The 70551-nt window shown below is 41.2% G+C and overlaps 4 protein-coding genes across 10 annotated transcripts; 2 read left to right on the top strand and 2 right to left on the bottom strand.

Moving 5' to 3' along the window:
• Positions 1–1117: 1117 nt before the first annotated feature.
• klhl40b (kelch-like family member 40b) lies at positions 1118–5055 on the top strand. The gene is made up of 6 exons (XM_008306333.1): positions 1118–2433; positions 2793–2953; positions 3053–3160; positions 3269–3454; positions 4206–4355; positions 4665–5055. Exons 1-6 carry the CDS (start codon positions 1306–1308, stop codon positions 4774–4776), a joined length of 1845 nt encoding a protein of 614 aa, XP_008304555.1. The 5' UTR covers positions 1118–1305; the 3' UTR covers positions 4777–5055.
• A 7034-nt stretch (positions 5056–12089) lies between these two features.
• zbtb47b (zinc finger and BTB domain containing 47b) lies at positions 12090–39280 on the bottom strand. Its single transcript, XM_008306332.1, has 6 exons — positions 39150–39280; positions 16983–18359; positions 15474–15621; positions 14852–14967; positions 14074–14218; positions 12090–12698 (listed from the first exon to the last, which is right to left on the bottom strand). Exons 1-6 carry the CDS (start codon positions 39150–39152, stop codon positions 12253–12255), a joined length of 2235 nt encoding a protein of 744 aa, XP_008304554.1. The 5' UTR covers positions 39153–39280; the 3' UTR covers positions 12090–12252.
• A 5148-nt stretch (positions 39281–44428) lies between these two features.
• On the bottom strand, positions 44429–63557 carry nktr (natural killer cell triggering receptor). Of its 6 annotated transcripts, none has more exons than XM_008306323.1 (17): positions 63474–63557; positions 60165–60243; positions 59372–59446; positions 58089–58196; positions 57498–57542; positions 55627–55714; positions 54753–54782; positions 54352–54497; positions 53205–53427; positions 52826–52993; positions 52619–52706; positions 52169–52317; positions 49365–52082; positions 49052–49135; positions 48862–48921; positions 47424–47525; positions 44431–45175 (listed from the first exon to the last, which is right to left on the bottom strand). In XM_008306323.1, exons 2-17 carry the CDS (start codon positions 60220–60222, stop codon positions 45106–45108), a joined length of 4212 nt encoding a protein of 1403 aa, XP_008304545.1. In that variant the 5' UTR covers positions 60223–60243; positions 63474–63557; the 3' UTR covers positions 44431–45105. The 6 variants fall into 6 exon arrangements, with proteins under 6 accessions (XP_008304548.1, XP_008304547.1, XP_008304550.1 ...); XM_008306324.1 differs by having other exon boundaries at positions 49365–52058; XM_008306326.1 differs by lacking the exons at positions 59372–59446; positions 60165–60243; positions 63474–63557 and adding an exon at positions 57177–57200 and having other exon boundaries at positions 44429–45175; positions 58089–58132.
• An 80-nt stretch (positions 63558–63637) lies between these two features.
• sec22c (SEC22 homolog C, vesicle trafficking protein) lies at positions 63638–69378 on the top strand. 2 transcript variants are annotated; one of them, XM_008306330.1, is made up of 7 exons: positions 63638–63861; positions 65013–65224; positions 65442–65638; positions 65770–65949; positions 66082–66200; positions 66525–66590; positions 66671–69378. In XM_008306330.1, exons 2-7 carry the CDS (start codon positions 65043–65045, stop codon positions 66869–66871), a joined length of 945 nt encoding a protein of 314 aa, XP_008304552.1. In that variant the 5' UTR covers positions 63638–63861; positions 65013–65042; the 3' UTR covers positions 66872–69378. The 2 variants fall into 2 exon arrangements, with proteins under 2 accessions (XP_008304552.1, XP_008304553.1); XM_008306331.1 differs by having other exon boundaries at positions 63641–63861; positions 65442–65605.
• The last annotated feature ends 1173 nt before the right edge of the window (positions 69379–70551 follow it).

The following is a 70551-nucleotide window of genomic DNA, read 5'->3' as shown; positions in this document are numbered from 1 at the left end:
GTTTTGTTTTACAAAAAATCACTTCAGTCATTACAAGGAAAAAAAAAAAAAAAAAGCTCTATTAAGATGTTTTTTTGTTGTTGTTTTATCTTTTGGATGTGAGCACTTCCAAGCCTAACGAAAAAATTTTATGTTTAATATAACATAGAAATTACAGAAGTCAGTATTTCTGAGGCTTGTTCAATTCTGTTCCAGAAGGTCTAAACGCAAAAGGCTAATATTTAGGCTGTAAATGTTAAAACAAACACAAAACTGACCAACCAAACAGAGAAAAAGCTAAGAGCCAGCCTTAGCAAAAGCTAAGTTTACCTACTTATACCATTGTTACTCATCTAACATTTAAGTTGTTCTGTTTCAGTCCTACACACATGAGTCAGGAGCTAAATCCAACACTGACAAAAAGCAACAGCTCATCCTACAAAAAGGTTAGTAGTCTAAAAAGAAGATGAGCTGTCATTGCTATTTCAGTCCGACATACTAAAAGTTTTTCCAAGCTGGTTATGTCCCTAAAAGTGCTGGAATGCTCCTTTAATTCAGATCTTTAATGTTAAAGATTAGGCACTGACTTTCAACGAATGACCTAACCTTACAGTTTATTGCTTGGTTCATAATTTACTGACATGAAAACACCACCAAAGTTGTAATTATTTAACACATTTGACACCAAAATTCAACTTGTGAATTTCTTGACCATAACCTTCCTTCTTAAAGAAATAAAAAATAATTCAATGAGGACACAAGTATTGTGTTAAAATCACAATAAATGACAATATTTCAGTTTGTCCTTTTACGGGATGAGTGTTCCAGTCTAGTGGAAATATAACATAAATGTTGTAATACAGTAAAATTAGGAATTAGCCACACAGCTAAGATGACTCGGTCACAGAGGCCTCCTAAACCAACCACTCCAGACCCCCTCGTGACTCATGATGGGCATTTTTCCCATGATGCAATGTGTCAGCTGTCTGAGCGTGGGCGGATTTTCCTGGGGAGTGGGTAGAGGTGGGGCTGGAGGTGGGAAAAGGGGGACAGAAGCATGGATATTGCATTTCATGTTCCAGAATAAAGCTCATAGCTCCCCACCGAGCGCCCGGCCTATAAATAACCTTCCAGTTGGAGCTCAGTTGAAGGGTCAGGACAGCTGAGGAAGTGGGCCATCTCGGGATTCAGCTGGTGTGCAGACTCACTGTGCTCCTAAATCCTCTTTCCAGGCTAGAAACTAGAAGTACTCTGCTATAAAGAAGATCCACTTTTGTTTGATTTGCAGCCCCTGAAAGGCTCTTCAAACTCCTCCTGCCAGGAACGATGGCTCTGCCTATAAATCCCATGGACGAGCCCAGGATGTACCAGCAGACTCTGCTCCAGGACGGCCTGTACGACCTGCTGGAGAATGACAAGCTGGTCGACTGTGTGCTGAAGATCAAAGACAAGGAGTTTCCCTGCCACCGGCTGGTGCTGTGTGCCTGCAGCTCGTACTTTCGCTCCATCTTCCTGTCTGACTTGGACGAGAGCAAGAAGAGAGAAATCGTCCTGGAGGATGTGGAGCCTGGTGTCATGGGGCTCATCCTGAAGTACCTGTACACCTCGAAAATCAACGTGACAGAGCAGAACGTCCAGGACATCTTTGCTGTGGCTAACGTGTACCAGATCCCTTCAATTTTCACTGTGTGTGTGTCCTTCTTACAAAAGCGCTTGAGCCTCAGCAACTGTCTGGCTATCTTCAGGCTGGGCTTGATGCTGGACTGTCCCAGGTTGGCTGTCTCCGCCCGGAACTACGCCTGCGAGCGCTTTCAGCTCATCTCCAGAGATGAAGACTTCCTCCAGCTGCTCCCCAGTGAGTTGGCGGCCATTTTAACAAATGACAATCTGAATGTGGAGACAGAGGAGACAGTGTTTGAGGCTTTGATGAACTGGGTGTCCCAGGACGCCGAGACCAGAGAGAAAGAGCTGCCAGGTTTGCTGGATTGCGTTCGCTTGCGTCTCGTCACCGAGGATTATCTGACGGAAAAAGTGGGAAAACACAAATTCATCTCATCGAATCCTGAGCTGCAGCAGAAACTCCAGCTGGTGAAGGATGCTCACGCAGGGAAACTGCCAGAGGTTACAAAAAGCAAAAGCAAGAAGGAGGATAGTGGAGCTAACAAAGATGGAGAGAGTGAAGAAAAGGAGGAGGAAGAAGGTCTTCTCCCAGGCATCCTGAATGACAACCTGCGATTTGGGATGTTCGGCAGGGACTTGATACTGATGGTGAACGACGCGGGCGCTGTGGCCTACGACCCATCAGGGAACGACTGTTTTGTAGCAGCGATCTCCACGCAGATTCCCAAGAACCACGTCAGCCTGGTCACCAGGGAGAACCAGATCTTTGTGGCTGGAGGATTATTCTTTGATGAGCAGAACAAGGATGAGCCACTGTGCTCCTACTTCCTGCAGGTAAAAAGAGGTGTTCGATAAAATTTTCAGAAAAGAGATGATGAGAGAAGAGAAAATTGTAATAAAAGAAACTGGTAGATCTCAGTTAAGCCTGTTCTTTGCTACTTCGGAGAAATTACGTGCAAAATGAGGCTCGAAACACCTCAAATATTTCTATTTGATGGGATGTTGTAGCCATAACATCATACAGACTACACGTTTATACAAGAATACACATGTGAAATTAAATCTACATCAGGGGAAGAAAATGGATGTTAAAGGGATGCAACCTGAGAACATGATGCAGCAGTCTTACTACAGTGTACTTGAGGTGGTGTAAACATAATCCATTCACAAATGTTTGACTCCTGTGACCTCAGTACGATCCAGTTGGCGCTGACTGGATCGGGATGCCTCCCCTCCCGTCTCCCCGCTTCTTGTTTGGACTTGCCGAGGCCGAGAACTCCATCTTTGTGGTGGGAGGGAGGGAGCTGAAGGAGCAGGAGCAGACGCTGGATTCAGTGTTAATCTATGACAGACAGTGAGTATAGAGTTAAAGTCATGTTTGAAATGATTCAATTGACCAATGAAGATGGAATCATGATTGATTTATCTTTAACCTGTGGCCTCTCATTTACAGATCATTTAAATGGGGTGAGTCTGATCCAGTTCCTTACCCAGTTTATGGACACGCAACGATATCCCACAAGGACGTTGTGTATGTGATCGGAGGAAAGGGAGACGACAAGTGAGTACATACTGCAAGAAAGATATCATTATCCATATGCAACAAGTGTTTTTTAGGAACACATCTAAAAGGTTTATTTTTACTGTCTTTTGTCACTCTCATGAAAAGGAACTGTTTAAATACGATGTGTGCGTTCGACGCCAAGCGTTTTGAATGGAAGGAGCTCCCTCCCATGAAGACTGCACGCTCATTATGTGGAGCCACCGTTCATAAGGACAAAATATACGTGGCAGCAGGAGTCACTGACGAAGGCCTGACAGACTCTATAGAGGTGTTCGACATCGCTACCAACAAGTGAGTTCCTCACAGTCAGGGTGTTAAGCACCCAAAGCATACGCAAAGACACTTATGAATGTCACCTTAGGCTTCCTGTTTGTAGTATTTTGTATTCTACATTCAAGGAAAGAAAAAACATACTAAAGACATAATATTTGATTTATGGATGAATTTTCTGGGAATATTGCACATATATAAACTCCACTTGTTACTTTCCTCTCGCCTAAAAAATATCTAAATATGTCTCTGAATATTTAGTTTTGCTTACTGTAGTGATGTCACAACAGGTTAAGCCACGCCTCTGGCTGACTCCTCCTCTTCCTGTTGATCCTCTCTGCTGCTAACTGAACAGAGTAAATGCACACAAAGCCTGCAACCTTCTTCCTGAAAGAGATGCAGGTAGCAGCAGCTCAGCAGGATTTAAAGCTGCAGACACTCAAGCAGCCTGTTTGAAACAGAACTAAAACCAGGGGTTATAAACATGGTAGAAGAACAAATATAATTCACAATCGGTGCAGTATTTTGAGCTAAAACTTGAACTACACATTCTGGGGACATGTGAGACCTACATTAGCTTAAAACAGGGATATGATATGGGACCTTTAAAAGAAAATGTTTAAGGCTGTTGGGATTAACCTTACTTGTAAGCTTAGTACATGGCTTAAGTCATTCATGATTATGTTCCAAAAATATTCCAATCAAACTACCTGAGTCCTCTTTAAGTGTTGTGCAGTTAACCAAACTGAACCTCTGTCTGTTTGTGTCACAGGTGGTCAGACTTTGTGCCGTTTCCTCAGGAGCGTAGCTCTCTGAACCTGGTGTCTGTGGCTGGTTTGCTCTACGCTGTCGGAGGTTTTGGCATGATGCCTTTAGAGGACAGTGACGAGATGATTCCCAAAGAGATGAACGACATCTGGAGGTAGATCGTAATTACAGACGCACTTCTTTGAGCTCAGTACTTTGTGTTGAACATCACAAAAGCAATTTATCAAGGGACTGCAGAAATATATGTGCCTAAAAAGTTCAATTGTCTTTGCGAGGTTCATCACATTTTACTGCATTGTTATGAGAAGACAAAATAGAGTCTGGAATCACATTTTAAATTTGCTCTGACGTGTAAGTTTAGTGTTGCAAGTGAACAAAACCTCATGTCATGTTTAAAGATAGTACTCAATCAGTGAATGTGTCACTTTTACCTTTCATGACAAATGTCTGTTAACCTCTTCAGGTATAATGACACAGAGAAGAAGTGGACCGGTATCCTCAGAGAGATCCAGTACGCATCAGGGGCCACGATTTTGGGGGTCCGACTCAACACCCTGCGCCTCACCAAGATGTGAAACCACCTCCAGACATCTGTTTGGGCTACCTGCAGTCCAAATGATTTATCAGGGAGTCCACAGACAGATACCAAATTCAGCTGAGTGTGTTTAGGGTTTGTTTATTTTTGGTTTACACAACACTGTAGCTGTTCTAATTCTGATTATGCTTTTAAATCATGGACAGATTTGTTTTTTCTCCAATTGATACCATTTTTATATATGTGTTTCTGAAATTTCACTCTGAGATTGTTGCACTTTTTGCACTGTTTGGCATAAATAAAAGTATTTAACACTGCCGTTGAAAATGTATGCGTTTCCCAACAGGTGGCAGCAAAGCCATAACATACCATAGGCACCTTTAGGAACCACTATTAGAGCATAAAGCGTGATAAAAACATACTTCCTCTGAGTAAAAATGAAACAAAAACACAGCACACGTCACCATTTGCAATAATATATCTATACTGTTTAATATTGAAATGATTTCATTACGCTCTGCTGTGTTACAGACAGTAAACACTAGTCAATAATACAATAAAAGACAGAAAATACAGTCTAATGTTATTAGCACCTCTAGACACTACTGTCCTTGTACTGTTTTTAGTATTTTCATATAGCTGAACGTGACAACTACTGCCTACACATGGGCTTTGTACACCAGAGTTAACTAAGACATAGTGTTTACATTATAAAGTAGAGAATCAGCAAATAACAGTACACATTATGATTTCTTTAACACAGCTGCAGTATGAGTAAGTATGGGAAATGCACTGGAGAGGGTATGTGGAGAATACATCTTTGAACTGACTATGGCGTTGGCGCCTATGGTTATCGTCACATATATCTTTGCCCAGAAAAGGGGAACAGTCACCGTTAAACAAATGTGTTAAAACAACTAACCGAAAACGTTCACATGCAAAATAAGGAACAACACTTGAATTTTGTTTAGTTTCTATGGAGCCCATAAACTGACAAAATGTAGTAAAGGATTCAGTTCAATTGTTAATTAATTAAAAAACAAATCAAAACTGTGCACCATTATTATTGGAAGATGAAGCTTTTCATTTATTTCAAATTGCTAATGTGTGATTTACTTATTTGCTCCTTGGGTGTTGTTTTTTTTCATTTACCTCGCCACATTTCTAATTTCCTTCATGCATAAATGAGATGGTGAATCCATGTAGGTCTAAAGCAGTGACTGATCTTGGGTTTGTGTAACATTTGTGGAATAATTTAGAGAACCGTGTGGCTATCCAGAGATGCTCAAGGTAACAAATCGAGCACCAACCTTGTCGGATAGCTACGTAGCTGAATCTATAACCTTCTATCATGAAACTACAGCAGCTAGTGCACATGTTCATCATTCATTCCTCCACTGCACACTGCTGTATCACCACCGTAGCATTTCTTCTTACCTTTTCAATAACTGATATGAAGCTTAAAAAAAAAGAAAGTTTAATGCTTTACATTTCTTTATTCTGGATCTGCAACTATTTAAATTATTGATCAGTCTGTTCAATATTTCTTCAATCAATGGGTTGTTTCTTTGTCAGTACAATTTAGAAAATCGTACATTTCCAGTGCACAAGGCGGTGCTTTCAAAATCCAACAGTACAAAACCCAAACGCATTCAGCTTACTTTCATAGAAGACAGGGGAACTCAAAAAAATATCAGATGGAAGGAGCCTAGAGATATTGAATTACGAGCTTTAAAAAATAACAAAATTAACTGATAGCAGCTCTACATTTGACACTCTGTTTTAACCATTTAACTAACAACATCACTTGATATTGTTATCATCAGTTTTGTCAGTTTTGGGGCTCCATATATTTGCCCCAAAATGGGCAGATTAACAAAAAAACCCCAAAAAACTCCTTATTAAAAAAAAAAACAAAACAAAACAAACACCAACACATTTCTTTAAATTCTTACATACAATACTTTCTCTCCGATATCCTTGAGGAATTTTCATTGTTTCTAAAATTAGAAAGCAACATTCCCAACACTTTTTCTTGAAGGTGAAGGCCACAGAATCAAATTCTTTTGGATACACACTTCAACTTTAGCAGCTAAACCCAAAACTACACGTCCCAGCAGACACCCGACTCGGTGATCCCATGAGCACTCTCTGCTCTGAGCCAAGTGCCGTTCTCAAAGCTTCATTATGTGGCAAACACTTGCCTTGGGTGCAATGCAGAATGCACAGTCACTGTGGCGTCTAGGCAACCACTTCATCACTGACAAAACCCTCGTTTAAGGACAAGGGCAGGTCCACCTTTGCCTAATCTAATACAAGCCTTTGGCTGCTAGCCTTAGTAAAGGAGAGTTTGGCTAATTAAAGACATACAGTCTAACTGCCTAGAATATAGGACTCCTGTGCACTGTGCAAAATGTCCCTTCTCAGTTACTAGAATCTCAGCTTTACTGCCATTTAACTGTAAAATATGATTTTATTTTATTTTCTTAAATCAGTAAATAAGAACTGTTTGTTTTATTCCTTTTCAGGATTTGGGGGATGCCGTGGATAAATATGTCTGTCTGGGATATATTTTCTCTATATATCTCAAATAAGTGCTGTTTTGATGCCACAGATGGGTTTTGTCTGTGCAGATGGATTGAGGGAAGACTAGTTCACTAAATAATCCAAGACGAAGAGTCAAAATTCTGAGTTCTAAGGCGGATTTAGACCTTCATAGCCTGATTCTTTAGTTCCTTTAGTTCCTGTGTCCTGCACTATTTGTGTCATATAGTGTGTAAAGTTGGGTGTAACTAATCATTTGTTCCTTAAATTACATTTCAGCATTTACCAACAGTTTGCAAATGTGTTTAGTACATTTTGGCCTTTTAAAAAAACTCTACTGTTCTGCTCAGCATCATTTGCTTCCCATCTGAAGGATACGATGTGGTTTGTTTGATTTATATTAATACTACACTGGTTTGGAAGCCCTGATTCTGAGCAGATTTCTTGATCTGATTCCAATGCAGGTACACGATTATTTCTGCAGGATCTGAACTTTTGTCTAAACGCTGTTTCAAAAGACTGAACACCTGCCAGGGGCATGTTTTTGATCATTTCCTGTAATCTTCTGCCAAACATCTATTAAAAAACACACGTGTCACCAGCAGATTTGATTTGAATAACTTCTACTACATCAGCCTTTAAACCATACCAGCTGAATTGAAGTATAAAGTGCTTTTAGAACTAATATCTTTTTCATTTCTCAATTTGGCAACTGACACCTCCCTTTACATTTTCCTCGTGGTGTGAAATATAACAGTCACATATTGAGCCCCTGCAACTGGAGCAAACTGATAACACAGACAACTCATTTCTCTTGATAATGGTAATGATCGGAGAGCGAAGCCAGTCACAAACTGGCTGAACGGCGACTGGATTCGCCCTCTGAGAGGAGTCACAGGTACTTGTTAGACAGCGGGACAGTGTAAAACAGGCCGACTGAAACACAGAGTTTAGCGTCTGACACAACAGACTCTTTACAGCCGAGTTACCGTCAGTGTGCGGGATGCTACACCACAGCAAGTAAGTTATTCTGGGAAACCAAACACAGGTCAGGTCAGTTTAGAACACACAACACAGCAGTTTACTGTAATTTGTACATTTTGTTAATCATTTATGAGTGTCAATCTCTGTGTGGTACATTCAAAAGCAAAATCGTTGCCTTTGGATTCAAAATTTTCTGCAAATGCTGCAAATTATGGACTTTATTTTTCGGTCAGTATAGATCTCTGCTGCCTATTTTTTCACCTTATATCTGCATACGTGGCCCCATTGTGGGCGAGTGTGGCAAAACAAATTCAAAGTGCATAAATCAGTAGTATTAACTACTATCCCTCCTCCTTTGCCATCAGCTACTATCACTATCCATAACACAAAAACATTCAAATCCCTCCATGGATAAGGCAAATACACAAACTATAACCACAGTATCTCAGTATTGTCTCTTGGGTTAGTGCTTCTCAAAACAGCAAAGTGAGATTAAAAAATGAAAAAAAAACAACCTTGCTGTGTACATTTTTTAGCTTTTTCTTGTTCCCAAAGTACAATGGGCTTCTCCAATGATAAATAGAGACACGCTATGAATGATAATATACTTTAAAGGGAGACTTTTCTCTTTCTTTAGCGTAGGATTTCTATCTGAGTGCAGTTTACTGAGTTGCCACAAGAGAGCAACAGTTCTTAACAATCAGTCGCTACATTTTACATTGTGCAATTCTTGTTGTCACTGTTTACATAGAGCTTAATATAATATAATATGCATGTCTGTAGACGTGTATCTATTGTCTTTATTTTGCACATTTAGCTAGGAGAAACGTAATGAGTCCCCTGTCTTAAACGATAATAAAGTTCATTTTAACTTTGAAAATGTTGGAAATTACCTCCTCAAACTGCTCCAAATGTCTAAACTCTAGCTTATTTCCAACCCTGGAGCTCACTGTCCAGTAAGGCTAAATTGGATTTAATCACAGCCAGAATATATTTCAATTACAACACAATTCAACAGCTCCAGACTTTTCATTTAAAGGGCAGTCTCAAACTGGACCCTGTACAAAAGCAGCAACTCAAAAATACAAAACATGTGTTTGACACATGAAGAAAGAAAAAAAGAAGAAGAAGAAGAAGAAGAAAGAAAATGTACCATTATTAAATAACTTCTGATGTGGCCCTAACTGGTTAACCATGGCAGTATAAGAAATACATGTATCTGGGGTGAGCTTAGACGTAAGACTACACAAAGGTGCTTAATTTTGTCTTTAAATAAAACAGCTTATTACATTTACAAAAGCATATCCACAAATTCCAACTTTCGATAGTACCAGCCAAGACACATGTGGGGGCACATTCAACTGACTCTCCAAATGTAAACATGAGGAATTAATCACGAGGAAGAAACACATCTTAACAGTATTTACAGGTTAATGCTACACTAAGTAGGCTATCTATAGATAAAGTGAGCGGGAGTGCATCCATAGTGCACAGAGACTCTTTTTGGGTACAAAACTGATTCAAAAGTCCGAGAGGAATCCTTATTTGCTTTTGTGCAAGTTGCGCGACAAGATCGATGCCACTCTCATATCTGTTAAAGGGCCCATATTCTGCTTTGTGTTCATTTTTTGTTTGTTACAGCGTTTTTGTGTGTAAAAGGTCTGCAAACTTATAAAGTTAAAAGATTTTTATGCTCTCCCACAGAAGGCGCTGCTCCTCAACTGCCTGAAACATCTCAGTTGAAGTCCAGGCTTTTCTGCTGTTACATATTGATGTCATCATGTAACACATTTGCATAATGCTTCCCTAACAGCCAGTTTGACTCTCAAACAAAGAATAAGCGGCCATTGTTTTCTAGAGTTGTCTCTGATAGGGCTATGTCTCTCTATCTCAACTCAGGAAGATACGTAATAACCAAAATTGCCTTCTTTTTGGTGGCTGACCAATCAGAGCAGACCGGGCTTTTTGGGAAAGGAGCCTTAAAGAGACAGGAGCTAAAACACAGCAGTGTTGCATAACACGAGAAAATAATATGTTTTTGTAACGCTAAAGCATTTAAACATACTTTAGTAGAGCCAAAAAATAAAAACATGAACCTGTAAATGTGCAGAATATGGGCTCTTTAAGCTACAGTTAGTAGCAGGTTAGCTTATATTAGCGCAGACAGGCTAAAGTAATATTTTTACTTGTTTAATTCATACAACAAAAAAAAAAGAGAGAGAGAGAGACTTGTGAGAACTCTGGCAAGTCACTGTGCCAAGAAACAGTAAAGCACACAACCTGCTGTGATACCAGAGGTTGTCATTTTCACACTTTTTTTGCGTGTGAATCTGACAAATACGCTGTAACGTGTTAACTAGGCGGCTTCAGAGACACTCGAAGGTGAACTTTTGTCTTTCTGTGAACACATCGCTTGGTGTTTGATTAACAGACATCTGAGTGGTATTGATTTTCTCGTATGACTCGACAGGAAAGCAAATAAGCGTATTTTTCCCTTTAATTACTTTTTTTTTTTTTAGATCTACTCACACAATTGTCAAAAGTGTACACAGAGCCACAGAATTTCCAGGGGTGTTATACTGCATTATACAGCATATACCCAATTGTAATGAACTGCTACAGATTATTGATTTAACAAAACAACAACAAAAAAATTGCCATCTTTTAATTTAACAGTAAGGAGGCCTTTTCGTGACAAGCTCTGTTGTGCCAAAATGAATCACTGTCAGTGCTCTTTAGGAAATTTAGGCGTTGGAATATAATGTAGCATTTGTTCTTTCACGATATGGATTACTTAATTCAGCTACATAAGCATGTTTTTTGGTGATGATTTCTATCCCTACACTCTTGATAACTAATTACACAGATCGGGTTTAGTTGGGAAATGAGCTGTAAGTTACATTGACAATAACATTAGAGTTAAACCTACAAATATACTGTAGGTCCGAGTACATTAGGTTTTTTTTTTTTTACTAACAAGTCACAGAAAAGTGCCATATCGTCTCAAAGCCAAATCTGCAGGAGAGGAGCGCGCTTGCTTAATGTAAGCAAAAAGATGAGAGTCAACAGATTCCTCCATCTCCTGACTCGGGGAAGCTCAAGCGTTGATTAGCTGAACGTAGATCTGAGGATTCTCACCTCCAGCCTCTGCCATCGCATCTCACACGCACACCATCACAAACACCACACACTGCATTGCACGGCCGACTCTCCACACATCACAACTTCTCTTATGTCCTTAGAAATTGACGTAACGTGCCACGAGTTACACACTATCACAATTATAAAAATGAAGACAGTTAGGAGTACATTTTAAATATCACTGGAGTTAAATGTAAGGTGCAGGATCGATTATAAATGCTGTATAACATTACCTAACTATAGCAGGTGAGCTAACAGGATTTGGTTATTGGCAACGCCATATACATGTATATGCTCAAAGACAAATCAGCATTTGGTTATTGCTGGGTCGGACCAGAACCACTCGCTACATCTTGGCAGAGAACGAAAAATAAATCTTTTTGTTTTTCTCATCTTGGTGTGGTTCTCGTTCAGCTGATGACCCCCCCCTTCCCTCCCCATGAGTGAAGATTTAGGAAACTCTTCCTCCCATTTTGTAAAAGACGCTACAATCAATGCATTGTGCAAGGCTCTCGAGAGATGTGTGTGGTGTCGGAAAAATCTCAAAAGAAACCAGGACAGAGCTGTGAAAATCATGAGCAGAAGAGTGATGATGAGACGTCCTACTGGACTCTGAGGTTAGCTATTGTATTCGACAGAGTAAAAAATAACTATTTCTTCTTGTGGTAGGTGTGTGTTTTTATACGAGGCCTCCGTGTAGCCTTTTTTTTTTTTTTTTCTTCAGTTTTTCCTCCTCAGTAAATGCCACCGAGGTGCATCACTCTCCCGCTGCAGGAGTCCTCTTAAAAGCTCAAAGAAAAACAATGAAACAAAAGTAACAAAGTGCTTTCAATGCTACAGAGATTTGTTAGTTGTTGGAGTTCATCCTACCAGCAGAGAACAGGGGAGGCGGTGGCGGTAAATGCGGGGTGGGAGGCAGCCCCCCCATGGAGTGCAGCAGGGGGAGAGACAGCTGGGTGCCGTGGAGGGGGTGGGGGCTGGAGGAAGCAGCGGGCGTGGTCACAGATGTGGCGGGGAGCGCCGTCCCCAGCTGGACCTGACCGGAAGAGTCCACGGCCGGCGAGGCCAGGGGCCGGTCGAGGCCGAGGGGGTCGCTGCCGTCGGCGACCATGGGGTTGCTGACGCGGAAGCACTTCTCCCTGTGGGCCTTGAGCATGTTGGAGAAGCGGAAGCGTTGCCCGCAAACTTCACAGGGGTACGGCTTCTCTCCAGTGTGGGTGCGGCGGTGGCGCTTCATGTTGGGTCGGCTCGTGAAGCTCTTCCCACAGATCTCACAGATGTACGGCTTCTCTCCTGCAGAAAGAGACACAAAGAGGTAAAAAAATAGAAAAACATACTTCCTGGATACACTTTGAGCACTCATCAGAACATTTAATGGCGCTATAATCAATATTTAATATGGACAATGCATCAAATGAACGCGTCAAACGTGAAAGTGGCTGCTCACGGTGACAACCCCTCAGCGAATTATCACCCAACTGTGCAGTTCTTCTCAGTTCTGCTGAACTGCCTCACAGCTTTCGGCACATTGTTTTAATTTATGGCCCTTAACTTTACTGTTGATTCACTCTGAATGTTCCCCATCAGAATTTCTTACAGCTGCAACAGGCAGCTGTTTTCGGTAAAATATGCTCTAAAATCCCACTTCATGCTACCTGCTCAGCGACAAACAGCAGACAGGTAAAATTAACGAGGAACACAGACGAGAATTCAGCAGCGAAAGAGCCACATACAGTCGTCCTCAAATGTATTCATACCATTCCATTAAAGAAAAGGCAAATTTCACAAAAGTCCCTCAGATAACTAGAAATTTTATAAAGTAATAATAAATAAAAAATTGCTAAATTATAATTTAGTGAACTAAGACATTGCTTTTAAATTGTGGTTGAAAATAATAATTAAAAAAACAAAAAACAAAACTGTCCCAGACAAATTAGAGCACTTTGCTGATGAGCAGTGAGCCAAAATCCAAATGTCTGTCAACAGGTGCAGAACTCTGATGGAGAGTTACAGAAACACTTGATTGCAGTGATTGGCTCAAAGAGTTGTTCAATGAAATATTCGCTTGCTGGTCCCATGATGCTTTTTTTTTTTTGGCTAATATTTCTGTTGAACCACAATTCAAAAGCAATGTCATGATTTTCATTACATTTTTATTTATTATTACTTTTGCTGCCAGCACACCCTTCTTTAATGGGAGGGTGTGAATGCATTTGAGGATGACTCTATCTCACTCAGGAATAGGTGGAAAGCAAAACAGACGTAAATCAAAAGGTGATTACTTTTGGACACACAGATCCAAAATGAAAATGATTTCATGTCGGCTAGATGTAGTGAACAGTTTCCTAACAAGCTCACCATGAGAACTTCATAAGGTGTCTGTGTTTACAGCTTGTTTCTGTTGCCTTCAAAAAACTTCACTCTCTGAGGTCTACAGGCCTTTCAGGGATTTTTGCATATTTTGCTTAATTCCCAGATGCGATCCCACGAGAAAAACTCCTCTGAACTGGACAATGCACCATATTATCGCACATAGAAACACGAGCAGAGAGGTTGGCGTGTCAGTCGACCTCAGAGGGTTAACGTCGGTTTAAACCCCCCCCATGCTGTGATTCAGCATCAACACAGCCACGGAAATTCGCAAATATCCTGCGAATAAGTGACTCACCAGTGTGTGTCTTCATGTGCTCGTCGAAGTACTGTTTCATGTTGAAGTCCTTTCCGCACCACTGGCACATGAACTGCTTGTGTCCGATGTGGATGCTCATATGGGAGCGCAGTTGGTATTTGTACTGGAAGCGCTCGCTGCAGTTCTGAAATGGCAAAGAGAGAAAGTTTTACACAGAAACATTTTATAACTGGTGAACAAGAGGGCAATTGGTTAGCTTCAATCAATTTGAAGAAAAACCAGACAAATGAGGCACTGAATTTAAATCTTTCTTGCTGAATGTTAGATGATATCACTCATCATCAGAAAGTGGTTGTTGTTTCTACTCTTACTCTAAGCTAAACTAATACACAACTTCAAACTATTTCTTTAAGCGGTTTATTCTATCAAATATTCCCAAATGCAGCAAAACCACCTTCAAAAGTGCAGGGAGACCGTGCATCTAGGAGTGCGGCGTGGAAACGAGAATGCTGCCAGAAAGAAACACTAATAGACCAATCAATATTCACAGTTTAAGTGCCTAATGGGGAGTATAAAGATAGCCAAATGATTTGTTAATGATCATTTCCCCCCCGGTCTGCTCAGATAGGTGCATCCTGACGCCTTCCTCATCTGGATTTCTTGACCCCCAGCATGAGTATTTGAAAAGCCATAAAAAGTTGATATATATGTGAAATAGAAACAATATTGCAAAGTATTTGAAATGTATCTGAGGTTTGGAATGAAACCCTCCATGCGGGTGAAGTGTGGAGCAGCAGAGTATAAAAGGAGCTCAAACCTCACACTTGAAGGGTTTCTCTCCTGAGTGCTGGAGAGAGTGAACCTTCAGGGACATGCTGCGCTTGAACGACTTCCCACACGTCTCACAGGTGAACGGCATGTCCTTCGTATGGGCTAGACACACACACACACACACACATAAACACACACACACACACACAGTACGAGATAAGTTCGTGCGATTCACTATTGAGTCACTCTTGATCCAATGGCAGCAGGAGGGTAAACAAACAAACTGCATCCCCCCAAAAATAGCATTTAAAGAACAACACTGAGATGCTTTTTGACTGGCTCATTACGCTGCTAAGGACAATGGATGTGTCTCATCTATTAGATAAGTCATTTCCTCTGAGGTTTCCACATCGACCTCTCGAGTAGGAAAGACTGTAAGTGCTTAATATAAACCCTTCCTTAACTGTAGAAACATGGATGCACACAATAAATGAAGTACGTCCGTCCCGTCTGGGAAATAAGATGCTTATCTCCCCCCCAAAAAGTGGAAAAAGGAAAGCAACACCCAAATCAACAACAATCAGTTGGACGTGGAAGAGGAAGCCGAAAGTAACACACAGGAATGAAACAACCAACCGGGGGGGGGAGCTGATTTTACCGCCACTCACCGACCATGTGCTTCCTGACGTGAGCCATGGTGTAAAACTTCTTCTCGCAGATCTCGCAGGAGAACTTCTTCTCGGCGTAACCGTGGACGATCTTGTTGTGCTCGTGTAGCGACCACAGCTTCTTGAAGGCCTTGCCGCATGTCACACACTTTGGAGAGGAAAAAAAAACAAACACAAAAGAGGGCGAAACAGAACGATTTTCTGGAATTATTTGAGGAGATCATTATCTGGAACAGTCTTTACAAATACAACCCAGGTGTGTGTGTTTATACAGATACTTGAGCATTCACTCTAGCAAAAAAAAGCAATTAGAGTCACTAGATTAAAGCAGCAAATGATCTTCAGAACCACAGCAGGAGTCCAGCTGCTCGGTGCAAAGGGGGTAATAGTGGAGGTAGTGAGACATAGCAAAGTTGATTACTGACTGCCAGTTGACTGAGTTACTGACTCTGACCGGTTTTAATGACTGCAACTGTGCTTATACCAATTAGCAACTAAAGAATGATTATATATTGATTAGGCTTGATGTATGTTGTTTATATTTGCATGGATCATCTTTTGTGGGCAAATTAATGGAAATACTTAAAGTGTGCATGTGGCTCAAGCAGGATTTCATTGTTTTTTTTTTTTTTTTTTTACGCTTCTGAACTCCAAATAGTGTCTGGCTGGTTATTTGTTTTCTTTGTTCCCGTCACATTTTTGCTCACTGTGGGCTCATTCTTTTTTTACTGCAATATAAAATCCTGCGCCTCTGTGGAAGGAGCACAACCATGACTAGAAGTGGAGAAAATGTCTCAGAAGTGTCTTCTGAACAGTACGACACAGTTATAATGTCACAATCCATTAAAAAAAAGGGGGAAAAAAAGGATAGTTGAGTTTCTATGATTACTTATTTCATTTAAAAAAGGGATCAAGATGTGCAATATTTTTCTAAGTGCCCACAGGTGTTTAGAATATTGCAAAAAAAAAAAAGAAGTGGTGACTCTACATACTATAGATTTTCATACTTGATCCCGATGTGCTCCGTGCAAACACAGTCTGCAGTTCAGCCAAAAAGACCCTGAATTTTTTGTCTTGTTGGCCACAGCTGGCATAATAGTTGCCCCGAGGTACACACAATCTTTGTTTCTTTTACAGAATCTGATTAGTACAAGTGGCTTATTAAAATTACATTTTTCATGAGACATGTAAAATAAAAGGATTTTGATAAAATAGCATGATTCTAAGCTCAGGACTGATTGTTTTCCCAATCAAACATGAGCATGTCAGAGATGGAAAGTTTAAGGACTGTCGGAAAGTACAAAATCGGACAATTCTCTGAGTTCTGGTTCCGATAAATGGTGCAATTTTGGCAATTTTATGAAGACAATATGTGACGACTGTTACATGACTTTCTAACAAGCATGTCAAAATCTGGTGACGTCACCGGGTCTTACAATAGTGAAAATGGGGGAACAATGCTCGGATTTTTAAAGGGGGATGTCTTTTACCATCATGGCAGAATTGTACCTGGATGCTCTTCTCACAGTCGGTCTGTTGGTGCAGCAGCAGCTCGCTCTCCAGCAGGAAGCGCTTCCCGCAGTTATTGCAGATCTGCATGCGGTTGTGGGTGACGTTCATGTGTTTTTCCAGGTACCAGCGGTTGTTGAAGATGCGAGGGCATTTCTTACACGGGAAGTGCTGCTTCTCCTCCAGCCTCACTTTCTGGCCCAGGCCCTCCGCGTCCAGCGTCCGCTTGCCGCCCGGCCGCTGGTTGGCCAGCGTGGCCTCGGCGAGCGTCTGCCGCATGGAGGCGGTGGTTCCCGCCATGGTCAAGGCTCTGGTGCCCCGCCGGGGTCGATCCATTAGGGTCGGCTGCTCCAAGCCTGGAATGTTTAAGGTGTTCTCCTCCTCTTCTTCATCCTCCTCCTCGTCTTCCTCTTCACTGCTCTGCCCCAACATGTCGCCCCTCTTCAGGTCTTCATCATCCTCTTCCCCAACCGCGTCGTCGTTCTCCACTTCGTTCTCGTCATCGCCCTCTGAGTCTTGCTCGTTGTCGTGGCATCGACCAAATATGGTGGCGGTCTCTGTGGCTGATTTGCCCTCTGATCCCTTTGACACGTTAAGGGTCTGGTTGTTGAGGTTGACTTCAACGATGATCTGGTCTCTGTTGAAGGAGGCATGGCCATCTGCACTCTTCGACTCTTCTTCGTTGCCTTCCATTTTGCACAAAGCAGCCACACCTGTGCCTCCCCCGCCTCCTGAGCCCTCCTCCTTCTGGTAGTACTGCTTGGTCTGGGAGGCTGCCTTTCCGGCCTCCTCCACCCTGACAGAAAACGGGCTGCTGCCTTCCCTCGTGTACACCCTGCCCAGCTCTGACTCCTGTTTGATCTCCCGGTACAGCTGGCCGGGGGGCATCGCTACAGCAGCTGGGTCACTGCTGCCAAGCCCTTCCTGATTGGCCATATCTGCACAGGTGGTTCTCAGCGAGTGGCTGCTGATGAGGTCGCGACAGGAGGCTGCGATGTCGCTCATCTGGAGCAGGGTGGCGGCGTTGAGCACGTCGCGGACTGTGCGGCTGCTCACCAGCAGTTTGGAAGTGTAAATGAAGTTGAGGATTTGCTGCAGGCCCTGAGAGGTCAGAGCGTCCAGTGACAGGTCCACCCGTCGCAGCTGTTTGCTTTGGGCGAAAAGAGAGTGGAAGAAAGGGCTGTAGGCTGCCAGCACACCCTTGTGGGCCGGGAAGGTGCTGTGCTGACGCACCAGAACGATGTCAACGTCACACAGGTCAGGCTGGAAGAGGCGCTGCTCGTTCAGCCTGTCCATCAAACAGGTGAAGTGCAGAGCCACATCCTCCACCAGAGAGAACTCAGCAGAGGGGAAGTCTGTGGTCTTCTCCACTATGAGCTGCAAGAGAAAGTGAGAATGACAAGGACTGAGACAAAAACATTCACATAAATATTACAGTAAAGAAGCTTATCAAGTCTCACTACTGTTCTCAAGAAGCTAAATATGCTAATTCTGAGATGCAAAGTTTATTCTTGACCTTGGAAACCAAAATTGTAAAAACAATCTCGCCACAGAGTCCATATACGAACGGTTCTGGAGCTTTTCATCGCATTGCATGATCTTAATTAGCTCAAGTTTGTCCACTTGTCATGGAATTGTGCATTTAAGCCAGTATGGAAAAGAAGTCCTTTAAGGGCAGCGAAGTCCTTAACTAAATATGCAAAGTTTTGCTGACTGAAGCGAACTGAAAATAATCAGGCTGCTGCATTGCTCAATGACACGGAGAAGCCCTGTGGGGTCTCTGTAACTCAGGGTGCCTCAACGGGGATTTGTGTTTTCATAAAAATCTCCTTTGGACAGACGATTCTCTGTTTTTGTGGATCAATATGTGCAGCTTCTCTCCCACAGAACCTAAAATCAATCATTAATGGGATCGTTTAAAAGTCAAGGTGAGACAGTTTGTGAAAAGGGATCAGAGCGGTACACGAGTGTTCAAAGAAAGTGCATCACCCGATAATATTCTATTGTCTGAAAGTAAACGGCAGCATTTCTGACAGACTGACGCAGGTTGTACTGCATCAGCTGTTACGTTCAATGATTAAAAAGTGAGATCATCTGCCAAATGTTAGTTAGTCTTACCTGAATTATCAATAAATGTCTTTGATACCAGTGTAGTTATGGGTCATAAGTTTTTTTTAAAGGTGTTTCCATTGTGTGTTTTGTGTGTGTTTTCTTCTTGAGCTGTGTGTATGTGCATAAAACCCCACCGTATGGAGGGGTGTTGAAACTATCCAAAGTTATAAATGCTGTGCTGTTTGGCATGGGATGATGTAATGTGTTTTTCCTTTTAAATATGAACATTAAAAGAAATTAAATTTCACCAAAACATTAATTTCTGGCTTTTTTCTTTTTTTGCACATGCAGATTCCTTTCTAGACCCTGAATGACCACGAACCGGATTTTTGTTGCGGATAGAAAGTAAGAAAATGTCCAATATTGACACAATCACAATCAATTAACAGACTTTAAATATATACTCACATTTATATATGTTTGAGTTATATTAGGAAGGGAAAATGCTAAATATATCAACACTGAGAAGCAAAGTTTGTTTATTGGTCATTGTTAATTCACTTTCAAGCAATGTGTTTAACAAACTAGTTAGCAGCTCACTGTGAAGACGCCACTTGACTCCACACCACCAGCTGTGATATGTTCTCTGCTACATGTGCTGCAGAGTATTGAATGGCGTCTGAGCCACTCTGCTGGACAAAGTGTGTAACGCCATTTCTAAATTACCCAAAGCATCTTTTTCTACATTATATTCAGTACAATTCTTTGTTTTTATATCACTGCATGCGCGACAGCATAGATATCAATACTGATGAATCTGTGACAGGGCTGCTTATTTATTTCTTTTGTGATCGTTCGTTATTGGTTAAATGTTTAAGCTGATAATAAAAAGTGATTTAATAACAGCTGATTTTAGTCACCCGCGACCCTAATGAGGATTAAGCGGTGTATAGATAATGGATGATTTTAGTCACATGACGTTGTCGATGCTCTGTGCCAAAAAAAATAGAACATAAACACTGCTGAGATAAACCCTTGCAGCGATTTTAATGTATTTATGGTGACGCTAAACGCACTGCACAAAGTCACGGACTGCAAGCAAGTCTCCTGATACAAGTGAGTGAAAAATCAAAAGGTGTAACACTCAGCGCTCTGTGCAAGGTCCTCAACTTCCCAAGGTGGGTTTATTTTAGCACAGGAAGGGCAGGGTTTCGATCCAGACGGGATGTGAGTGGGGACAGAGCAGCAAACAGAACGCGCACACACATACAGCAAACACACACACACACACACACACACACTGACATGCATATGTGATGTGCAACCATGCACAAAAAACAAATGCACGCACACACACACACACACATTGACACATGCACACACAACAAACACAAACACAGTGTCTGGTCTCTCTGCAAGGACTGACTGGTCTGTGCATTGGTATTCAATGCCATTTCCCCCCTATTAGCCGGCTCTCTCAGCACACCCACTCACAACACTGTCCCTGAGGAATGACGAATTATGCACACGACAAAACACGTCCGGAGAAATAATTAGGGAAACCATGCTGAATAAATACTAACTAGCCCGCCATACAATTAATGGAAATTATCATTCCGGGCATCTTGTGAAGGCAGAAAGGGACGAGTATTGATACAAGCCTCAGAAGTTGCTGTGGATGATTCAGCTGTGAGTCATAATTACATCTCTTATTTTTGAGTATTTATTTACAGTTGCACATGCCGGGTTCAGACGTACAACAAAGATATATTAATAATTAACCCCCACAACGACTACAGTAGTAGGACTCTTAATGGGCATGAATGACACTACAATGTCTACTTTAATTGTCCTTTAAATTAAAAAATATACGTACTTTGTCTCTCCCTGCCGCCAAACATATTTTCTCTTTAAGATCAATGAAAACGACTTTTCATTGTTCGGGCTGGAAAATGGATTTGCATTTGGGCCTAACCTTGAAAATCTGCTCTGTTTGAAGAATTCAATTATAGAGTGTTAGATTTATTCATAGTTTTGAGCTGCTAAATTGGACTCTGAGCTAGAGGAGTGGAGATCGGGTTATCTCTCCCCGTGCAAGGCTACAGACATCACCCAAGGGCAAAACGCAGCAGCCTTAATCAGATCAAGTGTAAGTTGCAGATTGGAAGTTATGCTCCTTTAGCGATAACGATCTGCTTCTTCTTCTACTGGGATTCAAATAGGACAATGCAGTCAAAGATTACATTCTGGAGGACGAGTATCAAGACATTCAAAACATCCACAGCGACATGTTATTTTAATTTGTGTATACACTTCACATTCTTTCAAACAAAGCTGCGCGAGCACCTTAATTCCACTTCCTTTCCACCTGTTTGGAATCACAGTGTCTGGCCGGTCATTAGCGGGTGTGTAAATTTGTTCCCGGGGATTTGAACGGTGTGATTTCAAATGCAAAATAATGATGTTTGCCATATGCACCTATAAAACAGGACCCCAAATGAGTTCCCAAATGACTTCGCTACTGTCTGCACGGCTTGTGGAATGCGCAATGAGTCATTTTGAGGACAAAAAAAACATTTTTGCACACACAGATTTATGTTATTCACAGAGGTGTTCTGTAATTTCCTCTCCCTGTCAGTTTTAGTCATTTGCTCGCTCTCAAGAAGCATGTTTTAATTGCATTTTTATTTATAACGCTAACACGTGGCAAAAGAGCTTCTACGCCGCCACACAAAAACAAGCTACTCCTTCTTTACTTGTCTTACGTGGGTCATGAGCTAGTGAGGATGACTTTTTTTTTTGCCTGGAAGCTTTAGACTCCATTTTTTATGCAGCCACCAAGTGCACATTTAAGGTCAATTTACATGTGTTTCTTTGTTTTAAAACTAAGTAGATGGAGACATTAGAAAGTCAGACAGACTTCAGTGAGTTGGTGGTAATTCTCTACCTACCTACAGCTTATAAATGATAAAGCACGCATGTTTTAATCTGTCTTTCTGCAGCAAGAAACATTCAAATATGGATGCTCCAAATGTCTCTGGGGCTTCAATCGGGGGAATAATTGCATTATTTTCATCCAGACAGATGCTTCATAACTATTTAATCCAACAGCAAATAGTTGTAGTTACCATGCAGCTGCTGTGAATGTCACACCACGCATCAAAGACAAAGCCATCTTGTCGCATTTCATCATACTGTAGCCAAACAAATTGAGTGAGTACTTTGGATTGAAAGACTAATCTGACTCCCTCGATCTCTGTTTGTCATTACCTCCCCTTCCCTCCCCTCCTCTTTTCTTCCTGCCTCCCTCCTTTTTTCCTTGGAAATGTCAGGGAGAGAGCTTGTTTGCTGTCATTAGAGGGAGCGCCACCTTTAACCAGCCTCTCAGTCAGATGTCTCCCAATACATTATTCATATGTGGCCTGACCTGTGACAAACACACCGCGGGGGGATTACTGACGCACCCAACAAGAGGTGTCATTTAAACTGGCTTCAATCAAAGCTTTGCACACGCATCATTTCATCATCTGCCAAACACAACAGTGCGAGGGGATCCTTTTGCATTGTAGGGGCCTCAGCGGGCCTGTTTCACAAGGCAACTCTCAAGGTTGATGCATTTCAGTCCCGTAAAAGCATTATTCACATTGCTGGGGAGCATTTATATGCCCTTTACGTGATTTAGAAGCTGGGGGTTGTCATTACAGCTCCGTGCAGCGTTTGATGCCGTGGAGCTTCAGATCATGTGAGTAATTCGTGATCATAAGATCATCCTTGCACTGCGGTGTGTTTAAGACCTACGCTGTTTGCCTAAATGGAGCAGGTGGAATCTTTTAACATTGAAAGGTCGCAGCTACTTAATCACTGATCCAACCTGATTATATTCAAAGCAGTGATGGCTTTAAGCACGCAGGCAGCGGGACTCGGCCATTGGTTGGTCCGTGCACCGCTTTAGTCCAGTTTCAAGGATTTCTATAAGATCATTTGCAAAGTTGTGCAGAGATTCATGGTTCCCAGAAAATGAATCCTGCTGATTTCAGTCATCCTCTGACTTTAATTACAGTACTTACTTACTGAAGTGACTGGCACAATATTTATTTTTTTTACATTTATGGCTCCAAGATGATGACAGATGTTGGTTTTGTTTTGTTTACAACAGCACGATTTATTTATTTATTAGATCCCCATTAGCTGCTGAACTTAACAACAGCTACTCTACCAAAAGATTCCACCAAACATAACTTCTTTGTTAAACCGGTGCCGAAGTCGTTACTGAAACTAAAGCTCAAAGTACAACCAACATTAAAACTTAATGAAGGTGTACCTGCAGGTCAATTTAACACTATGATTACAGACTTTTCTGCTCTTGAATTGTTGTTTTCTTGTTTATTATTCCCCAATTTTATCTATTTTGACTGTAATCTTGACATCATTGTGAATCAGGGCATGCCCAGTGATTCCTTGAGATTTAAATAAAGGTTAAATGACGCGCGTTTACACTATGCTGACAATGCATCTTTGCTTGCTGTTTTTTTCTGAGGCCTGTACTACGAAGCAGGATTGAAAGTTAGCGAGGTGACTTCAGGTTTGTTTTCAGGGCTACGACGGTGGTTCACTACTTACTGAAGTACGTCACAATGGTAACTCGTGCTGCACACTTAACCAGCTCTGGAGCAGATAACAGATCAACTTGCACAGCTGGCCAATTAACTTTCTTGGAAAATAGTATCACCATTCTTAGAAAATCCTGTCTTATTTGCTATATACGGCTTTGTCGAGGGATATAATCCTAACACAGAATCTGATCTGAACACTAAAGCCTACTTGTTGACCTCATAAGATTAGCTGTAAGTCTACTTACTGGTTTGAATTGAATTGTTCTCGACTTGCTCTGGAAACCATTTCACATATTTAAGGTTGCAGCTGAGCTCCTTACATGTTACAAATGAGATTGAATGTGAGATTACTGAATTCATCCTCCACACTTCACCACTAGGATTGTTATATTTTAATACTTGATTATTCACTTTTTATGTCATGGATTTGTTGTGGGTAGCATAAAGGGGCCACATCTGTAACTTTGCTACACAGTCTTGTGATTGGTGATTAAACTGAATTTTGAATCTTAAAAATTAAACCCACATCCAAGCAACTTATACTATAGTCAGATCTGCTCATGTCTTACTGATAGGGCAGTGATACTGATAAGCCTCTTGACAATAGGCAGCTTTTTGCCGGATTCCCTCCTGGTTTGGGGTGCGGAAGCATAACCGGACAGTTGTGTTGCTTTTAGTCTGTATTATAATTTCAAATTATTGGTTTTTAATTATAGTTTACCCTTCTTGTAATGAAGGTGCGCCTCTAGACATGTCCCTGTTTGCGAAGGATGTTTGGGTAAAATGATGTACCTGCTACTGTTAACCAAACAAGCCTCCATATTCTACGTGGACTAATGGTGAACAACAGAAACAAGAACGGAGGAACCTGCAAAACTAATGACCCTCCCATTAGTCTCAGCTGTACATTGTGGAAAGTGCTAATTGGCCAATGTTAGCATGTTAATATCATTACAGGGAACATGGTAGATGTTATACGATCCAAACATCAGCATGTTAACATTATCATAGTGAGCAAAAAGCACAGAGCTGCTGACATGGCTGTAGACTATTAGTCTTGTTTTACTGCATTTTCCATTCAAAATATGATACTAATTGGCCTGATGGAGGCTCTTTAATTAAATGTCAAACTCTGAATGTCTACAGTTCATACAAATACAAATCCAGCTATTGTTTAACTGCTCTAATGGGGTGCTTCATTAGAGGAAAAACATTTCACTCAGCTATGTGTCAGATGTCAAATTTGCCCAAATTTGGAAGGATGAGGCATTTTGTGAAGATAATCAGGCATTTTTAAAAAAAAAAACTGATGGCAATGCTTTAATTAAAATTCAAAGTTTCAAACTCTGAAACTACTTTACCACTAATCCAGTTTTGATGAAATTGTGATGAACGATGCATAGAGTTACAACTTGGCCCAAGAGGAGGCTGCATCATTCATGAGGAAGGAAAAAAAAAAAACAAGGTTTTGCTAATTAGTCTAGTCGAGTTGGTGTTGTGTAAGTTCTCTTCAGACGGTGGTCAGACTCAGAGGTACAAGTCAAGCTCACGGTTTATGTGTCAGTCAAAGTGACTAAAAAAAAAAAGTGTTGAATTCTCACCCAGCTCATCCATGTCTGGGCCGGAGGTATGCTCTTGGCAGAGCTTCGACTCCTGGACCTGAGCCAGACGGAGCCGAGTCCGAGGATGAAACTCCTCTTTCTAATTTTACTTTCACTGGTGAGAATGCCTCGTCTCTCCCACACCTTTTCACTGGATGGTCTGAGCAGATTTACAACCCTATAAAGTCTCTGTCACCGTGCAGCTCGACAACAGACTGTAGATGTGCCGTGACCTCTGCAGAGCTGCCATTTTAAAAGCTCCCCTGCCTGTTCATTGTAATGTAGTTATCTGTAAAAATGATTGGAAGGTCTCCTGCAGGGGTGGCACATGCAGATCTTAAAGACCCCTGTTGATGAAAAGCAAGTTTTTTTTACATCCATATGGTGTTTTTCATATGCAAGAAGACGTATAATGAGTGAAACAAGCAGTCAGCACCATGACTGAATATTTTCAGCTTAAAACTGCATCATAGCAACGACAGTCTCAGAAGCACAAATTCAGACTTCCTGGGTTTCCTATGTCACAAACCCAAGGAACCAATCCCGTCAGCTCATATTCTGAGGCTTTACTATTCTTTAGAATTGGCTTCTAACACGTATAGCTGAATTAGTCTAATGTTATAACTTGCATGTGCATAGCATAGAGGAGCTTTACAGTGTTTGTGCAAAGCTGTAGGTGAGCTGGTGTGCTCGAGCTGCAGCAAATGGAAAGAGTCGAGTTGAGAGCTAAGGAAATTCATAGATCTGCACTTTCTAAAGGAGGTAAAGTTACATTTAAACCATTTTAAAGCAAGACGGGCTTGTTAATAATGCAAAAAACTTCAAAATAAGTAACTCTGATACACCGAGATGAGCTTTTAGTGGTTTGATCGATGATCTTTAAGCAGAATCCTGACTAAACCTCCGTTGTGTTCATCCTTTTCTGCATTTTCTCTGACGACATGTTATCCTCCTCGAGTCTAATCCAGTTACTATTTTGCACACACCCTGATTTATGAGCAGAGAAGCAAACAACATCCACCTCGGCTGTCTTGTTTGCCTGCTGACCGGTGAACAGACTGAGCCATTAGCAAGGGCCAATGTCAGAGCACAGCACAGAGTCATGGACGCATCAATAGTGCGAGGGAGGGCAGGTTGTATTCAGGCAGGAGGGAGTCCCACGGGGAAAACACTGCAGGGGGTTAAAGCTTTCTCTCCGTCTGCCTACAGGCTGCTCAGACTGAACTCAGTGTCCTCTTACATCAGCTACTTTAAAACAGACACATTTGACTAGAGCTGTGTGAAAAGGCCAAATAATCACTTTCTTTTGTGTATTATCCGACCAAATATATGCCTTTCCAGTTAGCTACATAATCAATCTTGGATAAATCACCACCACGTCTGAGTGCAGCAGCTCAAATTAGTACTGATATGCGAGCATGTATGGCATGCAAAATATTACGCCGTGTGGAATGAACAATGTGGGGAATTAGGCATAATTAAAAGTGAGCATTGCTAACAATACTATTGATTGCTGACTTACAGCTGAATTATTTCTGTTGTCCAAGGTAATGACTCGCAAACGAACAAGTTTGCGATGTGCACAACTGAATTTCTGGGGATAATATGGGTAAAAGTTGACACACTTTACCGCCTTTGATTATTTTATATATGATTTTGCGCACATTTAACACACAGTAAGATAAATCGAGGAATTCTTGGAGAGTATTTTTGTGATCACTGCCATTACAATGTCCAGAATAGTTTTCATTTTATTCAGAGTCATTGAAAACAGAACAAAACTGCAATATTTGCTCTGTTTACATGGGAACAAAATTCATTTTTTTGGTTGATAAATAACATTTTTACTACTACGTTTAATAATTAGTAGTTATTTTATCATTCATTCAGAATAAAACTGAAATGATTAATTTATTACCTCATCAAAAAAACAATAATCTGTGATCCAATTAAAAATTTAAGGCATTTTTTAAAGCAAAAAAGCCAAACATTTGATTATGCTGCACCTTTAATGTGGTGTGTTTCTTTGCCTTACATTATGCTGAATTGAAAATCTTTGAGTTTTGGACTCCTTGTCGAACCAGAAATGCATCCTGAAGATAGCTTTGTGAAACTGTGACATTTTAACATTTTATAGACTCTAATTATTTGATTGACGGCAGATTTTTAATAACGAATATCACTGTAGGTTGAAGCCCTAATTCTGTCAGTTGAGATGCGTTTTTATTACATCACAAGATCATCAACAATGACACTGATTTACACTATAGACATCCCATCCCAACCCAACTCAGTCTGACCTCTAAAAATCTCACAAAATGCTCATTAAATTGAGATCATGTCAGGTCTTAAATTGTAAGACCAACTTGCAACCAGCCAAATGTCAAACTGTCTATATGCACAGTCAAATCTCTGCACTTGACACGAGCATGAGAGAGTAAAAAAAAAAAAAAGATCGCCCAGCTGTCCACACACACACGAAGACACCAATCACATGAGAACATGTGCGGCCTCTTCGTCACCCACTGGGGTGGTGCAGGGTCAGGGGGGGTGTGACGCGCTGCTTCCACCCACAGAGCACTTCAACCTACAGTAAAGAGCACACTCAGCAGCCCTCTTCGCAGCGAGGCCTCCTGCTGAGGGGCCCGGCGCTGGGCTCGGCGTGACTGACACCCGGAGGAAGGAGAGTGGGCACCGTGTCAGGCCTCATCTCACTCACTGGCATGGAGATGGTAGGAGAGCGGTGCCCACCCCTACACACACACACACACATACACACACACACACACACACACATATCCCTGAGTCATCATCAGTGCAGTCGAGAGCGGAGCATGACAGGCCTGAACGCAAACTCTCCACAAAGAGATCACCCAGTTGCAGCGGCAAGTTCGGTCTCCCAGTAACGTCAGAGTACGTTTACGTGGCGGGAAATGGATCAGCTCACGCGTAAACACAAGCAAACAGAACGGGACAAGGGCATGTCATCTCTGGCGGAGTCCAATCAGACAGCCATTAAAAAGTCATCAGGGTAATGACTGACACTGTGTCCTCTGTGTGCTCACCAGACCAGCCCCTGCTGCTGACGCCAAGCGACAGGTTTAGTTCCCGAGATGCTGAGCCAGAGATGTAAATTCTGATTCTGTTGGGAAAGGCATCGTGGCATGGCTTAACACTCTGGTGTTATCTAGTCTAGGATACAGGCTGGGCAGGACTGGCATGGATGGAAAGTTGTCTGCCAGCCTGTCTCCCTGATTTCAGTGTTTGCGCTTCACCACAGATAGACTACTGAATATGCCAACCAGACAGAGGCCCAGAAGAACAAGGTCTCAAGGGTCCACTTGGCCAAAGCGTCCATAGTAAAGTGTCACAATTTTAGTTTGAGAGGCAAATCAAATAGCTACAGAGGATCTATAACATCAAAGAAAGCCAAAATGACCACAAAGGGACACGAACAACTACAAATAGACACAAAACAACCACAAAGAGGCAAAAAACTACATTTAAGAAGCACAAAGTAGCCACATTGATATCTTAACACAACTACAAAGACACAAAAAAGACAAAACAGCTGCAAAGAGACGTAAAAGACAACGGGACACAAAGCAGACACAAAAAGGCCATAAGAAGACATAAAGGTGGCACATGGAGATCCAAAATGACTACAAAGAACCACAAATTTACCACACGTAGGCTGAAAACGTTCACAAACTGGCATCCAAGGGACACAAAATGGCCAGAGAGATTCAGAACAACCACCAAGAGACACAAAATGACTTCACAAACACACAAAACAACCACCAAGAGACACAAAATGACATCAGTGAGGTAATAGCTGCACAGAGATTAGAAATGACTACAAAGTGGTGCAAAATGACTTTAAAAATGCCCAAAACAACTACAGAGACACAAAGCAGCCACAAAGGGATGCCAAATGGCTTCAAAGATACACAAACTCACTGCAAAGAGACAGAGGCATAAATCAACTACAAAGAGCTACAAAACAGATAGTAAATAAAATCAAAGAGATGGAAAAGGGCCATAAAGAGGAAGGAAACAACTACTAGGGGAAGCAAAGAGTTGCAAAACAACTACAAAGAGATTCTAAACGAGTGCAAAGAGACACAAAATGACCATCAAGTGATAGAAAACAACAGCAGGTGGACATAAATCCCCCACAAAAAGAGTTTCTGTCTTTTAGTGCATCTTGCCCTCTTGCGGGAGCAGTGCGGGGCCTTTTACATGTCTGCGCCCAGGGGCCCGTTGTCTCGTAATCCATCCATGTGTCTCGCTGAAGATATCTCCTCCGTCTGCAGTCTGCACTCCCTCCTCTCCTCTCTAAATCCAATCAGCACAGAGACCCAGCACTGACCTTGAGGTGGAAGAATATACCGTAGCAGACGCACGAGCACATCCACCCACACGTCTGCAAACCCCGAACACCCATGCACGCATACCTTCAACATAACCACGCCAGCGAGCAGGAGATACAGAAACTCGGCATACATGATGACACTGCCGATGAATAAGGGGATCTAAATGTGAGTGGACTCGTGTTATCCTGTTATCAAACATGTTGCGCGGACAACCCAGATTGGTAGTAGCACAAGTGACATGGTCTCTCTTCTAACAAGGCCCATGGTGATCATCACAGCACTACGATACAAAAAAAACGCTAATAAAAATCAATGTTCGATGACTAAAGGGGGAGCCACAGCGGCGGGTGGCATCGCGTTCACCGCCGAGGTCAAACACAAGCACGGTCACATGTAGAGCCACATTAAAGTAATGCTCACCGGGACGGCACCGTTTATCGGATGATAATGGTATTAAGGCTGAGGGTTACACCTTGTGATATTAGGCTATGAGATTATATAATCCGGTGAACTAGTGGTGCGTGTGATGGCGATTGGTGTAAAATCAGTCATCCTCGATTATCAGAAAGCTGTTGTGTGAATAACTTAATTATTTAAAGTACTTTCACCAAAAATGCCAATATAGTTAAAATGATTCAATGTTGAATGAAAACTCAGAGCAGAGAAAAACAACTAGAAACTACTTCAGTCTCCTACTTCACTTTTTTCTTTTAGAGCAAAATGGAGTTTAAAAGATGTGGGAAAAGTTTCACCCAAAGATCAAGAATCCTATTATTAAACAGAAACATCGAGACAATTCAGAAAGCCCCACATCACTGTCAGTGAGAACACTTTTTAATTGCCGTCTTTCTACAATATCTGAGCAAGAAAACTAAAGTTATGGAAAGATTTCAGTTCAGGTTTTCTGAAAAACTAAGAAAAGTCATTTAAGTTGTTTTTATCATGGTTACAGTTAAAATGTTTGAACTGTGGGTCGGTGACAAGATGTTGACTCAAAGTCCAACAAGTTACTCATCCATCCAACCCTGGGCATCCTTACGTTCCACCTTTATATATAACGCATACCTGTCCTGGCACTGATTTTATGTTGATCACGTGATGCAAAATCGTCCAGTATGAGTGTAATTCCTAGATTGCTGGGCTTAGTCAGTTAATCTTGACCTCTGCTCCGGTAATTATGGACATTGTTTTTGAAATCTGTCTTTCATTATCCACCAGTCTTTATGCAATGGAAATAAAAAGGGGGAATTAATTGTTTTTAATGATCTGCATTTATTCATAAACTCGTCTTAAAATGTGCAGAGAAAAAGAACCCGTTTTAACTTACAACACAGAAATCCTCGCGTCGTTCTCGTTCGCACGGCATACACCAATTAGACACTCGCAGCGAAGGTTGAAATAAAGCATGTGTGTGAACCCCGAGGCTACTGACATCAACGAGAACCTAACCGGAGTCAGGAGTTTGCAAACCTGGAGTCCAATTAACGGAACACAACTGGAGGTGTGGGTTAGAGGTAACGCTCAAGCTTTGGGAGTGTTCTGTTCACAGGAACCATGACTCACAAAAAAAAAAAAAAAGAGATGTCAAAAGACTTGTGCTGGAAAGCTTTACACATTAATCGCAAAGAGTTTAACTGTACTGATCCGTAGACAGTTAGACAAAATGGCTATAAATCAAGTTAATTTACTGCTGGAGGTCCCTTTTTTATATGTAGGTGTCCAGTAAAGAGGACTTGAAAACAAAAGTCAAAATGAGGTGAACTAGAAGCCCAGGGTAGGGATCAGTAGAGCTGGTTGACAACTCTGTTCATGAGTCTACCTCGTGCAAATAATTGAATAGACATGGCATCCATGGCAGGACACTCCAGAGGAAGCTGCTTCTGCTGACCAAAACACTCCAAATTTGTTTTGTGAACTTATGAAACTATGGCTGAACTGTTTGGGAGTAACATCTACAATATAGGGGCTGCAAGGTGGCCCTGGTGGTTAGCACCGTTGCCTCACAGCTAGAAGGTCGCCAGTTCGTGTCCTGGTGACACCCGGGATCTTTCTGCGTGGAGTTTGCATGTGCAGGGTGGGTTCTCTCTGGGTTCTCCAGCTTCCTCCCACAGGTTAATTGGTGATTCTAAATTGTTCGTAGGTGTGAATGTGAGTGTGCTTGGTTGTCTGTCTCTAAGTGTAGCCCTGTGATAGACTGGTGACCTGTCCAGGGTGTCCCCTGCCTTCACCCTAAGTCAGCTGGGATAGACTCCAGCCCCCCCCCCCGGCAATTGAGGATTAAGTGGTGTATAGATAATGGATGGATGGATCCACCAAATAAGAGAAAACATACCACAGAGAAACACTATCAAGACATCAAGACACGAGATGCTGCACAGTGACCTAAAGATCCGAAGCAGAAGAACGACCCCCGAACTTTGTACAGGTCGGATCCACAGCTCCAGGAAACACTCGATTAAGGTTATTGTTGTTAAAGGAAATTAAATTCCAATGTACTTATTTCCATCAGCACCGGGTGTGTTCATTAAATATACAACAGATTAGAATTGTTGTGTTATTACTTTAAGCACATTGTGTTTGTCTACACGTGTCACTTAGGTGAAGATAAGATCACAGTTTATGAGCAATTAATGCAGAAAAAGAAAAAAAAAATGAGGCAATTCCAAAAAGGTCCCCTTGCTTTTTGTTCCCACTGATTAAGTGCAATGCTAAATCACGGACAAAAATAATCTGCCATTTAATCAATACTTAGAATAATTGTTCGTTGCAGCCCTGGTCCTGATGAATATTTGCAGATCTAAAGAGGAAAAAGCCAAGTGAACTCTATATGACTTAGCTCAACAAGCTGAACTGCCTAAACACATGAAAACCGAATGAGATTCCAGGTAAAAATGTACAGCGAGACCATCACAGATACAGCAAGAGGCAAATCCCAAATTACTTTACAATTTGCTGCTGGTTATACAGTTTTCTCTTTCCACCACTTTAGCTAATTATTTTATTCCCTTCAGCCTATTAAAACATTTAACTTTCTTAACCACGGCATTCACTGCTGGCTGCAATTAATAAAGACAATATTATCAGCATTAGTGCTGCTCTAATCCCAGACATCCAATCTCCCCTCCACACTGTAGGCTTTTCCCTGTCCTAATCTAGCAGTTTGGACTGGCCCCAGCCTCGCCCTGGTGGAGCTCCACCAGCCTCCGCCATTAGATTTAAACACATTTCCATCTATATGTTAATGCAAGCACAGGTGACAAGCCAATCTACAACTGATATGCGTTTAGCCGAGCATGAAATTGGCGTGCACAAACAAAAATAAGGATGAGAACACGGCATGAGCGGCATCTCCTCGACGTACAGTACATTAAAATTTGACAGCGTGAGCGGGATTGCCTCGGCTGCATGATTTGCGAAAGTCCTTTTAGCCTCTGAACAAACTGGACGACGGTGTGTTTTTATCAGTTTGGTGAAAGCGAGGACGAGAGTGTGAGTTGTGTGTTGCCTGCTCCCCCCCTGCTACCCCCAATCAGAAGTGATGCTGAAAGAAGACATCAACCGCCGGTCGTCTGGAGTTGAGATGACGAGCGGTTGGATAATCAAAGGAGCCTGCCTGGAGGCGGAGGGGGGGAGGTGGTGAGGGTAGAGGGTGGAGGGTGGAGGGGGTGGGCAGCAATGAGGTTAGAGCGTCCGCACTGAAGCTCTGCCAGGAAGCTTGTGTCTGGGCCAATGAGCTGGGAGAGGAAGCGCTGAGTCAGGAAGCCTGGCCAAGAGAGGGGCCCGTGGTGCTGGCATCTCCTCCTCGCACACACGTTACAACGCTTCACACACCACCGCTCTGCTGGAGTCATAACACACTGTTCCCAAGCCAGCGCCGTACCCGCCCGCCGTGCATGCATTCATCAGTAAACACGAGGGATGTGACACCAAATACCTGTGGCACAATAAAGTGTGGAGGGTTTGTGCAAACACAGATATTTCCGTTCTGTAACGTGCAAAAAAAAAAAACAACCAGAGTATCAAGTTGCACAAAAATCAACTCGCGAGGTGATTGAATCTAAATTTGTCTCCATCAGCGATACAAAGGGTGAAAGATGCACCTTGGAAGTCATCTATTAGAGACAATAGATAACTCTGATGTGCAGCGGAGAGCAGGTGCAGACGTACCCGAGGGCTATTACACAGGATGAAACTGTGATATCTTCATTATCCCTTTCATAGCATGACACAAAGAGAGAAGAGGCTAACACAAGGCTCTAAAGAACTCCTTATCGCAGGAATCTCTCTGCTGTGGCGATGCTGTGTGTGTGTGGAGGCAGTTGATATGTTTGATGAGAAGGTCAGAGAGGACAGAGAGGAAGAGGGGAAAAAAAAAAGGTAGAGGAGGAGCGACGGCATTCTATAGCCACAACCAATCAGTGGATGGCAGAGTAATGGTGAATATGAGCTTAAAGGAATAGTTCCACATTTTTTAACAAACATGTTTGTTTCTTTTTCACTTTGTGGTGAAGTGTTGAGGTGACAAAACTGACAAAGTTTAGCCTGGCACCGAAAAATAAAAACCAGAGGCCGCGAAATGTGCCTCCAGCACCTCAGCGAACGGCCGTTTTACTGGGGGGGCTTTGTGATGGACTGTTTCTTGGCTGGGAGCAGCAACCTCCAACTGGTAAGTCAACAGAGCCAAGAAGGCATTGTTGGACGGACAGCGCTGTGCAAAAGTTTTAGGGACTCAAAGTTAAGCCAAGATTCTTTCAAAGACAATGCCTGAATAGCTCTTATTTATTTAATAATATACTTTTTAAAAACTGCACGCAGAAAACGCAAAATAAAAATCAAATATTTGGTGGGACCACCTTGTGTCTTTACAATAGCACTGTTCCTCTTTGCTACACTTTTCAAGAACATGTTCTGTGGACTGTCTGTCTTCTATCTTTTGATATAACCTCAAGTCTTGCATATCCAGACCGATCGCCACAGGCCTGTGAGCTCTGTAAAATGGTCTGACTGCATATCATTCTGCTATAAGGGACAAAATACATGCACTGGCCAGTTTGTATTACTTTAAACCAATCAAAGTTGTGCTGGGTGGTGCTAAGCCCAGGATGCAGCGAGGACGCCCCGCAAAATACTGTGTGTGGTTGTTTCGGTGGAACATTTACACACAAACACTGCTATTAAAATGCCGAGTACACCAAAACAACCAGGCAGGCCTGCCATTTGCACGATCAAAACTGTTGTCAAAACTTGCAATTTTCAGTGAGGCTGTTTTTGATTCCAGTAGTAAAGAGGATTTTGAAAATGTTGACATGCAGGTAGTGGAAGAGGAGGAGAAAGCTGTGAGTGTACATCGGGTGAGTCAGACTCTGCTGTCCCAGACTGACTCTGCGATGTTGAGAGCACGACTCTGTGGAGACCATCTGTTGCAGGACTGCTTGTGCTTCTTGCTACTCAAGGTGGCCCGTCGGACCGATCTGGTGACTCCCCGATGGTGCTGTGTGATGGATGCACATACAAGCATGTGCAGCGCCTAACGTGTTTGCACAGGACTCCGAAGCCACTTACAATCTGGGTTTTTGTGTGCTTGCGGATTGCCCCTGCTTGTTGTCTTTGTGCTAAGCTAAGCTAACTGTCTCCTGGTTGTAGTCTGATATTAAACACATGAGAGCAATGCCAAGCTTCTTATCTGCCTCTTGGCAAGAAAATAAATGTTTTTTTTTTTCTCCCAGAATTCAATATAATTTAACTTGATTTGATTTAAATAACGCAGGTTCACAACATAGATCATCTCAGGAGACTTCTCATAGTAAGGTCAAGACCTTACATAACATATTATATAAGGTCAAGACCTTATGTAATATATCATAGAGAGAAACCCAACAAATCCAGAGATTGCCTTTGAGATAGCACTTGACGACAGCAATAAGAAAAAAACTCCCTATCAAGAGGAAAGAACCAGACTCAGAGAGAGCATCCGTCTGCCTCGACCAGGTAGGGAGAGGCAAAACATGTCAAACTATCCCCTCCCACAGAAGGAGTCACATTCAACAAATGAGTTATTCAGATGACAAGACGGTGTAATGAAGACTGAATGTACTCTTCATTTTTGCAGCGTGCACATTTCTACCACAGATAAGCAGCTAAAAATGGATAATGATGTCATCCCTGTGTAAAACCCCAAACATTAATCTGCATCTTTGACAAATATTTGTGATGACTATATCAGATCAAGGATCCCTACTTTTCTGCTTGGCAAGTCTCTGGAAACAGCATGAAAACTCATTCCCATCTGCTTTAAAGCTCCTCCTAAGTCTCTCGCTTGCTGGCCTGAATTCAGCTAAAAGCTATAAGAACACTTTAGATGGGCCGCCTTTTTTTAAACTCCCTTAATATCTCCAAATGCCTGACAATGAAAGGCTAATAGAAATCCTCACATCGAGCTTTATGAAAAGGGAAAAGCTGTTTGGCCTCTTTGATAATGGAGTTCAAAGTCTTTTTTTTTTTATCGTATCACAGGGTTAAATTAGAGGTAACTGTTTTTGCAAGATGCAAAGACACAAATGTCGGGCTGAGAAACAATAAAAAATGTGGATTTATCCAAAGTGCAAAAACAACCTGAACTTACTTCAAACACGCTTGTGTCATTTGAACCAAAAAGAACAAAAGAAACCTTACATAAGCCCAGCGAGTCTGACCTTGCTCGCCGCTCGGCCTTGTCCACTGTTCTTAATCTCAGGGGCATAAATTAGCAGCACCTACAGTATGCTCGGAGTTTCCAAGGAGAGCGGCCTCCTAGCAAGAGGGGCCGAGGATGTCTGCAGGAGTTTGTTGCCGGGTCGCGGGGAATGGCTGCACTTGTCACAAAGACTAAAGGCAGTTTCCTCGCTCAGCACCCAGAGACAGTGAAGCCTCAAAGTCAAGGGTGGGCAGGAATGCCCTGAATAGGCAGTTACGTAAAACTCGCAGCACCCTGAGAGGATAGAGAAGGAGCTACTCAGAAGCTCACAAAGCTGACTGAAACTCAGCTGTATCACAGCGCCAAAAAATGTACAGTATAAACATCTTTACAGTGCACGAGTCTGAGGCGCATTTACATTTACACCAGCAGAGAAGAACAAATGCAATCTTTTCATGTGAACAAGAGCATGAAGACAGCAGCCCCCCCCGAGTGGAAAAAAGTCCCCCAACCCCTCCTACTACTACTACTAAACAAAAGTGAAAGATCACTTTGTGGTAATTTTGCATCTCTTTCTAGTTGTATTCTGCATCATTTTTGTTGTTTTGTGTCTCTTTGTTATTCATTTCTGTCAGCTTTTTCTAATTCTGATCCCTCTCTGGTTGTTTTGCATCTAATTTTTTTGACTAATATTGTTTTTTTTATTAATATTATTGTGCATCTCTTTGTAACTGATTTGCATATCCTTTTGTCCCCCTTGTGATCATGAGTATTTTGTGTCTATTCATGTTTGTTTTGTGTCTCTTCGTGATCAATTTCTTCCAGCTTTTTCTTATTTTGATGTCTCTGTGGCTGCTTAGCATCAAATTTGCACCCTTATTGAGGCTTTTTGTGATTATTTTGCACCTTTTTATATTATTTTGCATCTCTTTGTAGTTGTTTTGCATTTTCTTTTGGTAACGTTGTGCCCCTTTGTGATCATTTTGTGGCCTTCTGTGTCTATTTGGTGTCTGTTAATGCTTGTTTTGTGTCTCTTTGTAATCAATTTCCATGTGCTTTGTCTCATTTTGATCCCTCTCGGCTGTTTTCCATCCAATTCGCACCCATATTGACTGTTTTTGTTGTCACTTTACATCTCTTTTTTTTGTCATTTTGCATCTCTTGCGAATTATTTTGTGTCTTTATTAATCGTTTTAAGTCTCTTTGTCGTCATTTTCCATCTCTGTTGAAGTCTCATTGTGAACTTTTGCATCTCGTCATGCTTGTTTTGCGTGCATTTGTACTAATTTTGCATCTCTTTGTGCATATTTTGATTGTTTTTGGTCCCTACGTGTTCATTTTAAGCCTCTTAGTGGCAATTTTGTATCTCTAATCTTTTCGGGCCTTTTTGCATCTATTCTTTTTCATTCATTTAGTGTCTCGTCGTGCTTGTTTGTGGCCATTTAACTTTCTAACACGCGACATTAACCGTCCCTTCACACTACGGCTCTGGTCCAGGGGCCCATATGCCTTTGCTGCAGGGCCCATTCAGTAATCCATCCATGAATAAGGGAGTTTATGAGATAAAACGTGAAGCTATTGATTAGAAGAAGGAAAAAAAAAACACAAAATTAGCTAGGACTAATCCCCTTTTGATGTCAACAAAGTAATTGCAGAAATTATCTGGGGCATGTTTACCAAAACAGTCAAAAGATACAGTATCTCCGATCACCGGTGCATTCGCCATGCACACTTTGCACTTTATCGCAGTTTGCTCTGAAGCACTTACAAACAAAACGGGGAGAGAAAAAAAAAAAGAAAAGGAGTGGGGGGGGGAGAAAAACACAGCAATAGCCAAACCTCCCTCTCTCCCTCTTTTTGCTCCCACCAGAAGCCACCCAGCGAGCACCAGGGCTAACCCTGCTGACCTGACCCAGATATTAACCCAAGCCTCCAGATGTGAACGCGCGCTGGGATTACTCCACCACTGCATCAATGCATCAAGCTCCACATGCTTTCCTAATGAGGCATCCTAAAATGACCCTGGAGACAGAGCCGACTGTCTGCCTCGCTATCTCCCTCTATTCCCACAACTCTGCCTCTCTGTCACAAGTCCTCCTCATGTCTGCCTGTGTGAGGGCGAATTAAAAAAAAAAAAACAACAACAGCAGGGCAAAATACAAGTTAGTCAGGGACAAATATATATGAATCAGACATTCCCCTTAAAGCAGCTGACCTCATGCAGCAGTCAAAATGTATAACATTTGAAAATATGCAGCAAAATATTAGGAATGTTCTGCTGATGTGCTTTGCAGGGCAGCTTCATGCAAACCTAACACAGCTCTATTTGAGTGCAACCAAATAAAGTTATCAAGCCAAGCAGAGTCACATCTCCTCTTCTGCTGGACTACTTCATCCCCTAATGTATGCATGAATGTCTGACAAAACTTGTCCTGCAACAGAGGCTGTCTGGCTTGCAGGAGAAAAGCAAGAGGTTTACTTTAGTTTCACTCATCCTGTCCACATTTGCACCAGCAGTCACGACCTGGGTCTCTTTCTTTTTTTTTTGCAGAACCCTTGATATGAAAGAATTTAACTCCTTCTCTGCATCAATGTAGCTATTGTAGCCATTGCATTCTTTCGGGCAGCTTCAATTTCCAACTTGTGCCATGTCGGCAAGTTCCAAACTTCACCGCGAACCGTACGAGGCACAAAACGCACGTATGACAGCCGGTGGCGAGGGATCGTGATGAGGCGCAAGTGTGGCAAGTTTGATCGGCCTGCTAAGTAGCTCCAAATTTGCAAGAGATCAAGAAGGGGACACAAAATAAACAAAAAAAAAAAAAAAAATGCAGCGCTGCTCCGTAGCCTACCATTTTGATCCAGCGTTTCGAGGCTCAAAGGAGTCCCAGAATAACTCCTTTCGCACCAGTTTCCCCTCCGCCATGAAAATGACCGTTGATTTGTCACATTTCTTCAGTTTTTGCCTGCTCCCTCAATCTTTTTTTTTTCTCTCTCTCTCTCTCTCCCGTGCTGCTGCTGTAGCATTCAGACAGACAAAAATGCAGAGGCTGCTTTTGCAGAAGGAATTGGTGATTGGAGCTCGGGGATCATATGGGCTTTTTTGTCAGACGTTTTTAAAGGGACACGGTACTGTTTAACGTGGAGTTGCGAGACAGACGCATTTCTTTGTACTGTACGAGGAGGGGGGGGGGAGATATTTCGGAGCGAGGAGGAGGAGGAGGAGGATGAGGAAGGCTGGGAAGGACACCACGGCCAGATGGCGCAAAAAAAAAAAAAAACCGGGCTGCGCTGCGCCTTCCTGTGCGCTCCTGCAACACGGTGACGTCAGGCGCGCAGACAGATGCGGAGGTCGCGGAGTTCATTTATTTCCCAGATTGCAGAAGTCGCTGGAACTTCATTTTTTATTTTTGCGCGATATTCGATTCTCTTTCCGCAAATTAGCGCCAAAAAAAAAAATCTGCGCTTTCTTAACTTTTACGCATCAAGATTCTCCACCGGGATAGAAACCTGCTTGCATACTGTGTCATTTCTCACTGAGAGATTTAACCAGAAACTCAGTGATATTTAATTTGGCACAGAAACTGGTGTCATGATTCGTGTTTTTTCGTCATTTACGTATTTTATCACTCAGTTCTGCAGGTATGACTGTCATGTCAAAGGTCAGGTCATTTTTATTTCTACAGCACAGCTGTTGGGCCAAAGTGCTTCCCAATAAAGAAAGAAGACTGACCTCATATATGGACCTCACAAGTTAAACTTTTAAGACACCACAGTATTATTTAGTACGTGGATTTACCAGACTAATTCAAATATTACAGCTAAAACTCTAAACAATTATATGTTGTGCCTATCTAACTTAAATGTTAAGGTTAAGACCCGTCAATATCCATCCATCCATCCATCCATTATCTATACACCGCTTAATCCTCACTGGGGTCACAGGTGCTGGAGTCTATCCCAGCTGACTTAGGGTGAAGGCAGGGGACACCTTGGACAGGTCACCAGTCTATCACAGCGCTACACTTAGAGACAGACAACCAAGCACACTCACATTCACACCTACGGACAATTTAGAATCACCAATTAACCTCAACATGTTTTTGGACTGTGTGGGAGGAAGCTGGAGAACCCGGAGAGAACCCACGCTGCACGGGGAGAACATGCAAACTCCACACAGAAAGATCCTGAGTGTCCTCACCGGGACGCGAACTGGCGACCTTCTTGCTGCGAGGCAACAGTGCTAACCACCGAGCCCGTCAATATTATTCAGTATCTGATACATCTGACTAAACTCAATAGTTAAGACCCTACAAATAAAATGACTAATTTAATGTTAAGATTAAAGTTAGTCTTACTTGTATATACACATGTATTTGTATACATACATACATACATACATGCATGCATGTAATTACAAAATTCAATGTAAAGGTTAAGAACCTGCCACAATATTTATTATGTAAATTTACCTGAGTCATTTAAACATTACAATTAAAACGCTAGAAGATTGTATAAAATTGAAATGCATCTGAATAAATTAAATATTAAGGGTAGGACTCTACAGTATTACATATATTATAAATCTACACTCTGCAATATTATATACAATACACATTTACCTGATAACTTATTTGTTAAGGTTAGGAACCTACAATATCATATACTTCAACAAATTCCCTGTTCAGATACATAAATAAAGTTGTTACCCTGCAGACGTATATAAAGAAAGTCCACTGTGAGGACTTGTGTATAATAAACGTTTTTTAACAGGCTTCATTCCTGGTTGTGTGGTCGGTCAGAGTTTGGCCAGACTTTGGCGTAAGTTGGCCGTGAACATCTTGAGCAACCCCTCGGTCCTGTCTCTACACAAATGAGTGTAAAACAAAACCGTACTGCAATTCCACAACACTCCAACAGAACGAAACCACTTCTCTTTGCATCCTCCTGTGGGGCCAAACTGAGATTCCCCCTCCACAAGATGGAGCCTCAAGAATGGCTTCAGTGCACTTCATGGTGTTACACACTGCAAAATCTGTGTATTCATTTTCTTTTAGAGATGACAAGATAAATGTCATTCTCACATTTGCAGATGAAATCCAGTATTATTATGCTAACTTGTGCTTTCTCTCCACTCCCCTGATCTGGAAATCCTTTTCTCCTGCTTCATCATAAAGACTCCGTCCAGTTGTTGTTGTTTTTTTTTTAACCTTGTTAACTTGTCGATATGTTCTTCTTTGATAGGCTGGAAGACACATCCCGAGCAAACTAAGCTGCCAGGTCAGCAGCTTTGGGCTTTTTGTATCATTTTTCTGCTTCAGAATCAATTTCTGGTTTGAACATGTGCAGCAAAATGACTCCAACGATTTACAGCGTTTGAGCCATCGTAGGTGAGCTGGTGTGCTGGAGCAGCAGTGAGTGGGGAGGGGTGATTAGATAGAGAGATAGGGACTTCATAGATCTGCACATTCTAGTGGAGGTAACAGTATGAACTAAGACATTTTAAGGCATGAAGGCACTGTTTTTATGAGATACGCTGAGACGAGTTTTTAATCATTTAACCAATGACTGGAGAGGGACTTTAAACGCACCTTGAGGAAAGAGGAGACTTTTGGAATCTGGGTGGAGCTAAGACACAACGTACCAGTTTTATACACCAGTGCGCACTTTGAGATCCTCAGGAAGTTTCTGTTTCAGGGGCGCGACTGAAAACTAAAGCAGAAAGAGAGTTTGCAGTCGGGGCCTCAAGGCTCTGGAACGATCTTCCTGAAACATACTTTTATTGGATGAACTTCCTTTGAACTGTCCTTCATTTCTTTCAATAATGCTTTGACCTTTTCTAACACTGTTGGTTCTGTTACACCTTGTTGTGTTTTTATCTGTCGGTTTCATGACTTCACGTTGCCGAAAAGTGCTCTATAAATAAAGATCGTTATTATTATTTCAAGGAAGACAAGTGAGTGAGGTAGGTGAGGAGAGACATTAGCATAATGAAAAGCATAATGTCATGCAGCTCTCGTTAATAAAGTGGATTAGTGTATCAGACTGTTCCTTTAAGACCTGGTGTGATGTCAGTGGATGTAGCCTTTTAGTGCTGCATATAGTACTGCCAAGCAAAATTTGCATTTCATAAAATGACCACAATCTAACTGCCACCTGGGCTGCCACTAACACTTATGTTCATCATTTATTCATCTGCAGATTAGTTTCCTGGTTGACCGATTAATCATTCAACCCACAAAACTTAGGAAACAGTAAAAAATAACAATCACATTCTCACAGGATGAGTCTTGTTTTAGTTGACCAGCACTCCAGAACTCAAAAGATATTCAGCAAGTTCTTGCACAGGAAAAGCTGGAACCATCATATGTTTGACATTTGTGCCAATATAATTTATAATATGGTTGCCTTTTCTCACAATCGGCTCATTCCAGCTCTAATTGCCACATAAAACTTAAGAGCCTCCAGGCTTCGTGACATTTTTTGGCCCCCGGGCTGTTGCCCAGTTTCCCCATGTAATTCAGCTTTGTCATGTGGGCCCCTGAAGGATCCCTGGACCTCGCTGCTCACTCCTGAGCAGAAGTCGATATGATCATAACAAGGCGGGAAGAAAATGAATCACAACCTGGCGCGGGTCCTATTTATCATCCCTTTTCCGGGACTCAGTGAACTTGACTCGGAGGAGCTGACAAGTCAACCACCGCGCTGACAACACATTCAGCTCTTTTGTATTTAATCTACCGTAAATGTATGAAAGTGTAAACAAACTCATCATGCAGATGTAGTTTGGTAGACTTCAGTGTTTCAGATCTAATCCTGTTTAACATTTCACACAAGGGGAACTTGAAGAGGAGAAACCTGATTAAAAGTGACAGCAGGCTAATGATTTTCCCTCATGAAGGTTGAGGCGCTGAACTCAAGTGAAGCTTCCACATTTGTGAAAAAAACAAAAAAAACAGAGCCCTGAAAATCCCATTTTACGCCCTGAAACACTTGCGAGACATGTTTTGTTGAGAAAACACTGATCCAGGTAAGAATATGCGGTGAATTAAATGTGATGAAAGTACATAATAAAAGCCATGTAGTTGTAGTGGGATCATGTACAGAAAGGTAATCACAAGTGGAGGTAAAGGTAATGTTAAACAATCAAAAAAAACCCACATGTATAAAGATTTCCTTTTTTTTGTCATGACTTTCATCTTTTGATTGACATTATTTGTGTTTGCACAGGCTATAGGAACCATTACCTTGAGCTTTCCTATTATTTACCATGAAATAAATCACTGCAGCTTGTAGAAACTCACTTGTAACTGTAAAAAAAAACACATTTTACCATCAGAACGTGCACAAATATGAACAGAAATAGCTTCATGTTGCCTCTCTGTCGCCACCAAATCATTTCATCCGTGATGTATTTTGGTGTAAAACTGCATGTACCTCTCCCTCCCGTTTGTTCGGATGATGGACTGCTATAAATTGAGATGTGATTTGCACTGAAAGCCGTCCACGTAAACAGGCCCGAGCAGCCGACGTGTTCGCCACCTGCACTCCTGCTCCATGCAGATAAAAATGAGACAGGCGGTGTAGCAATTCAATATAATCAGTATCTGATGGACAGTTCGTCGTTTGTGGCACGCGGCTAAGAAAAGCTCCCACAGCAGAGAGAGAGAGACAAGAGCTCACACACCAGCTCGACCGTAGGTGTATATAAATATTAGAAATAAGTTTAAAAAATGCAACAATGCCTCTTTCTTTCTTAGTTTGACGATCAAGGAGTAGAATTATAGTTGTGCATTAGTCAGATTCTTCTATTCTAACGCAAGAAAATGTTTAATCAGAGCGCTAGAAGCAGCATCAGTGGTGTCTGACATGGATACCGTTAAATCTGCCATAATTAAGACATCTCTGTGCAGCTTACCGCCTTGATCTCTCAAGTGCACGCACGCTGCAGTTCTGAACCGAAAGGTAGATGGCGCCATTGTAGAGATGCAAATACTCCCAGTGCATTTAAAAAACTAAACAAAACAGAGGCTCAGCATGTGGAGGTATTTTACAATTCTACAATTTCATTTAGCTACGCTTTTATCCAAAGCGATCTGAGAGCAGAGACAACACAAGCAAGGATCCAGTCTCAATCTTGATAGGTGCCGTATTTATTAGGTGTAAACATTCATAACTGTTTGAATGAAATCTAAATCAAAGATGCTTTGAGTAAAGTTTTAACATTCATAGTACAGTAAAAAAAAAAAAAAAAGCAGTAACAGAGAACAAACCGTTACAGACACAAATGAGGACTTCTATTTGAAACTTAAGGCATGTCGTCAACTTAAACATAAACTCCTCAAACACGTCATAGCTGAGAGGTTTAGACATTTACACTATTACAGTTTTACATTTCAGTGTATAAAAGACAAAAGTATAAAAAAGAATACACAAATATACAATAATCTAAATAATTTACAGCTTATTATTCGTGACATATTCCACATATGAAACGTCTGTCTGAGTGGCTGTATTGATATGTTAACCCGGTTGTTCTCAGCTGTGACGAGAAGGAGGTCTGTCTTTGTGTAAGCCTGTAAAGTGGTTTCTCTACATTCATTTCCTTATGTCAGCTTACGTAACTAACGACATCCAATACAGTATTAAGCTAGCGACAAGACGGACTGTAACTGTTCCTGGTAGAGCCTCAGCTGCTGATCTGGGACTACAGAAGTATTTGTTATTGTGTGAGCACAGTGATCAGACTTTGTCGTTCGGTTTCTTTGTCCCCCAGAGGTGAACCCAACGAGCTACCTGAGGTGCAGTTTAACTGTACCGACTGCTGCGACTGTGGCTCCTGCGCCTGGAAGAACTGCGACTGGAGGAGCGGTACGACCTGCAGACGACAGGGATTCAGAGGAAATATGTGACTTTTTTTGTTTTGCTGGAACAGATCTTTTTCGCATCAGGAAAACAAAGGCGTGTTAGTCAGGGATGCAAACATATTTATAGTGACAAAAGTGAGACCTTTTTCATAATTAGAAATGGTAGCAACTGTTTTATTGGAGACTAGTTATCTCCATGTACTGGTAGTTCAATGATGTCCTCAGTGTCCAACAACATCACCTGATTAAAACAAACCTCAGGCTGCTTGAGTGAGTTCTAAATTAAATACTGTCACATGTTACTGTATGGAAATATAGTCATCATGAAACTACTGTTTGCCCTGAAGAAGCTCCTCCCATATTGCACAAAACCCTCATTGTTGTTGGACATTCTCAGACTCACACACCTCTCTGAACTGGCTTTGATCACTCATATGTACCAGTAATTTAGTCCTGACACTCTCTCTCATCTCTTCAGCTGCTTTGGGGGTCACTGTTGTGGGTTCTCCTTTCTCAGCAGTACTGCAACACTTTGCGTGGCAACTTCCTGCTGATGTATTTCTGTTTGACAGAGTTCAAACAGGACACTCCTGCTGCCGTACCTGCTTTATTTTGTGCATCAAGTTCGTTCTGTTCAACTGTTTTTGAACAAGTCAGAGTGGGAACATGTGCTTAACTCACTTCACCTTGACTGCGGCCTCCAGCTTGAGCTACAACTACACCTGCTGCCTGCATCCAGGTGCTGCACAAAACCTCTTTTCATCACGATCATTTATAAAACCAAAGCACAGTTAATGTATCTAAAACTGCGCTGTGTCACTTCATGTCCACACTTTTTGTGTTGCATAATGTTGCTAACATAGATTAGCTCGACCAAAGATGCTGTTGTGACTTAATGTTATTGAACTGCTGGAGCTTAACGTCGGTCAGTGTGATGGAACATTGTTTTTATTTGAATGAATGAGACAGGAACCCCCATGTTCCTGCCACATGGTTTAAGGGCTAAATGGGATCTGTTTCTTTTTTTTTTTCTTTTACTGATGGAGTCTACGGCGGAGTACAACAACATTATAAGTGGAAGTGTTAATCTCTGTGATCTCACTGCTACAAATGAAGCTGAAGGTAAGAGCAGGTGATCTTTGTGAGGTTAAACTCAAAGTGCTGCAGTGACTCTGATTCTTTAACAGGTGCCGCCAGGTGAGCAGATATATTTACTAAAATCAGCACAACACAAGGAACTTTACTGACAGACGGAGCAGATACACTACTGACAGAAATACACTTTATGAACCATTGATTCAGTAAAAACAACAACAAAACGCTTCAGATCTGGATGATTACCCAAACTATAACTTTTTTTTACAAAAAATCAGGAGCCAAGGGAGCTATCAAAGTCTCAAAGAATCATAGAAAGCAAAAATGCTGCATTCCAGCAAGTTATGGTAGTCATGGTTTGGGCTTGTTTTGCTGCGTCTGGGCCAGGACAGTTCACCAGCACTGATTCAACAATGAATTCTAAGGACATCAGTCCATGAAGTGAATGAGGCTCACGCAGCAAGACCATGACTGTAGACACAGAAGTTGTTCTACTAAAAAATAATTACCAGAAATCCAATAAAAATGTTGTGGAAGGACCTGAAGTGAGTAGTTTATGTGCAAAACCCCACCAACATCCCAGAGTTGAAGCTGTTCTGTGTGCACAGCAAATTCCTCCAAGTCGGTCTGCAGGACTGATCAACAGTTATCAGAAATGTTTATCTGCACAAGTGGGCAAAACCACACACTGGAAGCTACGGTTTATTTACAGATATGCAACACTGGATCAGTTTCTTCAAGAAATAAATGAACAAGAACAATATTTTTGCCTCATTTGGTTAGTTTATCTACTTTTAGGTCGTGTTTATGCAGAAATGTTAAAAATTCTAAAGTAGTTCAATCGTCCTCAAGAGGTCAAGGAAAGGTGTCGACATATTGAACCGAAATGCCTGCTATGATAAGAGTTCTAGTAAAGAGATTATGATGTGCAGTATGTAGACAGTGGACTTCAACTTTGTGGAATTGTAGTAGAAGAAAATGCCCACAGAGAAAACATGGAAGTGAAGGAAGTAACAGCACATGTAAGTGTCCCTCTTCGTGTCAAACTACAATCTACCATTTTGCCACAGGACGGAAAGAACCGAGAGGGTAAGAAGGTTTGCGCCGAGACCTGCCAGCGTTGTTACTGTCTGTCAGGGTTCGCCGGGGAGCAGCGAGACTTACCGGGATCGGCGATCTGAGCTCCTGTAGCTGTCACTTCGTCTGCGCCCTCGTCTCCTGCTCACACTCCGACTCCGACTGGAGTAGCTGTCGTAGGAGTCTGACCTGCATTAACACGCAGCCAGATGACAACAGAAATATTATTCTGGGAACACTTACAGAATGGTGTCAACGTGATCTGCCGAGTAGAGACATGGAGAGATATTCTACAAAATAGAGCATAGAGCTGGCATGTAGAACCTATTGCAGACTTAAACTGCAAATAAGCAAATAAAGCTCCAATGATCCACATGCTAAATTAAATTTTTAGTAAGAAATAGAATGCAATTTTCCATCTGTTTCAGGAATATACTGACCAAAATACTGAAATACGATGAAAAAGGAATACAACTTAGCACTCCACAATGATATAGAACAATAAATCCTAGTACTTGTTTTATTAAATTAATGCTACCTTGACTGAGAAAGACACCATAACATAGTTAAGTAGATTAATGAATGAAAAATGACTGAATCATTTCATTTAAGGCTTGTTTATTATCAGTCACTGTTGAAACAATGCCACATTTTAAAGTGTCTCCTGCTGGCTGGCAGATAGAAAACGTAACGCCTAAAGCTTTTACCAGAAAATACAAAGACTTTTTAGTGTCAAACACAATTTCTTGTAAGGTCTTTTTCCGAGGAAGCTTCATTCGAGACTTTTCAAAACCTGCATACACTGTGCTTTGGCCCTCATCTGCTTATCAGAATAATCTTATCAGTCTCTTATCAATCTTTCCCTTCTTCAAGCAATTATCTTTTCAAGGCTGCAAGTATTATTTTAATTGTTGATTTATCTGCAGATGTTTTTTCCCCCCAAAATCAATAAATTAATCTTTTGGCCTTTAAAATGTTCAAAAAAGCGTTTCCCAACACTATTTTCAAAAGCCCTTTTTTTTAAAAATTATTATTTTATTTTGTCTGACAACAGTCCAGACCTCACTGTTGCTCATTTTACTGTCACATAAGACAAGGAGCTCTTCACAGCTGAGAAGCTTTAAGTAATTATTGTTCAGGATTTTGCTTGGAAAATTACCAAACTCTCTGAATTAATTTTCTGTCAAATGACTAATTGAGTAGTCAACTGGAGCCTTTTTGTTCCTGATGTGCATTGCTCTGTGTCTTGTTTCCCTGCCGTCACACAGGCCAAGAAATATTCCTCTAAACCTCCTGCCTATGATGGAAACTGACAGGTGTATGAATATTATTCCAACACTCGCAAACAATACTTGTGCAGTCTATTCCTAATTTGGTTGTGATTCAGTTAAAAATTAAACTGCGGTGTTTGTTTTAATCTCAGTGCACTTCATGTACAACAGTGTTTACATCTAAGCTGTTCAACGATCCTTTACATAAGCAATTAAAAGAACATTTCCAAATCTGAGCCAGGAGACGCACAGACCTGGACCTCCTTCGCCGATTATACGAGTGACTTCTGGAATGACTTCTGCTGTACGTCCGACTGATGGAAGGAAAAAAAAAAGACACACAGAACATTAATTACTGATTGTAAAACACACAAATGAAAAACATCATGTAAGTCCACCCTTTAGCTGCCCCATTGGATTATAAATTGGTGATCCAGGGCGTACCTGTGACTCCTGTAACTTCGATATGTGCTGCTGCGAGAGCGAGATCGTCCTCTCCCCCTTCTCCTGTGACTCCTGCTGCGGCTCCTAAAAGAAAGACGTTGTTATAAATTATACTTCGCCCGAGCCTGAACAAAGGGTGTGCATCGCAGACACAGACTTGGCACCTACACTAAATGCTTCACATCCATCAAATTTATCACTTCGCAACCGTCTTGACGTATGTCCAAGAGCCTTTTCTACTATTAGAAAGATTTACTGATGGTGCCTTCATGCTCCTTTCGTACTTAATCAATGGGCCTTCTGTTTCTCATACCTGGAGGAGTAGCTGGAGCTGCGGGATCTACTTCTGGACCTGCTGTAGGAGTGCGACCAGCCTCTGGAGCGTGACCGGTGACTGGAAACCGAGCGAGACTTTCTGGAGACAGACCTGGACTTCTTTGTGGACCGTGTGCGTGATGCTCCCCTGGTCTTTCCCGCGGAGGGGGACCTCTCCTCGCTTGAGCTCTCCTGGTTTCTTGGCCTCTGGTTGAGCCGCGCAGTCTTGCGAACCTCATCGAACAGAGACCCCGGTCGGACCCGGCTCTTACTTTTTATCTCCATTCTCACTCCTTGTGCGTTGAGGTTCTGGCTCTCTTGACTTTGGATGTTTTTTATGGTGACAGGTGGCAAGCTCACATTCTGTAGAGCTGACATTCCTTTCAATGGCCTCCATTTCAAGTTAATTACGGCGGCAGTAGGTTTGCCAGCGGTTGCTTCATCTTGCAGTCTACCAGCTGTTGTTGTGGAAGTAACAGCAGACTGTTCCGTGCTTTGAGATAGAGCGCTATCATTACGTGCCATATCTGAAGCCTTTGAGGTAGATTTTAGGTTTAAATCAGAATCATGTGTGTCTTGAGGTCCAACAATTTCAGCGTCATGCTCCGGGGTACAAATATCCATGTCATCCAATGACTCTTGCTCTTTGATACTCGACAAGTGAGAACTGCTGTTCCTGTTGGATGACTCTTGATTAGATACAGTGTGTTTTGCATTTTTGTTGATGTAATCTCTTGCCCTCTGGTGTCTCCTTTCTACTTCTTTAGCAGGATTCCTGTGTAAACAGGCTAAATCTTGGTCACTTTCATTCCTGCTATCTACACCAAGATGTCCTTTAACAACTCTATTAGGGCTGTGTCTCTCTCTTTTGGATTCATCTTCTTCCTCCTCCTCTCCAAACTCTAAAGGTGGCTGCCAGTGAAAAGTCTCCTTCAGCTTCTGATGTTTTCTCTTCGATTTCTTGCCTTTATCCTTACTGTGACGAGAACTGGTTTTATTCTCACCTCTCCTCTTGCGTTTATGCTTACGTTTGGCCTTCTTCTTACTCTTGTGTTTCTCTGGCTCTGCGGGCTTCTCAGGTCTTTCCTCTGACTGACTAGTGACTGCTGGAACATTTGCTGCCTCTGATGCCTTTCTGGAAGTCTCGTAATCCGATTCTGAACTGGCCTCCCCTTCTTCTTTTTCAGATATGGCTAATGTTTTGCCCGTTATATTTTCAGAATCACTTTCTGAATTCCATCCAGTACCAGCGGACACCTTCTTGTCAAGACTTCCAGTGGACTGAGCAGCTTGTTTCTGCTTTTTTAACGGAACAGCACTGTTGCTTTGGCTCACTTTATCACTGTCACTATCCCATTCGGACCTGCTGTTAAAGCTCTCGGCTGGCACTGAACTACACTGTTTTGTCTCAGGATCCCATGAGCTGCCTTTCTCTTTTGCTTTCTCCATAGAATCACTTCTCCTTGAGACACTGATATCAGGACTACGCTCACTGCCTGTCCTGTTCTCCGTTGCTGAGCAAATGTCTTCACTGCAGGCGAGTGAAATGTACTTATCTAAATTTTTTATCCTCTTCAGAGAACTGTAGTACGCTTTCCATTCCTTGTCTAATGAATTCTTCTTGTTGCTACTTGTTTTCTGAGAGTTTTCAGAGTCTGATCTGCTGTAGGAGGATGACCTGCTCTTGTACCGATGAGCAGACCGGGACCTGGACCTGCTGTAACTTCTACTCCTTGAACGACTGTATGAACGGCTGTAGGACCTGCTTCTGGACCTGCTCCGTGAGCACAGTGCAGCTTTGTGTGCTTTGCTGCTTTCAGAATCAGCTGGCAGAGCCTTTGGTGTACCTGAAGTCTGAGCTTTTTCTGTAACACCATCAACTGCTGGTCCAGTGGAGGAAATGATACTGGGAGCTACTTTAGCTTTAATTTCCTGAATATGGATGTAGGAGGGCTTCCAGGGTTTCTGTCCTGGCTTCCAGCGCGAGGGAGGAGGACTGTCGCTCAGAGGGATGACAGGGACACTTTCAGGAGCTGGGACAGTTGGCAGTCTGGGGACAGGTGTAACTTTGCTCTCTGGAAGCTTCTCAGGCACATGGCTCATGACGTCTGATTTAGGCTTGCTCGTTTTTCTCTTCTTTGGAGATCTAGATAAACTCCTTTTCCTGGATGGTGACAAAGATCTTGATCTTGATCTGTACCTGGACCTTGACCTTGACCTGGATCTTGACCGGGATTGAGAATAAGAGTGAGATCTAGATCTAGAAAAAGATCGACTTCTAGACCGAGAGAGGCTTCTGGATCTCGAGTAGGACCTGGACCTCCCTCGAGATCTGGACTGACTGGATGTGTAGGACCTAGAGTAGGATCGTGAGTCTCTAAAAGACGGGGAGGACCGCCGTCTCCTCCTGGCTGATGAATGATGCAGACTCGAAGAAGAGCGAGTTGGAGAACGGGACCTTCTAGACTTAATTCCTGAAGACACTGACCTTTCACCATCTGTAAGGTAAGATTCTGGATGTTTGCTCTTAGAGCTCTTCTTCTTGGCCTTCTTTTTGTGTTTGGATTTCTTCTTGTGTTTGGCTTTCTTCTTGTCTTTTTTCTGTTGCCGATGCTGGCTGGATCTCTCAGAGCTGCGGTCTGATGAGTGTTCAGCAGACCGGGACCATGCAGAGTCACTTCTGTTGTCCCATCTGCTTGAGGAATGGTCATTCAATCTGTTAAGTCAAAAGATGCATGAAGGGAAAAAAAAAAGAAGGAAAAACTGGTATCTAAAGTTAGGAAGTGAAACATGAAGTCATACTTGTCTCCTTTGCTCCACTTCTCCATGCTGGGGGGTTGATAAATGTGAGTTCTCTTCATTTCTTCCTTCCAGTGTGGCGGAGTTTCACTGCTTCCACGCTCCTCCACAGATGCAGAGCGTGATTTAGACCTTGTGGGAGTGTGATATCTCTGCACAAATAAAAATAAAGGACTGGTTTGTCACTAGTTGCACAGGAGTTTTGATGGCAAAATCCTTACGACATTTGAATAAAAAAACCTAAGATTAGAGGGAAGTCTGAAACAACAGGCATAAGATTGAGCAACAGATTTTTTTTTGCTGCCATTCTTGTTAATCCTCTTGTGACCCACCAGATTTTTCTTGTTATCCAAATTTGGGAACCCAAGCTTTAAAGTATTTACTTCTGTGACAAGCTTGTAAAAACTGGTTGTTTTTTTGAATCTAATTTTATCTTAGTTGAGGTGGGCTTACAATCGTTCCTCTGCCTTTTATCTTCCGTCCGGACTTTGACACTGCTGGTTTCTGGTCAGCTGAAACGGTTACTTCTTCCTTCTCAATTCTGAAAAGAACACATTTGAAAAGATCAGATTTCAGCTACTACCTACAGTTACTGCTTAGGCGTATGCTGTTCAATGTGTATGCAAACTATATTCCTTGAAACACCATATAAAAACTGACATTTCTGTTTTATCTTCCTGAGTTGGCATGTCCCGTCGCAGCAGGAAGCGATTCTCTGGCACTGGTGGGATTTCCTCTGGCCGAACAACGGGCTTCTCTCTCTTGCCACCCTGCTCCTTCTCTTCTTCTATTTCATTCTCTCCCTCCAGCATCTCTCTCTCCACAGGACTGGGAGCGCAGTAACAGCACGGCACAATGCAAAACATTATTTTGTTATGCAAAATACCATCCCTTAGCTCTTAAAGCTGAAAGTGAGTCATGCCAGTACTTCTATTTATATGGATTAACTGGATGAAAACTGTGATGGCACACAATATGATACATGTGAGTATTTATATAAGTATGTGAAAATGTGACCATGAATGAGGATGAAAATTACCTTTGCTTTGAAGGCAAAACATCTACGTTCTTCTCCTTCTTTGATTCCCTTCTTTTCTTTTTAGACCGTTTACTTTTTGCATGTCTCTTGTGCTTGTGATGTTTGTGCTTTTCATCTGATTCACTTTCAGACTCCATTGAAGAGGACAACTGAGACGACGAGTCATGGGAATTGAGGGACGAGTCAGCAGAATGGGAGGCTCTTTTCCTTTTGCCTTCAAGCACTGGAGGAAGAAACACAACAGAATATATGTTACTACATTAAATTTTGCTTATATTTAAGAAAACTGAACTGGTATATTCAGTGAAACTGAAGGATGAGGGAAAGTTCAAATGCCAGAAGTGATTTTCAGGGTGGTATGACTCTACTACAACAGAGGCTTTGTTTGATTCTTCCCGGTATGTTGGAGGCGATGAAAGCCGGCCTGGCAGAGTCAGGTGGGCTGAAGCCAACTGAACTCCACAGAGATCACCTCGCTGATCCTCATTAAACAGAAGATCAGGTTACACGCCCCGCTAATGCCAGTGGGGGGGAAACTCTGGCATCCAAATGCCAACCTCCTCCAGAATGAGGCCAAAATACGACAATCACAGGTTACAATCACAGGTAACACATTATTCCCCACCAGAAACAAAAACAAAAGAGAGGGAAGATGTAACCTTTTGTACAAATCACTGAAACCCAATGGAAGAAATCTATTTAAGTTTTCAACTATAAGAAATATGAGTTCCATTACACTCTTGCTCTCCTGGTTGGGTGGTAATACATCAAATCTTCAACAAACAGGTGAGAATTTGATACAGTGCATCAGAATTTAAAGGAGACATCTGCTGATATTCTATACTTTCTTGTGAAAAAATCTTAAAGATCAAAACAAAAAAATTGTACTGCTCCTACTAATAAACACTGTCCAATCCCCTGCGTCATACACCTGCATCATTGTCCAAAACCTATTAAATACTCCAATAACACAGACTGTCTATATTTTTAGTTAAAAATAGTCCCCAACAAATGCACCGTTTACTCCTGTATGAACAACCTGTTAAAAGCTACAGCACCACTCTGTCTTAGAAGAGTCATCAGGCTTTTTAAAGACAGAACTCTAACCCTCACCTTTGAGAGAAAGTAGATTTGTTGCTGTACTTACCATCATTTGCGGACTTTGTGATCAGCTGTCCACAGTCCATCACTCTCACATCAGCGTAGGGTCTGCTAGCTGAATCAGTCTTCAGTCCCTCAATCTTCTTTATCACTTCAAAGCCGGAGATGACTAGACCAAAGACAACGTGGACTCTGCACAGAAACAACAGAGGAGACTTACTCCTGTAACAACTACACTTAACCTTTAAAGGCCCTGAAATTACATTTTCCCTCGATCAAATTCTTGCTATGAGAGAAGATATGCGACATGGACATATCATTTTTAACCAAAGTTAGGACATTTGTAGTTGTCGGCTTGACAGCTCTCCAACATATACTGTACTAAATATCATATCTTATCTAATACTTTTCAACACTCGCTTTTAAATGTGACTTTGTCAAACCTACCCATCAAGATGAGGCGCCATCTTAGTTGTGCTGTTTATGGATAATCCAGCAGTAAGACAGGAGAGGAGGCAACCAGTGGCAGTGGTGGTGTCATGAAAAGAGGAAAAATGAGGAAAGGAATGAGAATAAACAAATAACTTTGACAAAGTGTGCGTGCTACTGTACCACAGGGGTAATCTCAAAGAAAAAGGTACAGAATTTGTAAGACCACCCTTTGTTTAATAATATTGGACTGTAAATCAACTTTGAAAACACTTTACCTTTAGAAATAAAAATAACAACAAAGTGTGGGCAAATATATCATTAGAGTTTTGTGTAATCAAATCAATTCATACAAAGAAAGGCCTCCTTTATGTTTCAAGATAGTATTATTCATGGAGGACATTTCAAATTTATGGTGACAACCTGTTTTAGTGATGAAGGAAGTCTACCAAATAACAAGAGTCACCTCAAGCCATTTGTAAAATGTAAAAGCATATCCAAAATACACACTGTACTGAGCAGAATGTTTACAGATACAATCTACTAAATGATTAATACAGTCAGGAGAGAGAGAAACACAGCCTTTGAGACACATTACCTTGGAAGAGCAGGATGCTAGAGTTTCTGTAAATTTTACACAAAAACGGCAAGAGAAAAAATGTAACACATTTGTAGGTAAAAAAGAATGAATCCAATGTTTCTCTGCATTTTGAAATCTAACTGCACACAGAGAGGGGACTGGTGATGGTCAATGACAGATTCTACTCTACATTTTCAAAACAGAAAAAGGGACAGAAAGCAAAAACTCAAACAAAACTGTATTAGGAATGACAGTTAAATAGTATGGTTATGCAAGTTGCAAAAAAGAATTGCTTTACGGAAAGTTACTCACATGAAAAACTGTGAACCGTTTGTGTCTTTCCCACGATTGGCCATCGACAATAGGAAGGCTCTGTCATGTTTGAGAGTGAAGTTCTCATCTGTCGGAAGCAGAGAAAGAGGGATCAAAGTCTAAGAGTGTGTCCTCCTATGAGTGTAAATGGAAATATTCAAGGGGGGAAAAAAGATTCTGCTTAATCATCCATTAAACCTTTTCTCTGTCCCACCAACCTACCCTTCCATTAAGTCAGCAGTTTGTGAAGGTTTTTGTTATCAAGTTTTACTCTATTCCTTTTCTTAAGCACCAAACCAATGGGTCAGTATGTTTAAAGCTAACGACTACAACACACTTACATTTTCAGATCATTTTTCAAAGAATACCATACTGATTTATGGCCTTTTTATGAATGCACAGGGATCCACTTGCTTACACATCAAATAGCCTGACTGCAATACGTAATCTATCAAAAGGAGCATTTAATCATCCCTTTCTAGTCAAAGTTATAATTTTGAGAAGGAAAATGAGCAGGAATCATCCAGTAGGTTCATTTCAGGGCTCCAGAAGCACACTAAATCTGGTTTATAAAAGGAACAGTAACCAAATAGATTAGCTCTTGATTGTAAGGCGATCAAGAATCAAGTCTGCAAGACTTCTTTAGATAGAACAGGGAAGAAAGCGGGTGATGCTGTTCAATGAGGGAACATGTCAGTCATATCTAAATATGACAAAACACACGTTGTTCTTGAGTTCATCACCAGGGACAGATTTGTAACTTTTGTGCCCTAAAGTGTTTGAAAGTTGGAGGACGACCGATTATCAGAACGGTCCCTGCTTACAGTGACATGACTTTGAAAAGAATTGTGGGTGGTAAAACCGTGATTAGGATAGCTATCTAAAGCAAGTTTCAAGACTCAGCAGCAGAATTTTAAAGCATGCCAAAATGATTGAAAGTCGATAGGACATTCATCTAGAAATGTCTAGAATGCTTTGGAAAAAAAGGTCCACAAAGATGTTGAGTGTAAGAATTTTAGCAGAATAAAGTATGTAAAAACACAAGGATGATCTTCAGACTGAAAAACAAATACCTGAGCATATCTTAGCAGTCAATAGACCATACACAGTATAAAAGTGCCTAAAGATTTCAGTAAAACAATGGAATAGCATCAACATGCTATTTGCATGTATTAAAGCTATGCTTTCCAATGCCCACATCTTTGTTTCACTAGATCTACATATTCTACATCCATGTTGCAAGTCTAAATATATAATTTCCACTGTGGTACATGATATAGTCCTACTGATGAACAACACCACCAGTCCATATCTGACTGCACTTCATGCTAGTGTCATGTGGTCATGTTTATGATACTGCAGCTATAAATACCACATATCGAACACAAAAAGTTATTTGAGCAGCCAAAGGGGACTAACAGGGTAGCTGCGTGAATGGAAAAACCCTTCAGCACAAACGTGCATCTGCACCGTTGCACTGCTTTAACTGACGGAGGAAGGTGGTGGGGACGATGTTGACATGGTGTTACTGAGCTGTGTACATCTCTTACCTTCTCATTTTGCAAAAGACCACTCTATAAATAAAAGAATATGTTGAAAATTTTAGGCAGGAAGATTGTAGCTTTCAGTAAAGAGAATTCCTACCCTCCATGCTGATTTGATAAAGCCCACTACTGTTACTGAATAGAAGACAGCACTATACAATGGAAGGTCAACTGAGTCATACATAGGAAAAAAAAAATCACAAGAAACCCACATTAACAACAATAGGCACATGCAACATAATGGTCATGCAAAGTATTTTAGTGCTTGGAGAGACAATTTATGCATCAGTGTAGACTGCTTATTAGATGGCTTGATAACCCAATTACCTTCAAAGTAGCCGCCATATATGGACTCGCCTCCTCTTCCATTTCCTGCAGAGATTAACACAAATTGAAGTCCAGCTTCCATATACTAAATTATATTTGTTTGTGCACACTGCATCACATTACAGAAAAGGTCCCGTCTTATCAGCATTTCTGACTAAATGAAACAGAAATGGCTCATGTGTGTTTATGGGTTCCAATTTTGAGAAAACAGTGCAGTCTCTTGGATTCCTGCCATAAACACCCACAACAAAGCCACAGTGCATGTTAATAGCTTTTTAAATTTGTCTGGCCTTCTCAATTCTGGTTGTAATTGATGCCATTAATTGTAAGCTGTGAAACCCTGCAAAGCATCATCATTATCGGAAAACATTTTCTACCTTGACAGCATTAAATCCTACATGAAAACAAGCCAAATCACAGCCTATTCTGCAACAGCTGCGTGTTGCTCTGTTGCTTTTCATTGGATTTTATGCAAAAAATGAAAGCAGCAGCTTGATAAGAGGTGGAATGATATAAATAGAAACTGACTAAACTTCATTCAGTCATGATTTAACATACATTTGGAATGTAGATCAGTTTCGATGATGTTACCTTCGGTGAAGTCGCCTCCCTGAATCATAAAGTTTTTTACAACTCGGTGAAATGTGGAGCCTTTGTAGCACAGCTTTTTCCCTGTGATTTTCCCAGTTCCCCTTTCACCTGCAATTACATGTATGTTAACAGAGCTCTCATCAAAACATTCAGCAAACATACGACTGTACAGAGTGCTTCTGTGTGTGCTAGATGCTAAACGTGGGTCTTGAAGTTGCCACATGGGGTTTATTCTGAGCAAAGGCATGAAAATCACACTTTGGGTGGCGTGGGGGTGGGGGGGGGGTCAGTAAACTGTATGCCTCTGGTCAGGCATCCTGTTGTTAACACTCCTTTGCAGGGCTGGAGAATTCATTAATAATTTTCCATTGGACTGATACTGACTGGGGACAGAATGTCGGTGGAAAGCTATTACCTCCTGGAATCCCCTTTCCCCTGGGGTTAAAAGGAGTCGCAAAGGCAGAGATTTAATTAGATGTGTTGATGTGTTTAAGCTTGATTTCAGCAGAAAGAAGGCTGGCTTGTTCAAATCAGCAGCTTAGGTTGCTAATCTTGAAGTATTTTGCCCCAATGACTTCAGCATTGTTCCAAGGGTTTGTGTTCCCATGGTGTGAGCCGATCTCGGTTTAAAAGGACACATTTGAAATTTGCAGCAAACTGCACTGACTGAATGATGTGTGTTAATGTTGTGTTGTTCGTGTGTGCGTTTGTATGTTCAGAAACAGACCAACCAGCCATCTCCCGTGTCTGCCCTCGCCAGCATCACGTTACCATCGGCCAGGTGGAGTGAAAAATGAGAGGGAGGATTGATCTGCTGCCTGTTTGCAGATTTATGGGTATCTCTGGGCAGACCACTGCTACCACAGTACACTCTGCGCTGTTTCGTGGGATGAAATATCGAGGGAGAAAGACCAGGACCCCTTTACCCACCTAGTGACTCCATCTGTCACTGGACCATTTACAGCGCAGCCACACTCCATTCCTCAGCATATTAAATGTCCAAACACGGGGGTGGAGTGAGGTAGTGTTTCTCCTGCTTTCACTTTATTTACCTTCTTTATCACCTCACTGTTATCATATTGTTGTAAACAGAGGTACCTTGACAACCATCTTGTAATGGAAAAATCATAAATATAGCAAACAACTGTTCAGTTCCACTCCTGACATGACAAACAGACCAGCTATCAGTATTTTTTAACTAAAATATTTCATCATACAATGCTGTACATTTTGCAAAAGCATGATGTGTAAGTGGAGCACATCCTTAACTGAACATTACTCACCAGTACACAAACAGAGAAAGTTTTTGCTTGTCTTGGGACAAATATCCGAGAAAAGTTGAAAGACTATGCGTCCAACTAAATAAAAAATACAAAAGAGAAAAAAAAACATTAAGAAGAATCACTCCCCCTTGCTGCTACAGAACATTAGAAATGTTTAAAGGACGTACAGGACATATCCAATATTAGCTGTGTGTTGCAAAAAGAAACAGTTAATGGGGAATAATCTTTAATAGGGCAGGGATACAATTAAGAACTGAAATTAAGCAGCTTAAGTGTTACTGCGCTGTACACTTTTAATTGGCTTCCTGTGCATAATTACAAGAATCCTGCGGTGAAGCTCAGACGCTATAGGAACTTTTCCATAGCTAGTAGCAATTCTGATGCTATTCTTACAAGTGTGAAGGGGAGCTGCTTTGTCCCTCCCAGCCCAACTAGGAGCCACATACCATTTCCCAGTCCGTCTTTACATTCACATCATTTGTAAATGGTTCTCACTCAAACTATGCATAATTCTAAAAGATTCTCAAAGTTAAACCTCAAAATAATGCTTTAGCACAGATTTGGCTGATGCCAAATCGGTCCACCAATTCACTGTTGGTTGTCCTACTTTCATTTTGTACAAGCAAATGAATATCAATCAAAGGCTCCACAGCTACAAAAACAAACCACAGAAATAAAATGCAAACACAGTTTTTGATGCTATCAGTCCATGAAAGGGAGGTGAGAATGTTTACATGACTAACTAACCCTCCCACCTGTAAATTGATTTAAAAAAAAAAAATAAATCCCTTACCTGGCTCCCGGTTGAGTTCCACATCAAAGTAACACTGAGGGCGGTCTTTCACCCCCATTGTGATCAAAGTCTGGGTGACCTAAAATATAGAAAGAGTAGAGAAAAAGCGGTTTATACGTCAGGTTGAAAGTAGAAAGAGGCAGCATATTCAGAGGAGTGTGTAGAAGCACGATGTAGAGGCGAGAGGGAGGAAGAAAGGGAAAGGGGGAGGAGAGAAGGATGGGAGGAGAGAGAGAGAAATCTGTGGGGAATTGTACTGGCTATGCAAAACCAAACCTACAACCCCCCTTGCTGTACATTTTTAACTCCGTTAGTTGGACATCAGGGTGTCAGAGCTTACAAAGACTAAAATATCACAGCAGCTACTGAGCCTGATCAATGACATGAAATTGGGAACAGACAGAAATTTATCATCCAAGCGTGTCGGCAGTCATTTGGTTGGAACATGTTTGATTTTCAATATGTAGACAAACTACCAATGACAACAAAACACTATCAATAACAATACCCCAATGTTTTTTTTTTTATTATCAAACCTAAATAAATGTTTAACAAAACTCTTTTTTTGTTTAATGTGAGTGTTTCTCTAATTTTAAGCACAGAAGCTGAATAACACAATGTTTTCAGTTTATGCACACACACACAAAAGTATGCCACGACACTATTCCTACTGATAACTGAAGTGCATGGAAATGATGACGGTGATGGAGATGATCTGGTCTGTCAGGAGTTTGTGTGGGTGAGTCTCATACTCGGTTAAATGAAATACTGGCTAACTTGTCAGCTTCATTAGTAATGAAACTGCTACATCACCAGGAAGCAGAATGTGTCAGCAATTTACCAATAATATCTGAATTTGTTACTACTTTCTTCTCTCAGGTTGCATGACATGTGCTAAATATTTTTGCTAGAACAAAAACTGTGCAAGCATATAACAACTCTCAGCTATCATGGTGCATACATGTGTTTGGGAAAGGGGAGTGTTTTGCATAGATAGTCTCACAAGAGGAGTAAAAGAATTACTGCACTCAACGTCACTTTAAACCACTTAAAGCAGCTCATCACGAGAGAAAAAACATGCAGCTTTCTCTTAATGAAAACACTGATGGAACATTAATAATGTAACGCAAAATAGTGTGCTCTGAACGGTGTGGGGAGGCTGTAAGGAAGACAGTATATATCTGCAACCTAACTTAGTAACAGCTGCCTATGTGCATCTGTTATCAGGCTGTCCGTTCTCATACGATGACAGATTTACTTCTGCAAGTTTCTGTTCATGCACGAGCGGGTCTTTGAAGTAACCAGCACAAACAACACTTAGTGGGCATTGAAGGACGACAGGAACAACACACTGAGAAAACTTTGATCTGGAGAGTAAATTACAAGCTCAGTCAGCCAAGTAACTTAATTTACACTTGAATTCCATATGTTAAGTGCTGCCACACACTTTATTACACCTGTGATTTTCCAAATATTTGGTAGCTGCATTGTAAGCAAATGAGCGAACGGTAACAGAGTCATTGGTGTAGTTCATATCTTATTGCATAGGTAATAAAAGACAGTGTACTCACAAATCTGACCAATACAAACTGGAAGTGATCGTGCTGAGTGTCGACAGCAGCTTATAGGCCCCAACACCTCAGCTAAAGTTACCGACCCAAAAACAGAGCCGCATTGTATTCATAGCAGGAGTCATATCATGTTACTAAGTTTGATTTACTGGGAATAGCTTTGTCAGATTGTAAATCTTCTCAGCTAAATATAGACAGTCGACTTGAACTTCAGGAGAACTCCCACCACGATAGTGTTGCCGAGAATTTTAGAGCATTTAGCTATTTAATTGGATCAATAAGCTGTGTTATGAGCCAAATGTCCTCCTGTACATGTCACGCAGACTAAACCGACTAATCAGAGGAGACTCCAATGCAACTAAGGTATCCGAGTACAAGTGAAAAAAGAATGATGGGTTTAAAGAGTTTGCGTAGGAGCAGCCAGTTCGGTGTGTGATCAAACATCAGAGAGCACAAAATACACAATTTGTGCCTTTGGTTTATTTAGGCACATTCTCAAAATGTTAAAAGGAGCTGAAGTTTAGTTTGTTGCTTCAGGCTGTTAGTCTTTCTTCTTAATTTTTTTTATTTACATATTTACATCATCAGACAGAAACAGAATCCATATTATGTCTCCAAAGAGGGCATTTTGTGTTGCATTTACGCACAACACAACACAACACAACACAGCGGTGACTTCATTAATGATTTATAAGTAATTCCTGACATGGTGACAGGATCGATCAGGATCTAACAGTAAATGACACTGTGTACTGTTGTTCACCTCACACACAGAGACACGGTTTGTAAGCTACGGTTAAACCAGCAGAATATTATTTTACTGTAAAAGCCTGAAGTAAAGGTCAAAAGGTTTCTAAACACTAAAGCAATGCGCAAATAAAGGCAACAGGTAGAGAAGTACCATTGAAAATACATTTTTATTGTATTGTAGGCTGTTGTAGTTGGATAAATTATCATAACAAGTGGACAGATTTTTTCAATATTAAAATCATAGGTATCTTATGGAAGTGCTGGGTGAATTTTTTCTAATAAAATGCACTGCAGCATCTCCTCTCCTGAACCATTTTGAATAGTGTTCACCCTAGTAACCAAAATATAAATTGTACCTGTGTTAAAATACGTGCATCAGATAATAAAGAACCTTCACTGTATAATATGTGATTTCTACTTCAACAGCCTAACAAAATTCCATACAGTTATTTTATTTTAGTCATGGTTTTTATGTGTCACCCCAAAATTTTCAGTGGCCTGCTACCCCTATGAATTCTATTTTGTGGGTGCCCCTGTAACTAACAAGCTGAATAAACTATATAAAAGCCATGCAACGTTTAAAACAAATTAAATAAATAAACGCACTGGACCACAGGTGCTGTCAGTCCAAACTGCTCATCACCTGAGTTGACAAATTATCAGCTCACGAATGTCCTCATTCACGACTTGTATAACGTTAGCTGGCATGACACACATTTTACTGGTAGCTCGGTTTAGTCTGAAACCGAGTTAACGTGACGTGTAGGTTCAAGCTGTGCTAAAAGCAACAACACAACAGCAAAATTTCCATTAGCCTCAAAGCTAACAACAGCTACGTTAGCGCCTCCTAAAAAATGGGTGCGCTAACAGCTAGCTAAAGTTAGCTTGAGCAGCTTGTATTCCTCTCTGTTGCAGCGACTATTAGCATGTAAGGTGACATTGAAAAGCATACTACAGGTTCTCAAAAAATGCACGTTAAACAACTTACCTCTGTACAGTAGCTAGCCAGATAATGAGCTAGTCACTGACGGTCGCAATTAGCATGAGCTAACTTCCCTTTTTAGTGATGAGGGTTGCTGCGCTGGTCTCCGGTAGTTTTGTCCCTCCCGAGCTACCGTAGGAGATTTGTTGTGGTTTTGTTGTATCAGGAAGCAGGTTTCAAGTTAGCTCGCTGCATAATTCTGACCGCACCACTTATCTATATATTATAACCAGCTATTTAGGTTCTCCTTATTAATAGTTGTTAGCACTTGTAACGTTTATCTGAAGCTGGGACTGGCTTCCTGCTGCCGGTTCACTGCTTTGAAATGATGCTATAGTCAGCTAACCTGCAGTAGCTTGTTAACAAGGTGCAGCATGAAACCCCTGATAATGAGGTAAGATGTGACAAGATGTTACTACGTGTGTTTAATTTACCTTAAACTGAGAGGTGCCAGGTTTCCAAGTGGGCTTGAACTAAGGATAATTAACAGACTGCACGCTTTTCAGACCTACGCAGTTAATATATTTAGTTGCCAGTCTGTTGGACAACAGCTGCAACTAATCCAGCCTTAAAAAGCAACGCCATGACGTTCAGTTTTTTACGTTAGAGAGGAGTTAATTGTAATTTTGGAGACTGTGCTGCCGGATTGTACACGTTTACTGAAAGGTGTTTGTATAATTTGGTGAATTTATCAGACTGTTTGTCCACAATTAAAGTTATCCATACCTCACTGACTGCAATACTATCTGGACTTCCATTATTCAATTAACTTTATTGACACCTTGTACATTAGTTCTGTTGATTGGTTCTAACTAATGCCTAACTAGTGTATATATTGGTAAAACTGCCTGGAAAGGGATGATTCAAGATGATAATGATGGTAAAACTGTCTGTGGAGGGATCTCAGTACTGCGTTATAAATACCTGATAAGTGGTGTCATGGCCTTCCTCCTCTGTTCAGAGATGGCTGCTCCAGTTTATTCTAAAGGATCTGAAGGATAACAGAGCAGAGTTACAGAAGTTATCCATGTTAAACTGGATCAGCTCTATCAGAACAGAGCAGGGGCTCCACAACACCACTTATCAGGTACTTACGATGCAGTTCTGAGATCCCTCTGCTGACAGTTTCACCACCTTAACACCTGAAGTCATTCCTCTCCAGGAAGTTTCACATTTATTCACACCTGGAAGCCGTGGGCCATGAGCCATATGGTTTAGAGGGGAGACTAAATACTGGGACTTCTGAATATTCAAGTTAGAACTGAGGAAGCCTCTTGGATGAGATGTGATAAATCTTCAAGAACCAAAATGTAAAGTCTAGTTGCCCTCTACATTTACATTTTTGGTTGTCTGAATTAGTAAGTAGTCACTGATATAAAATCGCATAACAGTACAATGCAATGCAGTTAAACAGCACCACAAACTAGATAAGCATAAAACTGAGTTTAGTTTAGGATTTATTGTAAGGCATCTTGTCTTAGAGTGACTGAATGCATCTCAATATAACATCACTGATTATCTCATCTTTCTTTCTACCGCATTTAGGCAGTGTGTTCTTCATGGACCCAGCAGATCATGTCTCTGATCCTGTTTGCCTTTGTGGTTCGGGTCAGGGATGGACTCCCCCTGTCAGCCTCCACAGACTTTGAACACAATCGAGAGCTCCAGGAGAGAAAGCAGCAGCTCAGGACCATCAGCAAGGCGCTGGCCCGTTTCCCTGACAGGGGGACCGTCAAGGGCCAGCAGCTTAACATATAGTAAGGACTCAGGAAACAAAGCAGCAGCAGCCTGATTCCATGCACTATCCGTAGCTGCAAAAAAGACACAATACACAGTCCAAAGCTGCTCAGTGTGTATTTAATTTTGTGACGCAGAAGACAGACGCAGCGTTGTCCATTTGAGCACAGGGCAGCTATGTCACACTGCGTCAGGCTGTTTGTTTACTAAACACCTTTTCTCCTCTCACCTGTTCAGCTTCGTCTCATCAGAGGGTGTATCCTACATGACCGTGTGCCACTGCAGCCTCCCTGTTGCTAAGGCCTTCTGCTTCCTGGAAGATCTGCGCTGGGAGTTCACAGCATGCTTCAATAGCACTGTTGTTGCCTTGGCAGCCAGGCCATATCCATTTTTGGAATTTGGTGAGGGAAGAGGAATGGTGTCATCTAGATTTGGTATTTTAAGATCACACTGGGTTGTTTTATATCAAGACGCAATGTGTTGAATGAGAAAAATGTCATGTAAATAACAGTTTTTTAAAAATTTGGTTCATCCAAATCTAAATGTTGCTGCTGCCGATTGACAGACGGCACCATTCAGAAGCTGAAGCAGCAGTACAACCAGAGCGGTGGTCCAGCCTTAGAGGTGACGTTGGCAGAAGTCCAGGAGGACCTGAGGATCCATCCACCACAAGTGATTAACTTGGATGAGGTGGAGCTAAGCAATGGCACTGCAAATGGGCACATGGAGCAAGGTCCTGGATCCGGTAAGACATGGAGCATTTGGAGTATATTTATAGGATGATTATTTTAGGCTCAAGTATTTTAGGAAAAATGAGAAAAATTGTAATGTTTCACTGTGTTTTATTGCTATAACATTTATTTGTTCTGTGTGACAGGTCAAAATCAGAGACTTGAACCAGTAACAGCACCGGGCATCCTCTCTCTGGTCCTTAATATCATGTGTGCGTCTTTGAATGTGATCCGTGGGGTGCACCTCATAGAGTACACATTCCAGGTATCTGATCACAGACATTTTAAAATACTAGTATTAATCTACACGTGTGTTAATGTATTTTAGGAGAAAGAATCTTATAACAGAGCAGTTTGGTTTGCTGAGTCTGAGATTTTATTAGGATGTAATCATACTTAAAATAACAGTAATCACAGATAAGTTGAACTGGCCACAACAAAAGCATTTTGTTGTGAAGAAGAGGTGTAATGGTGAGGTTGTGCTCAAGTGTCACTCTTGCTGGAGTTAATTTATAATCTAAAGACAGGGGAGAAACACCTGAGCAACAGATCAATATTTGGTTTCATTTATGTATTTCTCTTTTCACAGGATGATTATGACGGTGTTTGGAATGTCGTGGCATTTCTCCTGGCATTCATCTGCTGTGTTTTCCAGGTGAGTTGCAGTTCAGATGCTAACGCACCGTTTGCAAACAGACACGAGCTCATGTCAAACCCTTCCTGACCCCCCCACAGTGCCACCTCTACCTGTTCCACTCGTCTCTGAAGAAACTGAAGTCCTTTACTCTGCTGAGTGTGATCGTCCTATGCAACTTGTTCCTGTTCGGCATGAGAAACGCGTGGCAGCTCATCTTCCACATTTCTGTTGCCTCCCTCTCCACCGTCCTCATCCTCAATCGCAAACTCCAAGACAGAACCAATGACTGCGGGGTCTGAGGGGCAGAGGACAGTTTAACGTGTTGCACCGGTTTTCAGCGCAGGTGAGAACGACGGCAGAGTAAATGGCCTGATTCACGTTCGTTATAAAGATGTCGTATGGATTTTTAACAAAAAAACATTCAGAAATTTTGTGTCATCATGGACAATTATAATTACAAGTTCATATTTTCTTTTATACAGTATGTACTTGCACTTTGTGTACATTGTTTTCAAGAGATAAAAAGGAATCCAGTTCTACCTGGATCTTTTAAAATACTTGGTTGACCTCAAAGTAGGAACAAAACGCACAGGAAGGAGAACAAAAATATCGATACATCTCAGTCAAACCCATCTTTTCCAAAAAAAAAGTTTTTAAAGAAGTTGAAGAAGTTTTTTCTGTCAGAGTTGCTGACCAAAGTTTTTCACATAGAAACAATAATGTCAAAGTCCTGACTCTTTGAAGCTACTTACAGTTTTGTAATTAACATACATTTCTGCTCACATTCAGCTCAGTATTTTTCCTGCTACCACAGACCATTGAATATCTTTCTATAGTCAGTTTACAGCGCGAGGTGACGGTTTGTTATTGTGAGTTCATGGATAATTAGATACTTTATATAACATTGGTAAGAGTGTAACACTTCAATGATTTAGTATAGTTTGAATAAATATAGGTAAAAAATCAAGGATAGTGGGCAATGCTGCTTTTAAATTTTGTTTTCAATTATTCCATTTTTCGGTTACTATAAAAACTTAATTCAGAGGTGTAGATGTGAAGCTGAGGGTTGTTTGTTGCCTTACTGTGTGACGATGGAAGTGTAGTTAAAAGGGTTTGTTATGTTGTTTTGCAGATTCACCGGCAAGTGCTCAGCTACTCATTGCAAAGGTTCAGATCTAAGGGCTCCATTATTTAATGACTTCACAGTCTTATCTTAGATCAGGAGTTTAGTCTTATGGTCATTTAAGGCGTCATGGTGGGACATGTGATCTTTTAAATACCTACTCTTTTTTTTTTTTTTTTAAACACAGTTTTCAGTTGAAAGAAAACTTTGTTGCATCACCTCTGATTGGAGCCTTTTTTTGTACAATGAAAGCTAATTTAGATATTTAAGTTCTGTCTTTTTCTACTGATTTCTGCATTGTGGAGAAGTAACCTGAGGGTAAAGCACTGATTTGATGCTTAAATAGTAATTTGTTGGAAAAGCTGCACTATTATGTTTCGATTGTTTTTTTTTTGTGATGGTTTTGGAAAATGATCTTGAATGTGTTGCATAACGGGTTTAGCTAAAATGATATTTATATCCTGTTTTATGGTTTCGTTTTTTAAAACTCTCTCTTTTCTTGGGGGTTTATACCACGACTCCCGGTCTGTAGTTCTCACATTAACATAGAAATCCCGTGCTTCTAACTTATGTTTGAATATAAACACATCACAGTAGTGCTGCTAAATAAGTAGACTAAGTATAATTCTCTTTTTAGTTTGTATTTTTCTCACATACTTAGTTTTTAATGACTACAAAGTTGCACTGTTAAGCAAAGGAAGTAAATTATAGGTTATAGTGTTAGTCAAACAAGTAGCATTGTGGCTAAAGTGGGATTATATAAAATCCGTCCTTTTTTCCCTTAATGTTTGATCTCTCATTTGATCTAGAAGGTTCGAGGTGATTTTTAAAGAATAGGGTTGCATCTCATCCGACGATCCAAACGCCCTTTACTGTAACGCACCGTTAGGTTCAAATGGCGAGCGTTCTACTTGTAAATTTGCATTTATTTCTAAGTAAATCTGTTTTGTCCAGAACTCAGACTTACGGTGGCTCAGTAAACAGCCTTTTTGATTTTGTGTTCACTGAGGTTTTTTTTTTCTTCTGACAGGGTTAAGGTAGATTTTCTGATTGGTTGGTTCTGAAATGTTCAAATGGGATAAATAAGTGTTTTTATTTGTTATGCCACGTTGCGTTTCCTGTGCAGGACATTGGTGATGCTGTAGTGTTTTTGATATAAAGGAGGTTTTACTGTTTCACCAGTTCTACTACAAGAAATGTGTTATGACATCGCTGACCAAATGAATTGTAAAAACAATTTTGTACTTATCAATGGTTTGAAGATGTTGAACCAAATCATGCGGGGGGTAATTTAAGTCTCCAAATGAAGGCTATTTATGTTTACTATGAAGGTTTTTGACAAACAGTAGAAATGCACTGTGCAACTGAAATATATGGCAGCCTTCTCTTTTTGTTGTTGATTGGTAGCAAAAGTCTAAACTGGAAACAGTTTGAAAATCTGTTAGACTCACAAGAGCAGGCTGGAATCTGTTGTGTCTGTTTCTTGGACGGTTTCTCTTGTTCAATACAGCCTCAGTTATTTGTCTAATTCGACCCACATAAGGTTGATTCAGTGGCTGCAGAAGTAACGCGCCCATGTCATTGGTCATAACTGCCAAAAACACTGGTGATCACAGGGCTTTATTTTATCCTGCTGTGGTAAAACTGACATTTCATTAATAAATAGTGTCTTTTTTTTTTCCATTTGTTGAACTGTCATTTTGTGTGCACGGAATTAGAATTACCTCCATATTTAACATTAGTTTGACATAATCAGCATAAAGAATATTTCCTTCATGATTTTGGTAATTTTTCTTTTAAATATACAGGCGTGTGACAAATTAAAGGAAAAAAGCCAACATATGTCACCAGAGCAGCTTCAGCGCTGATTCTTCAAGTCTTTGTAACACAATTCTTCCAAAAGATCAGAATCACAATTCTTTTTTTTTTGTCATTATGCACACACTTCCATACACAAAACGAAGTTCCAGTTGGAGGTCTCAGCTTTCAGAAAAAAGAACAAAAATGGCATAAATAGACTTCAAAAGTACAAACACAAATAAGAAAGTATAAAATACATAAATACAAACGCTGTAAACATTCTTTAAAAAAATTAAATAAAATAAAAACTGCAGATATATTCCCTCATTTGTTTTTTTGATGGTGGAAAGTGCCATCTAACATGTCAGTCCAAAATCTCTAAAAGGTTTCAATTAGGTTGAGATCTGGTGACTGAAAGCGATACACATAATTTTCAGGCTTATCGGACCATTAGAAAGATATGTTTCATCATTCAATAAAGTCGATCCATGTCTGTATGTCGTATTTAGATAAGAAGCCTTTTAATGTTTGAACTTGCACTGAAAGAAAAACAGACTAGATGTGGAAATAAATGACAAAACTTTAAACGAGATGCGACCGCAACCTCAAATTGATGCATTTTTCCAATATTACACCAGATGGAGCCCTTTCACAATGTCACAGCTTGTGTTGTTGCAACAATAGAGGCTGTGTGCCGTGGTTCATTACATGTTATTAGAGTTGGAGACATTCATCATCATAAGCTACAGTTTGAGCCCACAGTCTATTCACCGTGGGCTGGAGGCCAAATAAATCATATAAATGAAAGTGTTCTGTTGCTTGAAAGACAGTAATTTTTAAAACGCTGCAAAGACGACGCTGAGCTAATCCATTTGCGATTATTTACTTCTGAGATACATCAAAGCCAGATGGGAAAGGGCACAAAAGGTTGGAACAATTGGAAAGAATACTAAATTTATACTAGCATTTTATTAAGTGTCACATTTAATGCTGTGGGAAATTAAACAGGACACAACCGCATATACAGGAACTTTAAATTAGATTTGATAGCCTCAT

Source organism: Stegastes partitus, unplaced genomic scaffold (genome assembly GCF_000690725.1).
Source record: "Stegastes partitus isolate 25-593 unplaced genomic scaffold, Stegastes_partitus-1.0.2 Scaffold3643, whole genome shotgun sequence".
NCBI classification, from domain to species: Eukaryota; Metazoa; Chordata; class Actinopteri; family Pomacentridae; genus Stegastes; species Stegastes partitus.
Note: the sequence above shows the minus strand (reverse complement) of the source record. Positions and strands in the feature narration are given on the sequence as shown.

Bases quoted from the DNA above. Each gene is read 5' to 3' on its own strand.
- klhl40b (XM_008306333.1), top strand. From the start codon at position 1,306: ATGGCTCTGCCTATAAATCCCATGGACGAGCCCAGGATGTACCAGCAG. The intron at 2,954-3,052 runs GTGAGTATAGAG...TCTCATTTACAG, and splicing joins GTGTTAATCTATGACAGACA to ATCATTTAAATGGGGTGAGT. The intron at 3,455-4,205 runs GTGAGTTCCTCA...TTTGTGTCACAG, and splicing joins TTCGACATCGCTACCAACAA to GTGGTCAGACTTTGTGCCGT.
- zbtb47b (XM_008306332.1), bottom strand. The intron at 15,622-16,982 runs GTACAATTCTGC...TCCTCTCCAAAG, and splicing joins ACTGTGAGAAGAGCATCCAG to TGTGTGACATGCGGCAAGGC. The intron at 14,219-14,851 runs GTTTGAGCTCCT...TTGCCATTTCAG, and splicing joins AGAAACCCTTCAAGTGTGAG to AACTGCAGCGAGCGCTTCCA.
- nktr (XM_008306323.1), bottom strand. From the start codon at position 60,222: ATGGGGGTGAAAGACCGCCCTCAGTGTTACTTTGATGTGGAACTCAAC. The intron at 58,197-59,371 runs GTGAGTAATGTT...ATGTAATTGCAG, and splicing joins CTTTCTCTGTTTGTGTACTG to GTGAAAGGGGAACTGGGAAA. The intron at 48,922-49,051 runs GTACGCCCTGGA...TCCTTCCATCAG, and splicing joins CGAAGTTACAGGAGTCACAG to TCGGACGTACAGCAGAAGTC.
- sec22c (XM_008306330.1), top strand. From the start codon at position 65,043: ATGTCTCTGATCCTGTTTGCCTTTGTGGTTCGGGTCAGGGATGGACTC. The intron at 65,950-66,081 runs GTAAGACATGGA...TCTGTGTGACAG, and splicing joins GGAGCAAGGTCCTGGATCCG to GTCAAAATCAGAGACTTGAA. The intron at 66,591-66,670 runs GTGAGTTGCAGT...ACCCCCCCACAG, and splicing joins TCATCTGCTGTGTTTTCCAG to TGCCACCTCTACCTGTTCCA.